A 71832-nucleotide genomic window follows, 5' to 3' on the forward strand; every position below is an offset into this window, starting at 1 on the left:
AACTGAGTGCTGTTGCTCCACAGAGCCCCCTCCACCTAGGTACAGAGCAGCAGCAAGGGTCTTGGCTGGGTTGGAAAGCTGGTGGAGAAAGGCAGCTAGGCAAAATCATTCCAGTCCTGGTCAGTGATTCTCAGCTATCTACTTAATAAGGGAGAGAGCATATCTGGGAGTCCTATCCCTGCCCCATTAACACCTTGCACTTCTGTCAGTGTCTGGCCACAAACTGCCAGCAAAACCCACAGAAACAATTTCTTAAATTTTCAGTCTCATTTCTCCACACCTCACATGCAGCCTTGCGGTTTCTGGTGTGGAAGAGAGCAGGCAGGGGCCTTGGCTGGCATGCAGAAAGCTTAGGATGAGCAATGTGAAAGTCGTTCTAGGCTCTTTTCTTGATAATGTCATTTCCTACAAGAGCAAGGAGTAACCTGATGGACTGCATGACAGATAAAGAAAAGAAGGCAGTGGTGACTTCTCTGTGTCATTTGCTGGCTTAGCTCATCATCCAATCATACAAAATCTGGTATATGCATTTGTTTGTGTTTTGCTCAAATTATTGATACACGTGAAATCTGTGTTACCTGTTTTTTCTACATGTGTCATTTAAAGTCTTGTCAGATTAAACATTTTGGTACAGTTTACATGAAGAGGTATTTCCTCTGATTAAATGAACAGCTATAACTTGGGAGGGGTCATGACAGACTATTTGTGGGGCATATAATGTTGGTTGGTTCATCTGAAGACTTGAGCTTACTGGATTCATTGATTTCAGTGGCAATTCCTGTCTTTGCAAGGCCGGGTCATTCACTTGAGGTGAAGGTCTGCATCAGTGTGATTATTCTTTCTGTGACTGGAAATCAAAGCAGATACTTACAAAGGGAAGAGCTGAAGCCATGTTGCCTCATTCCCAGCTGGCTCTGAGCTCAGACAAATGATAGCAGCTTGACTTTTTAGCTTCTTCCCATGGCTAGTGTTCACCACAGGAACTCGAAAGAGAAAACAGTGTTAGATCCTCAGGACAGGATCTAACAGGGCTTTTTGTCCAGATCTTACCATGACAGAAGTTAGGAGAATCACTGGTCACATTGCTTGGGCTGAGGAGAATTATCCCCTCTTATGCAGGTGAGAGAAGGGCTGCTTCTCATTCACAGCAACATGGTAAATGCATGTTTACATTTTGAGCAGTGCACCTCATGCTTTTTGTGTATGGTAAGGTAGGTTGTGATGTAGTGGGGTTGCTGTCAGAATTCACCTCACAAACTTGCAGTAAACCCTGAGCAATTCCATACTTAGACACGACAGGGCATTGCCCTTACTGTAGGAAATGTCACTGTGCTGGATGGCAGGAGCACAAGTGTGACTTTCAGTTGTGTAGGGGTTTTTTCCTGAATAGTCAGGATTTGCTATTGAATGCCTTGGCAGGGAGGAGCTTTGGATGTGATTTGAAACCTCTTGGGAAGCCAGGAGGGGAGGGGAGTGTATGCTATCCTGTGTGTAGGTAATCTGTGTTACAAGATCTGCTGCATGCTGTGTGCTCCCTGAGCTGCTTAAGCACTGCTGGCCTCATGCAGTGAGCTGTGTGAGGGCTCGAGCTGAGCTGAAAGCAGCTAAAGGGGTGAGGTCAAATCATTTGCTTCTATAAAAGGACAGTTCCTGTGCCCACAGAGAGGGCACATGGGGTTATAATAGCATCCGAGGGGGTAGTTTCTGTGGAAGAGATTAGTACCACAAGCAATGGGCTGATTCTTCTCCAAGTTCCCCTGCCAGGACCTCTGACATTGAGAAGCTACTCCTAACCATCTGTGTTTCACTAGGGTAAAATTCTCTTGGCAGCAAAGAATTACTGGTGCTGGTGGGTAGTTGGCTCAAATGCCAGCCAGTACAGGCTGTGGAACTGGAGGCAAGGCCTTGCTTGGCATTTGAGGTAATAAGATTCTGGTCTGTCAGCTCATGGGAACTGCAGAGATTTGTAGAGCTGAGGAGTCACAGGGCCATGTTACTTGGGCTGTCAGGTCTGACACTGCTCTAGTAGGGCAGACCTTAGTGCTCTTTGTGAGTGGTGCAGACCTGGGGTGTGAATCTCCAAGTGGAGTTTGGGGCTCTGAAGGACCCATTCATCTGCCACAAGTTCACTCCAAGCACAGCCTGGGGCCCTTTGCTTCCAATTCCTCCCTAGCACAGAGGCAATCCTGTGTCTCCTGCTTTTGCTGTTTGTTTATAACTCTCCCCATCCCATCTGTCTTTCTCTCCTCCTTCCTCCCCTTCCTTTTCCCTACCTCTCCCTCCTCCCCCTCATTCCCTGTAAGCGATTAATCATTTTGACAGGCTCAGCGATGGCCTTTATTTCCTTGAGGCAGCCAAGAAATGTCTGTGAGCACCTTCTCTGACACCCCTCATGTTCTCTCGCCAATCAGATCAGCTACTTCCCTTGGAATGACACCACCAGAAATGGGGGGGGGGGGAGAGTGGGGGGAAACTCCAACAGAGTCAGCAGGGAAATGGGCAGTGGGGCAGGATCCAGTTGGGGTGCCATGTGGGCCCCCATTAGCTGTGATGAATATGTCATTTCACTATAGCTTGAGTGTGTCATACTTTGCTCCCTCTGTCTCCCCCGGCTCCCTTTCAAATCTTGATTTCAGTGCAAAGGCAGTTGAGAAGAAATCAGGCTGTTTAGGAAAATATCAGCCTTCAACAGAGTGGCTGGAGGGGAAAACTGTCAGAGAAGAAAGAAAAGCAGACTGGGATCATCAAGGGAAAAAGAATGGGGATGATTTTGCAGATGGATGTGGAAGTCTTCCTAGGAAAATCCCTTTTGTCTTATGCAGGAAGGAAGTTGCTTCTGAGTCTCTGTCATGGTTCACCTGGACTTGGCATGTTGTCACGAGGATGCCTTCCATTCACCTGCAGCCTGGGAAGCTCTCAGGCCACAGTACATGCTATCGCAAATGCCACACTAACTAGAATGAAAATGGGATAGATCAGGGAGCACAATGTCCCCAAAAGGATTTTATCATCCACTGTAATCAAGCTTCACAGCACCCACTGTCTCCTCATCATGGAACCAAGGAATGCTGTACTTACAGAGTTACACTTTTTCCCCTTATGCATAAAACCCAGTCTTGTCCACAGTGGGAAGAAAGGGTCCAGGAATAACCATTCTGCTTAGGGGCTGTGGGGATGACTAGAGACCCTTTCTGCAGAGCAGTGGATTGTAACTAATATTTAGAGAAGTGGAGGAGACAGTGAAGGAGAGAAAGAAGTTGTAGGAGATGTGCTGGAAGTCAGATGAAATGTGATATAAAGATCTTGGATAAAGTGGTTGGATATCATAAGGCAGAAGACTGGAAATAGTGACCTAAGGGATCCTGTCTAATCTCATGTATTAAACAAGTTAATGAGCCCTGAGCTGAGCCCAGAAGAGAATGAATAGGCTCATCCTGGATGAAAGGTCCTAGAGTGAGACTGCTCCAACTCTTCATGTAGACCGAAGAGCATGGTCAATGGGATGAGCTGTGCTTTGAAGTTGCCACCTCTTGAGATGGGATAAGGCAGCATCCCAAAGCCAAATCCCAAAGCTCAATGCAGCTTTACCTCTGGGAGGAGCAGTCAGGCAGGTGATAGTTCCCAACTGACTCTAGGAAGCTCACACCCTCCCATGAAGCATCACGGCTTGCTGTCCACCATGTGAGCTTGAGTTCTTGCCCTACATGAAAGGTATGAGAGTTTTAGCAGCAGGGTGAATGGGTTCAGTGAAGGTGCTAAGGAAAAACCACAATCTCACTCCTACACATCCCTGTTGTTTTTGTCCTCAAAAAGGTACAGACCTAAAAGCTGATGTAACCTAAGTTCCAAGGGAGGGAAATGAAATCATCTGGAATAAACAGCTTTGCCCCTTGAGGGCTGACTGCATCAGATGTCTGGAATTTAGGAAGTCTCAAACAAAGGAGGAGCTAACAGGCACTTTCCAGCAGGCAGTGTGTGCTCCCTCTGACAGACATACTGCCCCATGTCTTGGGAATGACCTCTGCCAAGGTCGCTGTTGGGTTTCTCTCAACCAGCATTTCTCTCAAGGAAATATTGATTTTGTGCTGGTGGTGCTAATCAGTGTTGTTGAATGAGAGGCTATAAATGCTTGGCAGAACAGTGGTGGCCCTTCTTGGCAGCTAGGCTCACTAATCTGGCTCGTTTTCTGCAGACTTGTGCTCGTGGGTCCAGGGTGAGGAACAATGGCTTTGGGCTCCCTTACTAGGGACCACTAATAGCTTTAGTGCCTCTTCTCCAGTGTGGGGTTGTTATGTTTGCTCCCATGTGTTTGGTCAAGGATGGAAGATGTTCATTAGCAGAAAATGGCCTGTCCCTGGACAGTTTACATCCAGTAAGAGGTAGTAACATTTCTTTCTTGGATATAACATAAGAAACAAACATGGCAGAGCTTATCTAAGGACTGTGAGTTTTCAGAGAGAATGTATGAAGTCCAACCAATGCAATTAATGCTGGATATCCTAAAAACCTGTTTAAATCATCAACAGACAGTGAAATCTAGGTATTTAAGAGTTCCTGCCTGTTGCAAGCACTCAAGGCTTTGAATCACGTAGCACTGCAGTGACAGAATTTGTGTCTTTGCCCTCCCAATCCAAACTCAATGCTGTCAGCTTTCTTATTCTCTCTATGAGACCAAACCATGGAAAGAGGAGCCTGAGGGTAAGTAGCAGTGGGTTCTCGCTTTGGTTTCATCTGTTAAATTCAATTTTGCTTGCCCAGAAAGGTTGTGGTGTCTTCGTCCTTAGAAATATTAACTTGACTGGCCAAGGACCTGAGCAACATGATCTAATTTTATTTACTTTAAGCAGGAGTTTGAACTAGACGATCTCCTGAGGCGTCTTCCAACCTAGGTTATTCTGTTCCTGTGGGTTTGCCCAAGAGAACTCATCAGCTGAAGTGCTGTATTTCATAAAGTGATTATATAGCCCAGATAACTCAGGATGTAAGGGAAGTATCAAATTATTCCCTTTCTCTATGTAGAATCCTTTATGGCAGGATGTTGTAGGCTACTTGTTTTGGTCTCCAGGGTTATGAAGAGCTTCCTCACCAAACTAGCACCATTTCTGCCAGCAGAGTCAATAATGTGGGCTCAGGTAGATGATAATGGACTGAGAGCTCCTGATCATTACACAGCAGATGCTTGTCACTTCCCCACAGTGAGTGTCCATACTTGTAGTGGAGAGGATGGGACATCACAGGCAAGGACTGCAGAACCAAAGCAGCATTGCCCCCTCAACACAGTGTTGAAGCTTGGCTCACTGCTCCAGCTGCAGCTGAGCTGGTGTTCTCTACTTGGTGCTGTGCTGAACTGGTGAAAAAGATGAGCTCACATGGGGATGCCAGTGTTGCTGTGTAGATCATGTTGCCTGTCCTCTCCTGGAAGGCTGTGGCCTGGTTGCACCAGCACTGTTGTGACCCTGAGCCAGCTGGAGTTAAGGGAACCCCTGTCCCCAAGCAGAGGCTGACCTGGCCATGTAGTGTGATGAGGTGACAAGGTGACTTGCCTAGTTGCAAATGGGAAGTTGTTGCAATCAGGAGCTGCAATCCCCCACAATGGACAAGCTGGACTATGTCCAGTTAGTTGAAGGCTGAAGAAGAACTTGCCTCCACTTTTGGGGGTTCAGGATCTGATTTCAGAACTGGTCTCTGCTGTTGCTTCCCTGTGGATTTTTTCAGGTTCAGGTGCTAAGCATCCTTATAGAGGCCTGGGTCATCCTCTATCTCCTGGAAAATCTGATATCTCCTTGGATATTGGCAAGCATCTCCATGTTGTGTAGCTGTTCCAGACATATGAACAGCACCTGGTGCTTAATCAGCAAGCTGGAGCATGAAGTTAACTTTGCACATTCCTTTAGGTGACTGAGGTGTTCGTGCCCTTGGAGACTTCAAAATGGGAGGCTGGGTCAGTTGATTTTAGGAATCTCACATTTTGAAGTGCCCATCCAGTGGAGACGTTCGTGCCTGGGCTCTGTCTGTCTGGGCTGCTCTGAACATTATGGATGTGTTGCTGCTGTCTTTGCGGAGTGGATGAAAGTGTTTGTGGTAAAATGTAATCAAGTGGAAAATTGCAGTGCATATAAACACATATGGCACTCAATGACTGGGCATTAGGCACAGTGACTGCAGGCAAAAAAAAAATTATCTGTAAACGTTTCGCAGCAAGTTTCGAAATCTTAAAGAACAATAAGATATTAGCAATTTAATGGGGTGATTCAGCGAGGCAGCGATCCTTGGGTTGGGAGAACGAGGATGCATGCAGCTGCAGTGACAGGAGTGGCTGGGATTACTCAGCCAAGCTCAACAAGCTCTGTCTCCCAGCACAAGACAGCTGCCAAAGGTTTCCTCCACATGGCAATGTGGCTGTGCTTGGAGAGGAGAGAGCCAGGAGGTGGCCCATCAACCTTACCAGTGCCACCTTCCAGCCTCCTCCAAGAGCCTGCTGTTTACAGCAGCATTTGGAAGAGGTTGTGTGCAATCAATGAGGCAGAACTGATGGGCTAGGTGGATCAGGCCTGGCTCAGGTTGGGAGCTGTGGAGGCACTGCAGGTCAGCGGCTGGTTTGGCCTCCCAGAAAGGGAGAGCTGGGTCTTGTTCATCTCCTGTGCCTTCAGGCTCCATCTGCTTATGCTGCCCAGGATAGCACCTTTCCAGATACTGCAGAGAAAACAGCAGTCCAAATCCTTCCTCAGGGCAACTATTCTGTACCTTGCCAAGGAGCCCTGTCATCTGCTGGAACTGCACTTGAATCTTTCACATCTGACACCATGGGACTCTGCCTCAGCTAGTGGTCTGTCTTCAAACCTCTCTCTTTGATCCCACTGCTTACAAAGGACAAGCCAGCATGCAAAAGTGTTTTTTTCTGAGTGACAGAAGTACCAGAAAGGTTATTTTCTTCTCTTGCCATATGCTGACTCCCCTTTTTCTGACAAGATTGTGAGTGGGGGGAGGAGAGCACCTTGACAGTGTCACCTGGGTGTACCTTTCCCAAGGGACAGAAGAAAGCAGCTTGAATACTAGGAGAAATATAGCTCTGGTGGCTCTACTGACTGCCCTGAGGTCCTGGATCAAGTAGACAGACTTGCTTAGCAGTTAATGGGGGAACAGTTTCTGAAGGAGTGAAGAGGGCACCGAATGGGAAAACCAAGAATATTGGTAACTTGGTCCAGCAAAGCCTGGCTGATTCCAGTCCTCTCTGGGGAGAAATCTTCTCAAACTAACCTGTAAGATCTGTCCAAATGAAATAAAAATAGACAAAACCAGTGTTTCTGGGCCATAAGTGACTGCTTTCCTGGAATGTAAGGGACACAGTGGGGCCCTAAGATGGCGTGAGTAGAACAGTAGGTTCTCTTCAGCTCTGCACAGGATCTTTAATTTTCACAGTGGTTCATACACAACCAAGAGAACATGCCTTTTCTTGGGTTTGATCCTGGAAACTGAGACCCAAGTACCTGGATCATTAACAAAGTGTAACTTTGAGATTACAGGCAAGCATGTGATGATGTCTTTGGCTTCATCTAGCAAACTGCCTAGGGCTGGACTTTGGTAAGACAGCATACCTGCCACACTTGCATATTCAACTCTGAATAAAATTGGTGAGAATTGTGGTGGGAGAAGCTTTTAATGAATTGTTATTAAATAATGTTTATTTTCAGTACATGTTTTATCCATTTAAGAAATTCCTACTTTTAATCTTATCTTCTTAAATGTAGTGTATTAGAAAGATTGCATTTCTTGTCTTTTGTCACCTGCTGGTTTAGGCACTCATGCTGTTCACATCTATAAGCATTTTTGCCCTTTCTGATACATGAGTACCATAGGGAAGTCGTCGTCTAACTAGCAAATCAAGCTGATGAGGCATGCCTAACGCTGTTGAGTACAGATGCCTTCACCTACAGCATTCCCCTGTCTTTTTAACCATCAGGTGAAGTCAGCCCTCCACGGATTGTCCCGAAAACTTGCAAAGTATTCTGCTGTGGTCAGTTTCAAATGTGAAGTTCTTCTCAACACTTGTCCCTTTTAAATTGCTCTGCATTTGCTTGAACTAGCTCCCTGCCTGTTCCACTCTCTGCTTTACTAGCTGTGGACTAGCTTGTTGTCTGCTTCATATTTTCTCTGGGTATTTCCATGCTGCTGCAGCACTAAACCCAGTGGGTTTGAACCTCCCTTTCTCAGATGAAAAAAGGTGTTACTAATCCCTGTCCTTTGCCTGCTTAATCTCATCAGTCTGCACATAGATCTGGAGGCAGAGGTCTCCTAGACCATGTATATATGGTCCCCAGAGCAACAAAGTGTTTACCTACCTACCTCAGCTTTCTGCTGAGAACACCAACTCTTACCTCCTGCCAGCTGAGAGAGAGGATCATGTCTGCTGGGGTTTGGGTGGTGATGTAATGCCCGATTTCCACAGGGAAGTGCAGGACTATAGAACAGTAAGGCTTCCTCTTTCTGGGTACATTGGTATCATCAGTCCCTGCTACTATCTGCCCTCTTCTCTGTCCATCCATAAATCCTCTTGCAAGCCTTGCATGCATGGTTCATCATCAGGACCTAAGGACCACTCAAAGCTCTCCACTGTGATTTACGTTTTCTTCAGGTTCCCTGGATTTCAAATGCATCAGAAGTATTTAATCCATCCTGTCCTAGAGCTGGAGTCAGATCAGGCAGGAAGCCTCTGGGTGAAGGGAGCAGAGCTTTGGTCCAGGGTTGAGGGGATTCAAGTGAAAATGGAAGTAAATGTGTGATGGCTGGATTTTCTTGGAAGTATTTATTGTCATGTGTTTTCCTGAGGCATACATTGGCCTAGCTAGAGGTCTGGAGTGTCTGGCGTTGGAGGGGTCTTCTGTATGAGTTCTCAGTCACGGCACTGCCCTTCAGCATGAGCAAATGAACAACGGGCTGAGGCAGGACCCTTCACTCATGAGCTTATGTGTGCCAGTTTCCTTAGGAATTTGCTGGGAAAATGTGGGCTTAGTTGGGAGATCCTTTTGCTGAGCTGCTTACAAGCTCTTGCAGTCACCGTGGGGAAGGTTCTTTAGAGGATGACACAAGTCTTCCTTCTGGCTTATGACCAGAGGGGAGGAGACAGTCCATAAGCTATTGTGTGAGAGACTTTGTAATTAGCTGGTGAATCAGAAGACTGCTCTCTTCGAGTAGGTACAGTCGCCTCCACTGCTCCCTCAAGCACCCTCCTGAGACAGGCAACTAATGGTGTTGCTCTTTTTGGAGGTCAAGACCAGAAATATGCTCCTCTTGCTTGCTGTAGCAGGTGGCTTGATGCTCAGATAGGCAAACTAGAAATGGTAGGGTTGATACAGTGCATGTGCTGGCTGTTGCTGTGACAGATTATGAAGCCACCTGAGTCACTGTCCCATTGTCTCCCCCCACATGGAGGCTGTGGTACTCGAGGCAGGTCTGCCTGTCACACCTGAAAGAGCTGTACAGCTCAAGCACAGCCAGGGAGAGAATTTAAGCTGAGAAGCAGCTGTTCAGTCACTTGGTGTAAGCCTGTGTGTAACTGAGGGAATTCTCCTGGTTTCTTTTGTCTAAACCACTCTTTCCCAAAGGGCCTCCTGTCAGGGTTTGAAGGCACTGGGACAGAAAATCTACTGCTGCTCTGAAGAATTTGCTCCAGAGGTGAAAGGCTCCCATCACTTCTTATAAAACCAATCACTGAATCTCATTTTTGACTGAAATTTGTCTGGGTTTACTGTAGGTTCTTTTCTTTCTCTGTCAGTGTCAGGAACCTGTATGGAAAGGGGCACACTGCCCCGGTCCCCAGTGCTCAAGTTGTGTTTGACATCTGGGTGCTGCTTCAGCTGTTGTGCTGATTTTTGGTTTATTTGGCCTGTAGCTGCCCTTACTGAACAGCAGCCAGACCTCATTGGTTGGCCTGGCCCGTTGTGCAGGAGGATTTGCCATCAGGCTGCCTTCTGCCTTTATCCATGTCTGCAGCCTCTGGTGATACGATGACAACCTACCTTTCCCAAAGTGACTCTCCAGCTCTGTGAGGGTCACTCTGCTCCTCAGGAGCAGCTGTGATGAGCTCTCTCTTGGTGCAGTGGCCAAGGCTTTGCTGTCACCTCTGGCAGTTGCTGTACAGCTGTCAGACTCTCTCGTTCCTTCCCCAGCAGGACAGAGCTGCTGTGAGTGCCTGCTGATGCTGGGATTGCCTCTTGCATCCAAGAGACTGGATTTTTGTTGCTGGTTTATTAGATGTTGCCCTGGAAAGGCTCTGTCAAATACTGGTCTTACACCCAAGGCACAACCAGACAATCAGCTCAACAGTTTCCAGGCCCTGGACAAGCATATCTACCTGATGCTGGACATGTCTGCAGGTGTCCGTGCACACTGGCACAATAAAAGAGCAGAGGTGGGTGGGCAAATTCCCATGTTATGGCCCTACATGAGGGTTACAGTGAAAGGTGGTGGCTGTGGTGGTATATGAAAGCCCCAGGATCTGGCAGTGGCAGTACTTTTGAACTGCTTAAAGGCAGCCGAATAATTGATTAGAGAGCAAATAATCATCCCGTGGGTCTGAGGGATGAGAGCTCAGACCCAAAGGGGATGAGTTTTGAAGTGTCCGTGCTCAGGTTTGGGGACAACTGTGTTGACAAAGGTGTCTGAGGTAAGTGGAGGGTGAGAGTAATGAAAAAGCCCTCCTAATAGGAAGGCAGACAGAAAAAAACCACCCCCCTCCCCTGTAAGAAAGACGGCGAGGGAAAGGATCGGGACTGGCAGCTCTAGGGGTGTGTGGCAGTGACACGGGGCGGTGTAAGCGTGGCACAGCTGCAGGTGACCCACCGGGAAGGGTGCTGGCAGTCCCATCCCAGAGCTGCCGTGTGCTGTTGCGGGATGGCCACGGCGTGGAGCCCGCGCTCCGTGCAGAGCTCCGCGGGGCTGCCACGGCGGACGGGCTGCTGCAACCCTGCAGGGGGGATGCTCTCAGCCTGCGGAGGGGCCCAAGCCACTGCAGGGGTTTCAAGCTGAGCTATCAGGAGGGTCGAAATCCCAATTCTGAACTGTCTCGTAGGAGATGGTCCCTTAGTAGCATCTTTCCCATGAAAATCCCTCCCCTGGCCCAGAGCCCTGATGTGTCAGATACACCAAGCACAAATTTTAATCCAATTTCAGCCTCAGTTTAGAACCCATCTGCTAGACCTGGATTGGGTTTACCTCTTCTAGACCATACACAGAGGTGCTGGGGGTGTACATGAGACCAGGTATCCACACCTGAACACTGGCATTGCAGGAAGGATGCTGTCTGTTCTGCTAGATGTGTACAATTACAAGCATATGGTGCAAGTCATATTTTCATTGTGCCACATATGTTGTCATATACCAACACAAATCTGCTAAGGTCTGTGTGCCCTCTAGTCACACTGCTGGGAGATCTTGCGTGTGTGAACGCTAATGTTGGTCACTCACCTTGCCCTTACTGGTTTTTTCCCCCCACTATATAAAACAAAAGAAAAATTCTCCCCTGCTTAATCTGCTTCTCTAGCAGGTAAATCAAGTCCAGGCCTGTTTTTCATGGCTCACATTGTTTTGAGTCTTTGCATCACTGGCTGGTTTTCTATCTTTCCCTGAACTAGAAGTAACACTGGAGTGTACCTCACCTCAGCTTCGAAGACACTTCCAGGACCTTGCTGTACTCGCAGCTGTCCATCAAACAGCCTCAGCAGCCCATGGATACATTGAGCTCAGCTGTGATGCCTGTCCAGAGGAAAGGAGGAGGGAGAAATGACCTGTGATGCCCCTTCGAAAGCAGAGGTGATGCTCTAACTCCTGTGAGCACTCTCTGGTGCAGTGGTTCTTGTCCTGCTCGCTCTTTTACACCTGGGTCTGGGTTGGGACTGAGTCCTGGGCCCCTCTGAGTGCTCGCCACCCCACTTACCCCGGTCCAGACCCAAAGCAGCGAGCTGCCTGCCTTTTTCGCCTTGCTCTTCCTCCCGGCAAGAGAGGGAACAACCTGTGCCTTGGCTCTCCACAGGGAAGGGTGCGGGCGCGGGAGCCGCGGGGCCGGTGCGGAGTGTGGGGCTGCAATGTGCGCGCTGGACCCACGAGGGCAGCAGAACACTGCGGGAGGAGCGGGCTCAGCCCGAGGTGGCCGCGGGCTGGTGACAAAAGGGACTCCGACTCGGGGGTCTTCACAGGCTGGGTGGGTCCGGGGCTGCTGCGTGGGAGGCTCCGAAGATGCTGCGGAAGAGGTCAGGCACGCTGCCTGCCTCGGGATCGAAGGACACATCTCCGTCCCCTCTTGGGACCAGGGCTAGCCCCAGGCTTGCCCTCGGTCTCTTTCTCAGGGCTGAGACTTCAGGTGGTAAGAATGTGGCTGTGCCTCAGGCCCAGATGCCAAGAGGATGGATCTAGAAAATTGTCATCACACTGCCACTGCTGTGCTCTTGCCCTGACGCCTGTAGGAACACTTCTGGGTCTGCCTAATGCTTGGCCATCAGCTCCATCACAGACCAGATCTGTCCTGGGAAACACATTGGAAAGGAGTCTGTTTTGGTGGTTTCTCTGCATCTGCATGCCAGGGCTCTGTACATGGCTCTCACAATGCTCATCAAGCATCACTTATGTTTCTTATGGCTCAGAGAGGCTTGAATGCCCTTTTCAGTGCACCGAAGGTGGAGAGGACCCTGACTCTGGCCAGGTGGTGTGGTAGGTGGCCAAGCTTATGCTTTCCTCCTCTCTCAGCAACAGCAAAGCCCCTCAGGTGGAAACAAGAGGGAGTGAAGGATCTGTTGAACTCACCAGTATAGCCAAATGGCTCTGGTTCCCAATGCTCCTGAGACTTGGGGATGCCAGCAGCTAAGACAAGCTCTAACCTGGGTTGCAAATGCAATGCCCCAAATAAAGCAAAGTGGTGCTGTGAAGAGCTCATACCTTTTCCCTGCTAGTTACTTACCTACCGCTGAAACCAAGCCATACTGCGGCTGCAGCAAGCGACTCAGAGACCCAGACAGCACAGCCAGCCACTGTTATCCCAGACCTCTGCTACCCAGGTCTGGGCTCCTAGCCCTTCTCTGTAGCCCCCTCCCTTTCCCTCCTTTCCAATCCTCTTGTACTGTTTTCTTGGCAAGGGTGCTGGCTCTCAGCCCCTGCACCTCATGTGCCCTATTGATAGCTGGTAATTTATGTAAATCTCCTAATATATGGATTCTGGGATCAGGACAGAGGGTTTGTGTGTGAGATGAGATTAATATGTTTGCAGATTCTCTCTGCAAAGAGAATGAGAGAGGCAGGCAGGGCTGGGACATTTGCCCTAGGTCTCTATTAGTACCTCTGCATTTCACCCACCATGCCTGGTCTCTGCCTCCCCATGGCCAGCGGCATAGGGGACTCTCCTGCTTTGGCCACCCCACTCACCCACAGCCAGCCTTGTGGGCTGGCTGCCCCAGAGAGAGCCCATTTCTGGGAGCTCACAATGAGCTTGGCAGCAGTTTCCATCTCTGTCTGCTCCACTGAAGTTTCAGTATCTCCGGAAGGTGGCCAGGCTGAGCTGTGACAGAGGCTGCTGCTGCTGCAGGATTGTGTGCCCCCCTGAAAGTGCTGGAAAGCTGTGGCTTAGCTTTATTCTCCCTGTGACAGTTCGGGACAAGAGAGGCTGCTTGTAGCCACTGGCCTCATGGTGTAGCTGGGGCTCAGCCTCTCCTGGTCCGGGTTGAAATCAGGAACAGGGTGGTGTAAGGAGCAGGGCACTAACTGGGAGGACCAGCATGCCAGTGGGGTGGCAGGGCACAGGGCCCTGGGCAGGGGGAAGATGGTGAGCCCAGCACCTGGCTTGATGCCCACACACTGGGCTGATGTGGCGGGCTGAGGCTGAAGGATGGGCAGGGGAATGCCATGTGCCTCTGTGCTGTTCCCCTGAAGACTGCAGTCTCTTGGGCAAGAGGTGCTATATCTACACCCAGCCCTGTTCAGGGCTGCCTGCCTTATCCATGCACATCTCCTTGCCTGGCAACAGCGCTTGGCTGCCTGGGCTCGGCATTGTGCCACGTCCATGGGTTGGATAGGAAGGCAGAGCCCACTGAGGCATGGTAGGGGCTGAGAGGAGTTGGGGACCTGGGGAGCAGGGAGGCGGCAGGGAAGGAATCCACCCTCTGATTCAGATGTTCCTGAGGAGTTCCCATTTTACACCTGACATTTAGAAACCAGGAATCCTGCTGATGGATTGGATTTGATGTGGTGGAGTATATTTCATACTGTGTCATTTATCCTGGTGCTGCCTCATGTGAAATGTCAGCTGTCCAGGAGCTTTTCTGATCGCTCTTTGAAGTAGTGGCTTCTCATAAACTTAGGAGAAGGGTGCTTTTATCCATCCAGGTCAGGAACCAGAAGTGGCAACAACTTTTCTCCTCTCTGTGCATGGTCCCTTGGTAGGACCTGCCAGCTCAACGTGAAGTACAGTGGGGGTCCTGCTGCCCTTCCTGCCCCTGGTGTACCTCTGCTCCTTTTTGGGCCATACAAACCCCTTTTTCTCACCCCATCTCTCTCTGACAGTGCCATGTCTCACAGCACCAGCATTCCCTGCCTATGTCTGGATTTGCTCCCAATACTCTTTTTAGCCTTTGGAGGAATATTTTTAACTCTCCTGGGGTTGCTGCTGTTGACAATGGAAATCTATTGTGTTTTATGTGCCTGGAAAATGAATTTCCATGTCAGAAGAGGAGAGCAATTACCACAAGCAAGAGAGATCAAATTGGGTCTTTAAAAAGAAAATAAAGTTCAGATCTTATCTGATTAATGAGATTTCTTCCAAACCTTAACAAATCTTAATTACAGTGACTCTGCTGGAAGGGATGAGGTAAAGCTAGGATTGGGGGCTATCTAAACAGAACCGCTCTCTTCCGAGCTAGAGTACATCCCTGCATGAAAGCAGCAGGGATGGCCATTGAGTGCAGAAAGCTGCTCAGCTGGAAATCAGCAAGGCAGGATTCTCCATGGAGCCTGAGCAGCTCCTTCCCTAAAGGCTCACAGCACTGGGGGAGAGCCCCACCAGCCCCAACCAGCAGTTAGCCCGCTGCTTCGCTCTGTCCCGGATCCTGGCATCCTTTTTGCTTTAGATCCCTCTTCTACAAATTTTTCACTTTTTTTTTTTTTCTGTATTAAGAATATTTATTCAATTGTCAAGGATTTTTATTCTCACTTTCCTGATTTTTAAAAATAAACCTCCTGCTTAAAAATAAGCTGAGGGGTGCTAAGTTATTTATTCGGTTTAGGCTCACAAAACATTTTGTGATGATTTGACTGGATTGCCTGTGTAACACAGGCCAGGGATTGTCCCCTTGCTACCCCTTTATTGAACACAATAACTTTCTTCCTGAAAGAATACAAGCCTTGAGCCAAACATTTTCAGAAAGGGAAACTCCAGTGCTTCCCGTAACAGCTTGCTCTGATGGTTAATCACCCTGACTTCCTCGGACAAAATAAAACAAAATTTAAAGAGGTCCAGTACTTTATTTTTAATTGAGACTTGTCTGGCTTCAGCACTTACCCACTGGCTCTTGTTATGGCTTTCTCTGGCAGACTAAAGTTTTTTAGTACCTGGTATTTCTTCTCTACAAAGAAATTTATATGTGGGAAGCAAGTCACCTCTTGATCTTTTTAATAATCTAAATAAATGGTTCCCTTCAAATCCCTGATGTAGTATATTTTTCCCCCAGTTTTGTGTAATGTTTGGGGTTCTTCAATCCTGTCACCAGGAAACAAGCTAAGATAGAAAGAGGAGGACACAGAAATGAGTCCAAAACACTGGAAAATCAGAGACCCAAACCCTCCTTCCTTTTTGTCTGTACAAATATATTGTTTCTTTTCTCATTGCCTTTAGAAAAAATTTGGGAAAATATCACTCATCTAAAAGATGTTTTCCCAATCTCTATAATTTTGGACTAATTACTAACAGCTATTGCCAGAGATGGAACCTGCTGTCGGCATTTGAGTGAAGGGTAAAACAACAACAGATCTGTGTGTTTTAGCACACACAGATTTTCAGGATATCGGTGGGAATTACAGAATGGGTTGTGGAGTATCCGAGCATCCTCTCTGTGCTCCACCACAGAGCCCAGCTGAGGCGGGGAGTGAACGGGCACGACGGGGGAGTTTGTTCCCCGGTCGGCACTGGGAATGAGGCAGCCCGAGAAGCTGAAGTCATGCGAGAGAGCCAGACACAGCAGGATCTGAAAAGGAGGAAAGTAAGGCAGGTACCAACGATGCACATGTGTCCTCTAAAAACTTTCTGCTGTTGGACTCCTAGGATCTGTACCTAGTGTGTTTCCAGCTTAAACTGCTTGGCACAAATTTTGCTCATGTCCGTGATCTATTCACCAAGATTTCATCCTCTCTTCTCAGTCCTGCAAAGTTTCAAAATGTGTGAATAATTTAAATTATTTTTGCCTCATTTCCACTGTCTGATAAGATTCTCATCTGCCTGTCTTGTTTGCCTGATTTATGAAGGTTTGGTTTTTTTAGGCATTGCCTTTGTTTTTACTTAGGGAGAGACTTTTTTTCTCATGATAAATTTTGCTTTTACTACCAGCTTTCTCCTCAAGACCCTGATTTGGTAAAGCCCCTCTGAAGTTACTCCACTTCAGGAATGTGCTTAAATCTTCTCAGAAGAAATAGTCTTGGGCACAAAATTAAAATCAAATATTTTCCTAAATTGAGAGTCAAATCTTCAGCACATATCCATACTTGCCCTGCTCCTATGTGTGATTACATTTGCAGCCTTTGATTTCTTCCAGTGGGAGAGGAAAAGCCACAAACACATTTAGAGAGAATTGTTGTTTTCCTTTCGTTTCTGTACACTTTGCAATGAAAGCTCTTTTTGCATTTTAAAAAAGGACGTCTCCCCTAGCATTAACAACTTTAACTGTTCAAAAATCAAAGAGCAAGCCCTCAAACCATCAAGATTATAAAAATAACATAGCTGGGATTCTTGTACTGGCCTTCTGTTTTAAGGGGGTGCATGCATCACATTTTCAAGCCATTCTTTGCATTGTCCAAGGTTAGAAAGTTACTTTTTAATTGAAGGCTGAATTCCTGATCCTAACATCCACTCTTTTTCTTCCCATGCCTCCCTCTTCCCCAAACTCTGCACATTTTTTTAGCTGGAAGGATCTAATTTCTGCCTGTGAGACCGTTCTCCCAAGGCAGTGCCGTTGGGTTAGGAGCAGGAAACCGGGCACTGAGGCTCACCAAGCCAGTGTGAATCTATAAGCAGAGCCTGGCTTGACCGTGCCGACTCTTCAAAAATCATGGGCTTGATCCCCATTCACCTTTCACAGTTGCAAAACTGGCTTAAAAATCACCATGTTAAAAAAAAAAAAAGGGGGGGGGGGAATTAGCAAGTGGCTTCTTTTCTGATGCCATTGTGTTGTGGAACAGCAGGCCAGCTTTCAAGCTTTTTGCTGCATCCACAACAAATAGTTATTTCTTAAGAAAAAGGATTAAAAAAGTCTGCTCAGAGCTTTGCATATAATCCTATGACTCCAGGACCCAAGGCTTTGAGTAATATCAAAATCGAAATAAATTCTCCCTGTGAGAATCATAAGAATCTGCCAAATTAGTTCACAGGGGTAAACAAACAGCCAAATATTAGTATTCCACACTAAGAGCTAAATCCTATAAGTGGGGCCAGGGTTGCACATGGATTATCCTTTTATAGTTCAGGCATGGATTTACCAAGGGGATTATAGGCCTTCCCCTCCCCACCCTCCCTTCCTCCCCTCCATCCCTGGTGCTGCCCAGTGCTGCACACTCTCACTGCACCATACAGTTCCTCCCAACACCCTTCCCTGGGTGCAAGGGTGCATCTGCCCCCTTGCTCCTCCAGCCCAAGTACCCTGGGAGTGGGAACAAATAGTCAACACCTTGCTCAAGATGACAAAAGCAGGACCAGGAGTGATGCAGAAGTCAGTCGGTTCCAGGTCCTGAATGGGTGCAGCATCCCTGGGGGATGGGGGATTAGTCCCCAGATGTCCCAACCTCTTTTCTTCCTGCCACTACTTTGCCTTGCCCAATGCCGTCTCCTGAACGGGGATAATGACAATTCAAGCTGACACCCTGTTTCAGTTTTCCTTTCCTACTGGTCTGATAGTGCAGTCCTGATGGCTTGTCACTCTTAATATCCTGCACACTTCCACTGAGTCCCTCGGAGCGTCAGAAGGCTTTGATTGCGCCCAGGGTTGTTTGCATGATGCTGAGGTGCCACATACTTACAGATTTGATGAACTTATTCCCTCCTTGACTCTCTTGCCCTACTGCATGCACATATATATCTGCATGTGCATACACAATCACACACACACATTTTGGTGTTAAGGTAAACATAGGTATTTTTAACTGGAATTTTGCTGCTATTTTTAGGCAGAAACAATTCTGCAATGTCGCTTGCTCTGATAATTTTATTTGTGGATTTTATAAATTATTATTGTTATATAAAAGTGTCTAGTGTTTTACAAGACACAAAATACAGATAATCTCTGTCATGAAGAGTGCACAATCTAAACAAAACAGACAAAGTAGACAGTGCTCCCTAAGAAGCACAGAGGAGTAAAGATTAGTCTCATTTCGTTTTTATAAATATATTACTAACATTATTGGACAAGAAATAGACATGTTTTCTTCTTCTTCTCCTTCCATCCTCCCATTTATTAATGCTTCTCTTTCATTCAAACAATAGAATTATGATGCAACATGAAATAAAGCCTGGTTTAGGCTGCTGGCCCCGATTCAACAATCCTGAATCCCATCCTTGCTCCTCAGCGCTCACGTGCTTAAGATTTCTCTGGATTGGTGCCTTAGATCATGCAGTCTATTGACAGCTGCCCTTTCGCTTACAAATGAAACCGACCCTAAATCAATAAGAAAAAAGCCTTATTCTCCTCACCTGTTTAATGCCACGGCTGTGTGTTGCTGTAAGATTTGTAAACAAGCTGATGTCTAAAGGGAAAGCTGTAAGACAAAGAACACCTTCCTTACGAAAGGGAGTGGATGTTCTGTGTTTACACACAAATCATCTTCTGGGATTTTTGTCGGTGGGCTCCAGAAATTTGCTGGGTGGACTGACAAGCAGAGGGTATTGTCTGGTGTACTTCTGCCTGATGCACAGCCCCCACTCTTTAAATGGGCACTCACAGCTTGACCACAATTTTCATCAAGGCACATTTTGGAAAGAATCTGCATTTGGGTAATGAGCATTTATGAAATCACTTTTATGATTTTTTTTTTTTTTTGCCTCCTTCCTCCACACCCATACTTACCTGTCCTCCTAATGATTTTAAGGATTTGAGGGTTGTAAGTGCATTAGAATTCTGTGATTCAGAGGAAATCATGCGCAGAGTCCTGTACAAAGGCAGTGGAATAGGGGTTAAAGTCAATGCCCAAAAAAATCAGCTGCAGGTCCCCTGGAGTGGAAGAATTGTCTGGCTGCAAGGGGCTCACCTGGCTCTTGGCTGGCAGATTTAATCGCCTTTCCTTGCTATGTGACCCAGGTCCGAGTCACTGGATGTGTTCTATGGCTCAGATTCCTAGTTGGAAGATAGAGATGCCTTATGAGGTTAGGGAAGTTCATGTGCACAGAAGAAATGCAACTAGCAGTTGAGATGCTTTGCACATGTTTCTCATCTCAGCATCCTTAATTGCTCAGACTTCACTGTCTTCATTTTCCCAGATAGAGTATCTGGAGGGACCTCTCCCCAGGCCATCAGTTATAGAGGTTTGGAGAAGAGAGCTGGCTGGGACAGCTAGGAGAGCCCCCCACGGGTATCCCTAAGTGGGAGGAGGACACTTCAGGAAGGTACACCAGAAAATACAGAGATTAAGCCAGGATGTTCCCATTTGAACTCCCCCAGCATGACACAAGGAGGCTATGGTGCTGGCTGGGGAGGTGTGAATGTTGACCAAAACTGTGGCTCTGCAGTGGCCTTGGACCAGTCACTTATCTCTCTCTGTGCCCTCATTCCCTTTTGGTGCCTGCCCTGTTGGTCAGCATTTTGGGGCAGGCAAGTCCTCTCCTTTGGCCATCCACAATGCTCAATTGCTACTGAAACAAATCCCAGTATATCTGCAGCCCAGGGTCCCCTCCCTCCTCCTCCAGCCTGAGCGGCAGTGGGTCACATTGCTGGCATGCCATGGCCGTGATTCAAACCCTACTGATGACCCACATTTGCTTCTGCACCCAAGTTGTGTCCTGCATCGGACCAGTCACTTTGGCAGGGGGCTCTGGTGCATTAGATTTCAGACCCTGTTGGTCTGATGCTGAAATCAGGACCTTCTCCCTGGGGGTATCTACACTGTCAGGGCTAACCCAGCCAGCCGCCTGTTGTTTTTGCCCATGCACAGTTTCATTCCCAGCACATTCTTCTTCTGAAACTGATACATCAGTTTTAATTAGTTAGGTTTTCTCTTTCTATCTAGAGGAGCCTCCTGCCTTCAAAGACCAACTTTCAAACATTAACTCTTCTAAATGTTTCCCCCCACATGTGAACCCCTCCCCATCCTGCCTTGTAAATTATGTCCAGTCCTTTACTTTTAGCAGGCAGGTCCTTAGTGTGATAAATTCAGGTTAGTGTCTCCTTAAGTGTATGTATGTGTGTATGTATCTCTGTCTCTGTGTGTAAAGAGGGAACAAAATAAAGTTGTATCAAGCAATAAATTACTGCTCCAGCATCATAAATTGCCAAGGAAAAGTTTCAATTTTTGACTCTTCTTTCAACTAAATGAGATAATTAATGTAAGAGGAAAAAAAATGGGGGAGACCTTATTCCTCCCTGTAGCCCTTTGCCTTGATGTTTGGCTATGAAACTCCAAGGTTGCAGTGGGGTGGAGATCTCAGCTCTGGAGTGGGGGGAAACAGCAAAGGAGACGGAAATCTGGGAGGGTGGGGGTCATGGGGACCGGCGAGTGTTTTCATTTTGCCAGGGCCGTGGGAGGGACTCTAATGCAAGCTGTGACCCTATTTAATAAAATGCCTAGGAAAGCAAGGGGCCAGGAGGGGGGGCGAGAGGGAGACGCAGTGGCTGGGGCTGGCAGGAGACTGTCATGAGATGAAAGTGTCCCTTCGTCCATTCCTTTCCTCCCTCTCTGCTGTCAGCACTTTTTAATGTCAAACAGTGTGAGTGGTCGATGGGGCTAGCTTCTGTCTCCTCATATGTACTTTTTTTTCACTTTCCCCAGAACTTCAGCCAGATGAATTCACTGCTTGGGATCAACTAGAGAGCGGTGCGGGTGGCCCTGCAGGCGTCCTTTTCACTAGGACCTTGAGCTGAACTTTTTTCAAGTCTTTCTCTGAGGCAAAAGCTTGTCAGGGAATGTCTCCTTTCTGCCCTGCCACCCTCAAGTCCTAGACCACCCTGCGCGTAAAGCTGATCTTACAAAGCTTCCACTGAGACCAGCGTGGGCATCACACAGTGAATACTGTCCACAGGATAATCCGGTGCCTGCACACTGCACTGAAATTTAGGGAACTTGAGTGTCTCTGTGGTCCCTGCCACCAGTCTGTTGGGAGACATTGGGTCATCCATCATGCAGTGCCTCAGTTTCCCCACCTTTAAAATGGGGGTAATCATGATTACGTCATTTGTGATGAGCTTGGAGATGTATGAAAAATGCAAGGTAAGAAACTGTTGCTTTTATCAGGTGTGGTAATCTGTAGGTGAACTAGAATTATACAGCTCAAAAATGCCCTGTCATGAGGTGGCTGGCCTGCTGGGACTATGGCCACAGGGTTAGGTGACCCTGGTGCAGCAATCATAAATGATTGCCACAATCACTGCACATGTGACATCAAGCTCTGCACATCTCTGCTCTGGCTGTGGAACTCATTTGGCAAGGCGAGCGAGAGGCTGTGGGAGTGGGTTCAATTTTGATTGCCCCATGGTATTTCAGAAGGCCCAGAGATATGAGCCCTCATGGGTGAAGAAAATTCATCTTTCCATTGGAGCTGGGCCACAAGACCCCTGAGAAAAGTGACTTCTGCAGTTTTGCTGATGGGAGCTACCTTATTAAAGTGCGAAAAACTGATTGCTTATGTTCATGAGCCTAAGCTGTGCTATGTTCTGCAGCTGCAGGTGAGGGTACATTTTGACACTGATGAAATGAAACCATCACCTTTTTGTCAGTTTAAGCTCAGGTAACTCAGCATAGACAATTGCACTGTCTGTCATTTGTCCCTTTCTTTACCATAATGTTTAACCTACCTGTCAATGTCAACCATACTTGACACAAGGACAGAGCCCACCAAACTATTCTGTGCCTGCAAAATGTGTTTAATGATGGGGTAAAGAAGGGATCTTTCCACTGGTGCCAGCAATAGGACTACTCTGATGGCCAGCCACCCCTCCATGCCCAGTGGCCAAACAGCACATGGCTTGGAGCCAGTGACAGCACATAAGCTGTGTCCTTTTGGGGCAATGGGAGGCACTGGAGGAAAAGTTGTCCACTGTGGTTACTGTAGTGGTTATGGAAGGAGGGAAAGGAACCAGAACACAAAACCATCAGAAAACAGGTTTCAGTCCTGTCAATCGCAAGACTTGCTTTGAATTCTCTTTTTCATACCTATGAAAAGTCCTCCATCTCCTCTCTGGCCTGGCCATGGGGTTGCTTGAATAAGACAATATAAAACTATAAATCATTTTCTACCTGGAAAGGTGCAGATGGGAGGGGAGGGGCTTGGCTAGGCACCTCTTTTGGGGTGGCCAGAAGTCCAGGTAGGCATGGGTGGAAGCTTTGACACCTTGGCCATGCCGTGCTGGTGTGGGGCACAGGCTGAGGGGGCAGTGCCCTTCTCTCAGGGGTGTGATGTGCGAGGGGCAGGGGGAGCTGGGCTGCCTCTCTGATGCCGTTGGGCACTGCTGTGCTGTTTCACAGTTGTGTATGTTTGGTGAGGAGCTTTGGCTGTCTTAAGCACCTTTCGAATATATTGGGCATAGCTCATTGAATCCTCTAACAATCCGACTCCTGTCTCCTCTCCCCCCTCTTCCCAAGAGCCAGTGTCTTTTTTCAAGAAATAGCAACAATGCCTGTGCCCTACACTCCCGTGGGCTCTGTCCCTATCCCTCCCATCCAGCAATTGTCTCCCCTTGATGCCCCATCTCATAGAGCCCCTTCTGAAAAGAGGATTTTGTTGCTGGCAAAAGGTTCCTTGCTGGTGAGGATTTTCCAGAACTCAGCAATTCCCATGCCCTACTCCTGCATGGAGAGAGCTAGTTAATGAGCCATTGACAAGAGGAAGGGGAACTCTCTGGTGGCTGCAAGCAACAATAACAACAAAACAACCCAAAACCAACAAAGCATACCCAAGAAAAATGCACCAAACATCAGGAGGAGTTTCAGGGAAAGGAGAAAGAAAAAACCAAAAGCAAATCCAGAGAGATGTAATTGTAAAATAGCAAAGCCTCGGTAAAGTAATTGCCTTCTCTGGTGAAGAGGGGAGAGGTTGGACTTGACTCCCCAGCCCCAACAGCTACTCTTCCCCCTGCCCTCTCCAGTCCTGATCCAAAATTCTAACTTCAGACTGGACACACTGCAGGAGGACAGTGAAGGATGGTGCCCTGGGACTCCAGCATGTGTGCCCAGGGTAGCAGCCCAGCTCTAGGAAAGGTAAGAGGCTATATAGGAAGGTGAGGGAAGGAGTAGATACAGGCTCAGGAATGTGGGTAGTCAGGGAGAGAGTCCTCTCTGGAGAATGCATGGATATGTTAGAGCTTGGGGAGTGAGAAGCTGGGGAACAGGGGTGCTGAGTGTGTGCAGATGGCAGCTATGCAGGGAGGTAATGAAGTGCAGGGGTTTGAACATTTTCAAATGCAGGAGCAACACAGGAGCAGACTTGGTACTTGCAATAGCCACAAATGTCCCTGAATCAGCTCATGTCAATGGCTTGTAAATCTTTAATGGCCTACCCATTGAGTTGAGCTGTGCACCCAATACAATAAAGCTCTTTGGGCAGGGAATGAGCACCCACTCAGCAATTACACCCGTGTTGCTGAGCTGAGGCACTTGCCTCACTAGTGTGTGCTGGGGAGAAGCTCTTTTGCAATACAATTGCAGAGTGCCTTGCCCAGGAGATCCCCAGGGCGTCTGCAACCTCCAGCACTGCTGCAACACAAACAATGCAAATCATTCTTTCCAGAACTGCATCTGCAGTTTCACTGTTCTCATTGCAAATTTGCTTGCTTTGCTGTCCAACTAAATACTTTGCACGTGGAAACATGCACTTGAATGCCATTTTGCTGGTGCTTGCTGGTTGGAAATCAATATTAATTTACTTGTGCGTGTAAATACAGAAATGTATTTATAAGTTTCAGATCAGTTGCAAACACATGCAAATTCCGTACATAAATTCTCACTCATTTATGTAATCTGTTCAGTGATATCATTAAAGAGAGCACATCTACTGCCTGACTAGAGTCAGCTAGTGAGATCAGCTGTGACTATTTGCGTACCACACTCCCTTGCCCATGCAGCTCCCAGCAGTGGGTGATGCTCTGGCTCCAGATATCTTTTGCTGGTTTGCTGTGATGTGCTATTACTTTTTTCAAGGGGTTTGTTGATTTGGGTTTTTTTGTGTCTTTTGAGCACAAGCAGGTTTGAGTTATTCTGTGGTTTGTGGCATAGAGAGAGAATTGTGGTTTCTTCTGGACTAAACACCTGCTGCAAAGTGATTGCAAATGCACTGGCTGTGATTGCATAGCTGGTCTCCTCCAGTCTTGCATCTCTGCAGCTGCAGATCATGAGAATAGTAGGAATTATTTACAATTCTACAAAAAAGAAACATGGTCAAGCAAGACATCATTAAAATACACTCTTAACAAGACACGGTGTGTGTATTTCTCAGAGTTGTCATTTGAGAACTGCCCACTAAATTACTGCTCAGAGAAGTAACTCTGAGTGAAAGGAAAAATCGTCTGGTTAAACATATTGTATGTCAGTGCTGAGAAAATCATTAACATATATATGCTGTAGAGAAGAGAATGCACCACCTAAAGTCTATCAATAAAGATATACCACATTTTTATGATGCTGGAATTAAAGAGACCTGATAGAAAAATATCACACTCGTTTTATTAAAAAATATGATCTTGTCAAAGCTGTTTCCTTTTCAGGATAAATGAAACTCAGCCATGTCAATATTACTGATTTTAAATTGTCATTTTTAAGCTCAATGCTTTATTACTTGTAATTATTTCATAATTCAAGAAGATGTGAATTGCTCAAAGCCCTGAATTCTTGGTAAGCCATTTTGACTATTGAAAATACTACAAAAGTAATCCTGAAAAAAGGCACTGAATTTTATAGGCACAACAATATGTTTCATAATACTGCCACTTTTCACACCAAAATGTTTCTGAAAAACGCTTTCAGTTCAATGCATAGGCCTGCACTGAAAGTTGTAAAATTAAGATTCTTCCTTGTATGTACCTAAGGTGGAAGAAAGTGTGTACTCTGTTGAATTATTTGATAGGTAATATATGGTTATAGCAGTGTTTTACCCCAAGGCAGAATTAAGGCTAAATATTCCCTTTTGGCATTTTTATTTCCTGTTGCATAGGAGTTGGCATTGCATGAACATAAATTTTTGCATTTGTTTCCTACACTATTTTTAAAAAGGAAAAATTAAACAAAGAAGAATGCATGCTGATGGCATCTGATTGCAAAAAAAAAACAGATTCAGTCAGCTTTTAATAGGTCTACATACCAAAGCGTGTACCGGTGGTAAGATATTCTGGGGTGATTACTTAGCCCAAGGACAGGTACCAACCCACCCTGCTTACATAAAGCTGGAGTTCTTTCTGCTTACCATGGTGGCTTCAAGATTGAGTTCTCAATAATGTATCCCTATATAGAGTATATTGGTATTAAAATAACTGTCTTGCAGATATGTTTTATTGTGCAGCGGATACACGAGATCTTCGTTGCGTACATGCTGGATCGGTTTTTCTGAGCTGAGGACATGAATCATCCTCCAAACTGTCATCAGTGATGAGAACTGGGTGGCTGTTTGACTTAGATGTCTCAGCTGATGAGAGTAGATCACACTGGAAAACACTGTTGCGGAAGCACACATGCATTGCAGGCAGGTGTTACATGCTGTCCTGTAGCTTTGGTCTGGAGCCAGAGGGAACCCGGCCCTGGACAGGATGGTGGAGAGGTGTGGGCAATGTTTCTTCGCCTGCACGTTGCACTGAGGCTGCAGAGTTCCTGCCTGCGGAAGGGATGTGTGTCGGTTACACTCTGTACGCACGCGCTTGTTAGCGGGTAATCTGATGGTGCACATTCGCTGTGGCTTGTGCAACTGAATGACTGCACACCGGGGGCTGGGTATTAATTACACGCTTGAGAGACGTGTGTCTGTGTGTGGAGCTGTGGTCCCGGGGAAGACCCTGAGCTTGTCGCGCACTCCTTGTAGAGCCACGACCTGCACCCTTGATAGGTTTCACTGACCTCGCCAGACAGCTTTGGCGTGGGGTGGTGCCACAGTGCGTGCGGGTAGGGTGGGTTTGCTGCCCACTAGGTGGGTTTTATAGACTCTCCATGTACCTTCCTGAGCACAGCCCTGAGACTACAGCCAGCCGCTGAACTCTGGTGGTAACAAACAGCCCCATTAATGCAGTGTCACAGATTTCATTAGGGCGTCAGTCCCAACCAACATGGCCATAAATCAGGGAGATGGTACAAGGGCTTGCAGGCCCTGGTTTCAAGGGCCACATAGCCAGAGACTCATAACACTCAAGAGGAAATGATCATGAATATTATTTAAAAAAATCAGAAATGTATATTAGAAAATCTCTGAGCTTATCAGATGGAGTGAGGTTGGGTAATAGCTGTTATTTATACTGCTTGTGCAGAGTGATAAAGTGGTGCTTTATGACCTGTGGTTTATCACTTAGAATAAGAGTCATGTGACTCCATTAAGGATCCTTCTGTAGAAATGAAAAAGGGTAAATTAATGTGGTTTTTTTATTGTTAAATATTTGCACTCTCCTAAACCCAGTTTTTATTTTCTCTACTTAAGAAGTAGCATATAAGCACAAATAAGTTTAAGTTTTGATTGATGGAGAGGTGGGGTGAAAACTCCCTTTATGTCAAAGGCTCTCTGGAGTGAGCCAGCCTCCCACCCACTAATGTCTATCAGCAGGGCTGGGTTCAGAGAGGAGGGAAAGGCAACACAGTCAGCACCATTACACCCGAAAAGTCGCTCCCCTTGGCCTCTCCAACCCATCATCTGCTGTAGAAACACACTGTAGTCCTGCTGCTGCCTCAGCCTCACTGCTGCTCTGGGAAGGGAGAAGGGGATCTGTGGAGACTAGGGGTGAAAGCAACCCTGGGCAGCCTGAGCAAAGAGATGGCTGAGATGAGACATTTCCAGGAGAGGACAGGCTCTACCTCAGCAAAGAGAAATTGGACTCCTCAATGATGTCTGGAAGTGAACACTAGATACTGTCCTTACAGACATCCATATGGGCCCTGGCATAGCAATGATCTCCATGGGGAGCCATGGACTATTTGCCAGGACAACACAGTCACTGGAACCCGAACGGGAGAGCAAAATCACAGCAGTGTTATTTAAGAGGCTATACAATTGCTGTGGGCATATGCCCCAAAAGACCTGTGAGCTGCAGCTGCTGGGAAGGCAGTGAGAACACACTGTGCTGGTGAGCAATGACCATGTGCCACAGGACACAGAAAAGCAAAAGGCGACCAGCAAACGCCAAGGAGTTGCTGGGATGCCAGTGGAGTCACACCCAAACCTTCATTAGGGCTCATGATTTAGTCTGAGACACTCACAGATGGGTTTTGGGACAGAACCATGACTGAGCTGCTCAGGAGGAAAGAAGGATAGCAGGCAGATGGAGCCAAGGGTTTGCTGAGGGACTGTGATGTACACAATCCTCTGTCACCTCTGGTGACTTCTGTGTTCACAGCTCTGCACCACCTGCATCGTGCCTCAGGGCAACTGAAAGGTCTGTCAGCTTCCTACAGTACTTCTTTAGCGAGTTGATGAGTGTGGGTCAGCAGAGCAGTGGAAGTAGTGTTGGATTATTAACAGCACCTTTACAACCCCAGCTGTACAAGGAGATCAGAGCACACTGTGTAGCTAATTATGGGACTCTGCAAGAAAAAAAACCAGAAGATGCCCCAGAGAGGCAGAATCCCAATGTTTGGTTTCATTTGTATATAAGCAGTTTTTCTGCTTATAAAGTGGGGTTTACCATATTCACTTTCATCAGAACATACACGGAAAGGATAATTTAAAAAATACCTGTACAGATAAAAAGGACTGCAAGTTTGCTAAAATTTTGATAAAATTTTCTTGAATTTTCTCTCTCAGAATATGAATCTTTTTCTGTTTTGAAGAATAAAAGTATTTTTGAGTTCTCAGAACTGGAGAAAAAAGGTTTCAGTAAGATTAAAAAAAATCTGTGAGAAAATTGCAGCACATTTTTTCCATCTCTCTTCCCTTTGATTTTGAAAGAATAATTTTGAATTATTGATTATTGTCTTAAAATCCAAGTCAATAAGAGCACATGCAGGAAGGCACCTGCCTGGAAGTGTGAGAGGGGTGGTGGACCAAGTATCACAGGTACACAGAGCCATTCCCAGGAAGTACACTGGGGTGGGGTTTTGATTTGGTGATCTTCTGAAAGGCAACTTCACTCCTCCTCTTCCCTGCACACCTCCAGCTGAGAGATTTACCCCCATACTGTGTGCTTGGTTCCGTCCACAGTGTTTGTACACTGGTAGGACCTACACAGTGGCAGTGTGGTGCCCACAGCACCCCAACAAAGGGAGTCCTTCCCTGGCCAGACCCCAGGGCCCAGTTCATGCCAGGCATTGGCTGGTAGTGCAGAAGCCACTACCACAAAACAAAAGAAGAGAGGGAGAAAACAGTGACAGCCCAATGTCTAGCTCTCACAGCATATTGCCTGTGTGTTCCTCATAGTCATTTCCCATCATGGCTACATGCTAATTGTCTCTAGGGGAAGTGAGGAGAAGGCTTATTAATCTGTTCATTCAGGAAGGGTTGTAAATCACCGTGTGTTTCCAGCGATAAAATTGGCTAAATAAATTAAAACAAGCACTAATGACCCAAACAGAGCTCTGATGTAGTGGGAGTGGGCTGGGGCACATAGCTGTGTTTGGGTATAGGGTACATCTCTGCCATACACTTACTTCTGACAGCACCCTTGGATATCTCCAGCCATGGTCCCTTCACCCTAGCCGGCACATGACCAGTATTGCAAGCTGTTCTCTGCCCTCTGCTGCAGTGATGGCCTTAGCCTTTTAGCTCAGTTGTTCTATTCCTTTTGCTTTTCAGTCCAGCAGAGCTTACAGTTAATTCATCCTTGTTCTCTGGCACTTCTCAACAAACCGATTGAACTTTTCTTTAATGCAGATGTGCTGAACAGCTTCAAAGCCAACAGAGGTGTATATCCATTAACAACTGCACAGCTGTCCTTTTAGATACTGGTCTAAAAAGTACATTCTGAAAGATTTCATGCAGTAAATGGAAAGCCAGGTTTGCAAACAGCCTTTCTGGTGATGAACAACCAGGGTGGAAAAGCCACTCCATAGTCCTGTTCTCCAAGAACCTCTTTCATCTGGGAGGCCTGAAAATCCTTCAGTGACAATTCATCAAGTGCCACTGAAATGTCTGATCTATGTCTCTAGAGAAGACGTTAGTACTAAACAGTTCTATGTTTTCTATGCAGGAAATGTCCCTACAAGAAATCTTCTGAGAATATCCTCCAGCATTTTCTGGGATGATTAAATACTACTCTCTTTTGCCTCACCATCCAGCTTCAGCCTCTGATTATTAATCAGAAATGATTCATTTTATACCCACCAATATAAGAGCCACTTCTCAAACCAGGAGCAGTCTGCAGTTGCTTAGGATTGCTCACCTGTTTGTGGATGTACCTTGCTGCCTTTCTTGGAAAGCATGTTTCTCAAAAGAGATCATAGGGAAAAGATTTTCCTTGGTATGATCTTCACAGAGGATGTGCTGAATCAGTGTATCTCTTAGCCCCTGTAAGGCCACCAACCTTCTGCTTTTTTCCCAGATGTGGATCTCTGGGCTTTCCCTTGCCAGCAAAGGCTGAAGGAGTGTTTCTGCTGCAGTTGGCCACCACTGCTGGGATGTGCACAAATGACAATAGCAGAACTGTGCTAAGGTGAAGACCATGAGGCACTGCCGTGTGAAGTCAGGGTTGTGAGTAGAGGCTCTGGCTCCAAAGTGCACTCTCTAAGTTCCAGAGTTTTCTGTTTCTAGGATCAGTCCACATAAACCCCTATTTATTTCCTGCTGGCTGGATTTGGTCCTTCTAGATGTCACAGATGGAGAGCCAAGACACTGGACCCAAGGGTGGCAGTACCTGGGCTCCCTTTTTTGCCTGGCCAGAACCACAAATTTCTCCAGGATCTGAGTCCAGCAGCATAACTAGGCATCAATTAAAACCACTTGCAAGGAGCTCATGTGTGCCTCTATTTATCACACAGGAGTTGAGAGCACCAGCTGCCCACCAGCCTCAAGCTGGACTCAGGCAGCACCTCCAAATTATCCTAATTTATCTCATATCAATTTCCTGAGTCCTGTGGGCCCAAACTCTAGTTCGTATTTTTATCTTATAAACATAAGAACTACTAAGAAAAGTGTTTTCAAAGTAGTCAAAATAATCAATTATGCCTTTCTTTCAGTTGTGCTTTCTGTGAAAAGCATACAAACAGATGCCACCAACCCAACCAAGCTCAGCAAAGCTTTGAAAAGCTCTGAAAAGTTTTTATTCCACCTGGTATCACCACTGCACCAGCCCATGGCAGACACCAACTCAGTCTCTTGGGCCTTACTAGAGCTCTTTTCTGTGTTTCCATACAGCAGGCTGGCTCACAATTAGTTCTTCAAAACACAAAACTTTTTGTAAACAATTGTCCCTCTGGAAGTTTTTCCATATCTTTAACTCAAAATATTTTGGGTTTTTTTCATTCAATGCATTTATTTTTTATAATTTTTGCCTACTTGACATTCTTGCCCCTTTTCCTAATTCTGATCAAAACCAGTAGTGCTGAAGGATGGTAAAGAGAAACAGAAGAGATAATCCCCTAAAAAAAAAAAAGATCCAATCAGAAAGTCAGAAAACAAAATCAACAAGGAGAGCTTTGAGTGTTCTGTTTTGCTCGGAAAATTGTCGATTCCTTTTGCCTCAAGTGCTGGACCTGATTCTTCTCCGGCAGAGTGCAGCCAAGAATTACAAAGCGAGTCAACAGACAGTGGAACTGAGTTCATCTGAAAAGTAGCCAGAAAAAGCTTGGTCTGTGTTCGAGATGTCCATTTTTAGAAGGAAATTTACTTAGGCAGAGGAATACCAGCATATTCAGGATGAGTGGCTCTGTGTGTGTGTGTTTTTTGGATCTTAGCACAAGGAAGGGATGTCTTGCCACCCCCAGGGGTCGGGAATAGTGCATGCATGGGGAGGACCTATTATATTATTTTTCTTCCACCTTAATGAACTCCTCTCATGTCCACCTCTGATCAGTGGAGTATGACAGAGGGTGATTGAAGGCCAGTCTCCCAGGAAATGAAGTTTGTTCACACAGCCCAAGTATGCTGGCCCTACTGCTGCCTGCCTCTGATTTATAGGACTAAAAATTCCTTCCTCCGGTAACAATAACGCTCTTAAACTCCAGACCCCTCTCCCTCACAGAACCTCCAGACAGGGCAGCCTGAGCCCAGGAAAGATGGGAGGCACCCAGCAAATATATCCATCAACACAACTCATGTTTCAAAGGAATATGAGACCCCACAGGGTTAGGCTCACAAAGGCAGGGAGCGGAGGAGTGCGGCCACCACCCTGCAGCATCTCCTCCTGGGAAGGGGCAGAAACAGGAATGACTATGGCACGGACAGGGGCAGGAGCCACAGCATCTCCAATGAGCCAGACAGCTCAAGCCCAGGGTAGTGCTTTCAGGGGAAATTTGGGCCCTCTGGCTGTTGCTTTATTCTGGGGCTGGGAACAAGACTGTTCTGAGGTGTCCTAACGTCAGAACTTTCTTCCTGCAATGTCTCTGTTGGGATGCTTCATCTCTCTTTCATGTCGTAGTAGGTTTTGAGAGAAGATTTCCTGTGAGTTCCGTGTGTTTTGTAACTCTTAAAGACAGGAGCAGATGGCTGTGACTGCTGGTTCTGCAGCACCATGGCTCCCCTGTGGCACTGGGCTCCTGCTGAGTGAGGGCATCACAGGGAAGGGCCACACTACATCTAAGGAAGCACCCTCTCTCATTAGAGCATGATGGGGCTCAGCAGTGTGGCATGCACAGTGTCAAGGAAGCACGGCATGCTGGATGGGGCTGGAGGTTTTGTCCATACTGTCTAGTGGGGCTGGTTGGTGGCACATGCCTGGCCATGCACTGCCTGAGAGACAGAACCATCTCCCAGCCAGAGAGCCTTTGGGTAATTAAAAAGTAGGAATGATCTGGGGGCACATTGTTTCCTGCTTTGTTTTGTTTAGTAACATAGACAGGAAGATACAGTGGGGCTATCAGGGCAGCCTCTAAGCAGGCAAGACCCATGCACACACACAAAAACACACACTTTTTGGAGTTAGGGTCACATGTTTGAGCTTAATGTTAGAGTTTTGTGTTGAGGAGATAAAAAGAGCTTGAGGCCTTTTGCAACAGGACAGTTGTGGCTGCCAAACTGCAAGGCAAGTCCTGGAAAGAAACAAGTTCATTCTGTAACTCTTTTTCTTATCATTTACTTATTAACAGCTCTCTCTGGCTCTCACCTGAAGCTGCTGACCTGTTCCTCCTAGACAGAGTAATTAACAGGGAGACAATGATCTGCAGAGGGCAAGGAGCAGCCTGTGCTGGGGAGGGGGAGGAGGCAGGGAAGGGCTGTGGGAGGCCGAAGGTCATAGAGGAAAGAGCTATTTATGGCCCTAAGAGGGAGGATTCAGTAAAGGGCCATCTAGCTCGACTTGACTTCCTCTTGACCTATCACTTCTGGGAGATACTGGTGCAACTACTTGCCCGCAAGGGCTTCCAGTGTCCCCAGTGTCTGGGTACAAGGGATAGACTGGTGAAGGTGGTAGTGGACAGAGGAGAACATGGTGGACCATGTGTCAGCTCCATTAAAATCGTGAGGTGGTATTTAAAGTGTGAAGGAAGAGGTCTTGCAATGTCCTGTAGTCTTCTTCACTGCTAGCCCCTGTAACTGCTTCTGGAAACAGAGACGGGAAAGCTCTTTGCTCTGCATGTTGGAAGGGCTCCATTTCCCCTCCCAGTCTTTGCTGTGGTTATTTCGACAGAAAGTCCGTGGGACAGTAACTCTCTGTTCATGCCCGTAGCTAGCACAGAGGGCTCTGATCTCTATCTCACAGTCTCTCTGCTAAACACGGTGCAAGTAACTGCTTGACAAACAGAGAGAGCAACTCTGGCTCATACACGTGTATCTGACCTCCACATCTGGGCCAGTCCCTTGACGTCCTGCTACAAACACTGTTTTGAAACATACCCCTTATAAATTATGACCCTTTGCATATTTGTGTCACTCAGGCCACCTTCTCTTCTTTGCTGGAATGTGCTGAGACTGGTCACAACTGCTGGGGGGATTCCCAGGCGACACCTCGGCAAGAAATTAGCTCTGTGGTGCAACCGAGTGACAAGATACAAGAAGAACCCTTCTAAATAACTCCCTCCAGAGAGAAGGGTTGAAGGCGTGATATTATGTTAGATAACCATGTTAAATTGCATCTAAAAAGGAAGTTGGTAATTCCTAATATATTTTTGATGAAACATGACTTTTTTTAAAATGAAGAGCATTTTTATGGAACAATCCTATGAGATGCCAAATGTTTTGGCCCTGATCTAGCTAGATATTTAACCACACACTTCATTTCTTAAGCTGCTCATGTGCCTAAATATTTTGTTGGCTCAAGTCCAGAGCTCTCAGCATTCTGTGTGGTGTCAAAGGACCAGGTCTGCATTTGCAGCAGCATTGCTGAACTCAGGCTATAATAATTTCAATCATCACACAGAAAGTATTTTCAGTTAGTTTACTACCCAACAAAAAACTTAAATTTCCTTGGGATTTCTCTCTTAGATGTGTGTTTTCTGATTGGTGTTCTAGTAGACAGGTTTGCTAGTCAGAGTATTCGTGGAACAAGAGACTTGTAAGTAAAATTTAGTGGGAGCTAATGGAATATTATTTTGTCCTAAAAATTCCAGGATTGTCACTTAAGACATGACTTTAAAAGTGACTGAAGATCCATGGGGAAAGAAATGGAGCGTGTGACCACTCCATCCAGTCAAAGCTGACCAAGACAGTTGGAATCATTCACAGAAATTATTTAGAAAATAATTTCAAACAACAGATGGGGAGGAATTATCACCTGATGGCAGACAACCCGTGAGCAGAGACCAAGTTCTTGAGCAAAGCAGTTCTCTGCAGATGGCTGGTTCAATAGGAAAGAATAAAAAAACGAACCTGACCATTAACAAAAAGTGAAGCGAACGAGTAGGTTTCACTGGTACTACTGAAGGGAGTACAAAAACCAAGAAACAAACAGCTGTAGGTGGGAAAAGGTGAGTCTGATTTCTAATCTTGTGTGTTGTAATTATGGTGTTAAATGTGCAAGCGCAACGTGAATGGATGAGATGGCATAACTGGAAGGAATTTGTGGAAGAGAGCTGAGCAGAAACAGGCTCTGTCAAAGCCAAAAAGGATACATGCCAACGTTGTTTCTCTTGGCATAGGTCAAAAAGCAGACTGTGTGACAAGAGAGAAATTGGAGAAGACTGAGATAATGCCCAATTAGATCATGCAGTTCACCTCCCTGGGGCCTGTGACAGACTGGTAAGGAATTATTTTTTTTGCTGAGGAGGGAAAAAAGAAGATGTCAGAAATTTGAAAGTTTTTTTCTTCCCTTCTCCCAGAAACTTAACTCAAACCAAAACCTCACTGAAAAATGTCATTTCAAGCTTAATATGTTCACTCCCCTCTTGCTGTCTTATAAGAAAAAAATTCAGATACATGTTGTGAAAATGCTCAGTAAGTCCACGCTTTAATTTCCTGCTACAACAAAATTTTGAGAAGACCTAATAATGCCTTTTGTTATTGCTGAAATCCTTCTCAGTCACCTGTAATCCTGAGCCCCATTGCATCAGAGCATCCCAGGTATGTTGTTAGAGATGTTCCTGATAGTGCATAGCCAGAGCAGAGCCTGATTCACCTGTGCCTGGGTTAGCCCAAGATGGGATGAGCCATTTGCCACACAAAAACTAGTTGCTTTGTTCTTGTGGCTCCTTTCCATACATGTTATGACAGCTCCAGAGGGAGGTTGACCACCTCAATAGTAGTTTTCACATGAATTGTGAGCCTGCCTTAATTTTGAGAAGATTTTGGGGAATTATTAATGTTCTCCTGAGCCCAGAAATCATGACACTTAGGTTACCTCTAACTGAGCCCCCTGACTGGCTGTCCTAAATTTGGCAAGAGACTTCTATATGTTGGCAGTTGGAGGGATGGGAGCAGTATCTGAGCACACGCTGAATTTAATCTGTGGTGAGGCTGTACTGGGAACTGGTATCAGGACCAAGAATAAAACTGTGATTCCCTAAGCCCTGTATTGTACCACAATATCTGCTCAGGCTCTTCTGGCACTCCTGTAGCCTTTTTCCTCATTACAATCTTCTATAGCTTTAAATAGTGAATATTCCCAGTGAGTTTCACTGCCAGGAATTTTCTCACTTGATATTATTCTGCTTCATTTTTATCTCCTTATCTTTGCAGAGAAGTCCCTGCTCTTATCCTACCATCCTACCTAACTCTGGTTTTGTTATTATCTTCCATCTAAACATACCATGTTTATCTCCACCTGTAGCAATGCTTTTAACACTCCTGGGACTGAAGTTCTGCACTGTGATGTGCTGGTGGGGATATAAATCCAGCTTACCAGACAGTAACAATCAGAATTATAATTTACTTTGGAAAACGTGACTATGAAGTATTTTCTTAGCATTACCATACTTCCTTATTGCCATGTGTAATAGGCTGAGTTAAAGACACCTGCTTGAGAGAGTGACTGGCTTGTACGTAAGTGGATCTTCCCTCAGAAGAGGAGTGGTCCTTCTCTTCATTACACTCCATCGATGGGCTAATGAGTACTGGTACCAGTAGCAGTACCTACAATCAGACTGGTGGATTTAACCTGAGCTGGTCAGACTTCAGATAGCACATGCAGCTGGAGGGAAAACACCGGGGTTTGTGACTGCATCGCCCAACAGAAGGAAGCAGAAGAGAGAGGAGCAAAATCACGGCATCATTACACGTTTGTTAGGAGGTGGTTGCAGTTGACTGATCTCTGGCTCATCCATCCAGCTAAGTACTGAGAAGAACTCCCAGGTGTGGGAACAGCCACCCTCTGGATAGAGATCTCAGTCCCTCCTGCATGTGTGGTACCAGAGGGGTGGATGGCAGAGGGGGCTGCTCTGACATTTCCTCTCCTCCCTCTCTGAGGAGGAACCTTGTCCTTGTGAGGCTGCCAATAGCCAGCTCAGCCCTGTGTGACCAACTACAACTGCTGCTCCTGTGTCCTTTCCCCCCAGGTGCTGCGTTCATTAGCTGTGAGGCCTTAGTTTTATGGGAACCCTCCCACCCACCCTTCCTCCTGGCTTAATGACAGGCCCATTAAAGAGAAGCCAATAAAGCCACGGTGGAAGAACAGCGCGAGGGACGGTTTCCTGCCCATCTTCTTCATGCGTGAGCCAGGTCTGAGGGCAGGAGGAGACAAAGATACTCCTAAGTTACGTAGAGGTGACCCCTGAGAGCGGGCAGAGGCCACAGCTTGCAGGCCAGCTTTCACACTCCACTTTGGGGCTCTCTTGCGTAAACTTTTCCCAGTGTGGGGTTGAGGGTTTTTTTGTGTTGTTTTTTTTTTTTCATCTCTGAGGAGGGAGGAACAAGGTCTTTTAATGAGGGGAGGATTAACAGGCCATAAGACTCTGCCCTGAAAGAGCCAGTCTGTCTGTGGGGCCGCTCAGCAGGACACAGGGTAATTGGATTGGATCCCGAAGAGCACCTTGAATCAGTTCTGAGGAGGCCGCAGCGGGTTGCTCCGAAGGGGGCTGGGGGCCAGGGAGGAGGGGAGCGTGTGTCTCTTTAGAGAAGCCAGAGCCAAGATGGGGGATCAGCCAGCTCATTAAGGGATTAGAGTGTTTGTTCTTCTCAAGACTTTTGTTGCTAAAACACTTTGCGCAGCATTTTCTGGAGCCTGGGGAGCTTAAAGAGCTTGTCAGAGCCCTGCTCCTGTCCCCATACAAGAGCAGAGACACTCTTTCCTCTGGCCTTCCTGCCAGTGCCTACGGCAGCTATTGCTAGTGACAGCTCCACTCTCTCAGCCCTTCTCATCTCTGGTCAGAGTGCTTCTGTCTCCTGTGGGTTTTGAGGTAAATGGGAAGGATAATAAGGAGTATGAAGCAAAAGAAGCACATCAGGAGGGAGTCCTTTGACAGTGAGGGACACTAACTTGAGCTTTTTCCTTAGTATTTGTTACATGGACAATGAAGGACTTAGCATGTTCTGTGGTGCTCTTTGCAACCTTTTACCTTCCCATGGGCCGTGTTCTTGGTCTCCAGCACTTAAGGTAGCAAGTTTGAGGCACAAGCTAATTTGTGTATCTGCCCTTCATATGAACGCTGTGGCTAGAAATTATTGAAAGACTAATGTACCTAACAGCATCACCTGAAATGGGCTGGCTGTTGAGATGCAATGCTATAAGAGGCTGGACAGGGAAGGAATGGTGCAGTGAGACCTTGCCTGAGAGCACAGCTGGCCAGGAAGCTTGGTTCTCTTCTGGACCAGGGACAGAAAGTGAAAGCTCTAAAGTCCAAATCAAGATGCACTCAGGTAGCAGTGTGGGCTGTTAGGAGAAGATGTCAAAGCAATATGTGGATAAAGCTCAGTTGTCATCAGTTCATCCATTCTCATGGCCCACACAGAGATTTCTCATCCAACTATCCTTCACCTGAGCTGTCCTGAGGCATGTGGCTCTGGGCATGAATAAACCCTGTCCTGGTTGGCCAGAGGTAAAAATCCCAATTCACTGGCAGGACAAATGCCAGGGTTGGTGTTGGAGGGACTATGCATTTCTGGGGATTCTTCAGAGTTTTAGCTTTGGGGTGAATTTGGCCTCCACTTTCAGAGAAATCTGGGGGCTGGGCAAGTGGGGTTAAATCTGTTGTGTGGAACAGCAAATGGAAGGGAGTTCAACAGGACCTCTTCAGCTCCCAGTCTAAGTTGCAATCCCACCTTCTGTCTCTGCTGAGCATGAATTTCATCTAGGGAAGGAGGGGGTGGAAGAAGGAGACAGACAGGCAGGCAGGGGAGGGATGTGGGGGGGAAGAGAGTTACAGGGAAAATAAATGAGACTCCCCTATAATTAATTGTTTGAAGGGAGTGCCCCACTCAGCTGTGAATTCTGAAATGATTATTGGATTTGCAGGCAGACGGGGAACAGAACGGGTCGGGTGCGCGATTAATATCTTATTGATAGCGGATTAAGAGAGCGAGATCAAATCTTTAACTGAGTGGAGATGCAGTTTATCAATTTGTCACAAAAAATGTAGCAATCAGAAGCAGAGAACATCAGGGTGGCTTATGGATCGATTCGTGTCAGTGCCTCACAGTGCAGCTCCACAAGGAAACCAGCTTCCCCCCAGGTGCCCAAGAGCTGGAGGAGATCGTCTTGGTGCTGGCCATGCTGAGAAGGGTGGGCCCAAAGACAGGCAGGCCTCCAGGTGCAGGGGTGCCACCAGGAGAGCTGCAGGCAGGTAATGTCATGCTCCATGGATGCTACACAGCAGAAGGAGGTATGGGGTGCAAGAAAAGCAGTGGTGCCTGGGGAGCACTAGCTTCCTGAAAGTGGGACAGTGGGATATCTGAAGGCTCAGCCCTTAGTATGACAGTAGATGGGCTTGCAACCAGCCAGAGCTCACCAGGCTTCAGGGTAATGTGTGGAACCTGCTAAATAAACTTTTCAAACTGCTTCAGATGTAGCTGGATGGTACTAATATTAGTATTAGCTCATGTGCTATTGGGCCATATGATGCAAAGTGGTGGGTGCTGCCTGGCTTACTGGCTGTGGGCTTCCCACTCCTGTTGGAGAACTTATGCATTTCTAACATTGAGATGTTAGTACTTCTAAATTCTGTTCACAGCTCTGCTGTCTCAATTCTACTGATGAGTGCTTTCCTCTAAGCAACCTGGCATTGATGTGTGTTCTGTGTTTTAGTAGTCTAGTTTGTTGACCAGCTCCTCAGCCTTGATCTGCCAGTATTCATGGTTTATGCAGGGAAGGTATCTGCAGCTATTGAAAGCATCTCCATAGCTGGGCAAAAAGGTAGGAACTCCGCCAAAAATACCTAGCTTAGGAAAGTCTTTTCTGCATCTTGAGGTAGTTCTGTGATATGAAACACCTTCTTCCAGCTCTAAAGAGTATACTGGTTACTTGGGGTCTTCTCAAAAAGCCTGATCTCTTAGTTGAAAATCTAGGATTCTCAATTAGAAAATAAAAATCACTTCTAGTCCACACAGCCTTAAGCTTTTCAAAAATAACCCCTAAAGGCTAAAAGCAGAAGGCAAAGGAAGAAGAGCTCAGAGTTAGATGGGTGGTGCTATTTGTTTTTTATTAAATCAAACTTTTGATTTGCAGTCCTCCCTTTTAGATTTTTGTTGTGAATGTTTGCTTTTAGCAAACAGGGAAAACAAACCCAAGGCAAATGTTTAATGAGTACCTCTTTCAGAGCAGGCACTGTAAGCAGCTGTGATGTCTCTGCAGCAGAGCCTGGCACCAGACTTCAGTCACCAGTTGGACTCCAGCATTTTTTATTTTTTATTGCTAACGTAAAACTTCCTGCTATTCCAACAGATGGGGGATGGCCTGTAGAAGCCAGCAGCCTCCTTGGTGGGCTGTGGAGTCGACAGGAGTCTCTGATAGCAATTTCCCTTCTCTTAAGGCCTTGCTAGAGCTGTTTCAGTCCCTTGGGCCTTTGCAAAAGATGCTGTGCACCTGGGTGAAGCACGCGATTATGGAATGGCTGTACTTAAAGGCAGCCTCTCACGCCGGCACTGCTGGCTTTGAAGGCAATTACATTCTCACCAGGGTTGTTGGGTTTTCACGTGAGGCCTCCTGGCTCTTTGCAGTCGTTCTCAGGGTCCTGGGGTGCAATACAGGCCTCTGGGGCTCAGAGGGAGTACAGGTGAGAAAGCAGCCCCAGCTGGAAGCCCTTGCCCTTGGAAGCTGAATAGAGAAGATGCAGGGGGAGGAAAATCAAAGATGAGTTGGTTAATCCATGGCCTTGTTTTACTGCCTGCTATTTACTCCCCTATATTATGCGGCTTTTTCCTTACCAGCACCAGAGCCTGTGAGGGGCTTTGACTTCTGCCAGGTTTTTGGAGTGCTTGGAGAGCCAGGGAGGGGCACCACACTGCTGTGAGGGCTGTGAGCACCACAAGGGAGGGTCTGGGAGCTGATGAATCCTTGATCTTGCTAACACATCCAGCTAAATCAAGTTGTGTGGTTTGTTCTGTGTTGGCATCAGGACAAAAGCCTGTATGTCAGCCTGGTTTAACTGGTATGTGTTGGCTGAGTGAGACCAGTGCATGCTCACTGCAAGGATGTAAGGTCTTGGGGTCTGCTAGGGTGCATATTCCAAAGTGAAGGGAAAGAGAAAGCATTACAGAGAGGTGTAGCTGTGCACTGAGATGCCCTCTTTCCAGGCCGGTTTGTGATGGAAACCATGAGGTGGAGAAAGCTGTTGGCCATCAACTTTGTGTTTGCGTGGGGAGTCAAGTGGGAACGGCTGGGGAGGAATTCATGACCCAAGCCACATGCCTTGGTCTTCATGTGTGACCTTCCCTGCCTCTTTCACTGATCCCATCACTGTTCCTGAGGTCTTATACAGCTCTCTTTACCTCTCTGTCCCTTTGCTAGGCAAGCGAAGCCTGGTACATCTCAGCTGGCTTGCTCTTTAGATGGAGAAGACAATATGGTCCTGGTGCAGCCACTTTAACCTGGGGATTCCTATACGACTCGAAGGAAATGGTGGTCTTCTCTCTTTTTATAGAACCTGCTTTTGTACATGTAATACAGTGGCCTCTGCTAAGGCTTAAATCTGATGTTGTTCAAGTCCAGGGGAAAGAGGGCTGAGCTAGGGTGGACTTTTCCCTTTGCCAGCAGTACCTTCCTAAAGCATGGCTGCTGTATTAGGACTCCTGTTGCCATGAGCTTCCCTGTGCTGAGTATCTCCAAGTGGGAGCATGTGGGGCATCACAGCCATGGATGCCTCACAATGGAACCTTGGGAAGTCTGTGGACAGCACAGTCTGTGGCACGGTTAAAAGAAAAAGAATTTGTAGCAAGAAAGGGTCTGAAGAGGAGACAGTGCTGAAGGTGGGCTGAATGTGTGGGAAGGCAAAGACAACAGATAGGGAGGGGGCGATTGAGATGACACTTCGGCTGCTCTTTCTGTCCACTATTGTATAAACATGTTGAAAGCGATAGAGAGCCTTTGTTTTCGAAAGACTCCTGAATTAATTGTGATGTACACACTGCCCTTCAACAAGCTCTGGGCCTCTTGTTCACTTCTCCCCTCAGCCTTTCATAGCATCGCCTTGACAGTCCACTCCACCTCCAGGGCCAGCACCTTCCCCGAGCCCCGCCGCTGGCACCCCTACCCAGCCCGGGCTTTGCTCCGCCACGTCGCACCCGAGGCCTTGGGGCGGACCGGGGCGCTGTGCCGCTCCCCGACGGCCCTCGTGGCTGTCATATGAGCGGTGTGGCCTTTCCTAGCACCGGGATCGGGGGGGCTAATTAGCGCATTCAGAGGCGCTGCTGGAGTGGAAAGGCGCTCGTCTGTCGGCAGGGGCCGGCAGGTGACCTGAGGCGCTGGCGCTCCCCACTCTCCCCCTCCCGGGCCACCGGCCGGGCCTCCCTTCGCCGTGCGGGGCCGTAGCGGCCGGGTCAGGTGCGCTCCGGCCGGGGCGCTGCGCTGCGCTGACGGGAGAGGGGCCCTCTGCTGCTCTCCTTTCAGTGCCGGCCGGTTCTGCTCCACAGACCCTCCCTTTGTCAGCCCTCTGAATGGAGCCCTGCCTGCCCGCGGCCCCGCTTCTAATTAGGGCTTCCGCTGCCCCGCCGCCGCTGCCCGGCCCCGGCTGCCGCTCCCCCCGCCGCTTCCAAACCGCGGGCACCACTCAGCGCTCGCTGTCCCTCGCCCTGGCCGCCGGCCGGGCCGGGAGGAAGGCGAGAGGAAGCCAGCCGGAGCGCCGGCAGCCCGGCACGTCCGGATCCCCGCTGCATGGGCCGTCCCGCCGCTGCCGCCCGGGGCGAGGCGGGCACAGCCCCACCGGCCCTGGGCAGCGCCCGCCGGCCTCGGCTGCCTCGGTCAGGGCTCCTCCAGGGAACCCCTGAGGCACCTCTCCCGGGTGCCCCGGGCTCTGGGCAGGTTAGATTTGGAGTTAGCCCATGAAACGTGGCCGAGATGTGGTTTTCTATTTTAGTAAAAACTGAATCATACCTCTCGTGCCAGGAAGTTCTTGGAAAGTCCTTGCTGGAAAACATGGTTTCACATTTGTGAGGCAAATGCAAGGAAGCCCTGTGTTGTTATGGTTTCTGTCTTTGCTTTGGACTGCATGGTGGCACTTGATGGCAATTCAGGAGTTGATGGGCAGCCAGGAGTTTCACAGTTACAGCTTCCAGACTTTCTAGACCTCAGGCGTGTTTGTACCTAAGGCAAAGATTTGCATCTTTTTCTACACAAAACACATTTTTATGTCCCACAAAGATGCATCTTCAAGAGACTTCAATGTTTATAACTAGTCTGTTATGGGCAACAGTGATTCTATGTTTATGCAGATAAACTCAGGGAAGGAAAACAGCTCCAGGAAGGATTTACAGATCCTTTCCTGACTGGATCACATCTCGTTGGCTCTTCCTTGGGATACTTGATCCAGAAGCCTCCCCTTGGCTTTTGCTTGTCACTTTTGACATTCAGACTCTTACTTCCTTCAGGGGTGACCTTTCGTTTGGATGAAATGCAGTTGTCCCCTCAGAAGCAGCAGCTCGTGCCACAGGAACAAGGAGCCCTGTTGCACCTTGTCCCTTGTGCTGTTCCTGTGCAAGGGGCCACTGAGCATCAGGGCTCTGGAGTGTGATGCCCTGCACAGACCCTGTGGTCTGCATACCCTGGCATGGGTGGGCAGAAAGGAACTTGGATATGATGGAGTTCTCACACCAGCTGCTGCCCCATCTGCTGCTGGATGGGTTTCTGGGTAACTTAGAAGAGTCTGCAAGGAAGAAACCTCTCAAGAGTGAGAGGGGATTAGGGCATGGAGAGAAGTTCCTCTTTGTGTCGCAATTCTCCCTCTCCTTTCATCTATCAGCAGCTCTTGGTAGGTGGAAGTCACAACTCAGCCATCCAGCATGAGTGCTGGGTCTGTGGCTCTGGCTGCAGGAGCCCTCTAAACATCTCCCCCCCAGCACACGGCAGCCCAAGACCACCACAGTGCCAGCAGCACTTGGTCAGAAAAGCATGGCTGCTTCCCAGGCTGCTAATACCTGGGCAGCCGAGCCCTGCTGCGGCCAGCCTGGCGCCAGCTGGGTTTGCGCCATGGCGCTGGGACCCGGCAGCCGTGAGCTGAGCAGATGCTGAGGTGTGGGCCAGGATGGGTGGTACAGTTTGGATGTTTCTACCTCATCTGATACAATCAGCACTGCTGTGCACATGTGAGGAAAGTTGTTCGATAGGAATGACCCATGATGCTGGGTTAATTCTGTTTACAAAAGAATAAATATTATAGCGGTGTCTTATAAAAGAGAATCAATAGCTTCCCTTTGCTGGGTGATCCCTTCATGTCTTCGAAAATCGATTCCCCCCCCATTCCCCTCCTCCTCGCTGCACAGCTATCTGTTTTTCGGGGTGACGGGGGGGTCAGGCGATTATTGAAGTATATGTGAATTTACAATATTAACGACTCACGACGGTGTGTCCGCAGGTTCACGGTGAATTAATTATCTGTTTAAGAAGCCATGAAGAAATCAATCAATGAAAATTTCTCACTCTTTTGAGAGTGAGGGAGCTTGTCAATTTTTTTTTTTAACATGCACCACATTTAAAGGAGCAGTACATCTTTTTTTTTTTTTTCATCAGAGGAGGGGCAGGAAGAAGCTGGTTTGGGGCTCTGGGTGGCCTGTTCAGTTTTGTGCAGCACTGGCAGACCCCTTTGCTGGTCTCCTCAGAGGGCAGAAGACACTAAGGATGCATCCCAAGGTGGTTTTGTCCTAGAGTTAAGCCTTCTCTGGGAGGAGAGGGATGGTATTATGTACTGTGTCCTAGCAGACACTGTTTTGCTGGGTAGAGAGGTCTGTCACAGACATGATCTCCTCCCAGTTCACTGGCCCAACTGCCCCTCTCCTGGAGACCTGTCTGCCATTGCTGTGCTGGCAGAGGGTGACACGTGGCTGGGCCTCAGCTGCTTCAGCCTGGGGGGACCAGGATATACTCCCATGAGACAGGGAGTAGTAAACAAAGATGAGCAACTGAAAGCAGTGATATCTCAAATCACTTCAAGGTGTGCCAGAAGAAGTTTGGAAGATTACTTCATATCTCAGCCTTCATCATTGACTGCCATGTCTAAATTTTGGGCAGGCACTGGTGACAGAACAGCCATGAGGCACAGGCTTTGCAGCAAATGGCCCAAGACTGCTTGTCTCTCCACCTGGTGCTGAAGCTACAGCCAGGGGAAGAACCCTTTGTTCATACAGACCTGATCACTAGTTGCACCACATCCCCACGGGTCTTGGAATTATCCAAGGCATTCAGGTGGACAACATCCTGTGCTGGGTGATGAGCAATATGTAGCATTAACAGTGTCTATCAGAGGTCCTTATGTCACCTTGGTGGCATTTCTCTGTTTGGGTGGAGTTTCATGGCATTTGAATACTGGATGTGAGCATTTTCCCTGCATTTCAGGCTTTGGCAAGCAAAACCACATCCCTAGTCCCCAAACAGGCAGCAAGACAGGGACTGTGCAGAGAGAAAGCTACAGTGTTTGGGTAGGGGGGAACAGAGGGAAAAGTATGGGGGTGGTAGGCAGCTGAAGATCTCGACAAAAAGACTGGAGGAGGGGAGTGAGCAAGGACAACATCTAAGTCTGCTTCTGCCCTCGCAAGCCCAGGCAGACATGGCCCCTTCCCAACCCTATAATCCTACTGGCCCATGCCTAGAGGAGTCCCCGCCAGACACACCCATCGCTGTAGCCAGAATGGAGAGAAGAGCCCATATTGACACAGGAGCATCTGTGTCAGTAATTGTCATGCAGCCTTGCAAATTGCTTCAATGTGCCATCCCCTTCAGCCGCACATCTCGGCAGTGGCGACAGGCCGGGGGGGAAGCTGTGTTGCTGCCAGAGACAGGAATAGTCCTGGACCTGCAAGGGGTCAGGACCTGCAGGGACCTGCTGGGTCCTAGCCCAGGTCCCTGTGTCTTGATATAGTCTCGCCTGATGGCCACTTGGCAGCTTCTCTGGCTGCAGGGCTCTTTTTTAATCAGCTTTATCAACCTCCGTGCAATATTCCCAATTCAGACCACAATGAGAGAGGGGGAAAAATTCTTGTCAGCCTTTAGTTTGCTGTTTACACCAACCAAAGGAAGTTTGAGAGAGGGTCACAGTGTCCATTTCTTCCAGCTCTTACTTGGCTGCTGGGAACAGGGGATCCTCACCCATTTACTTCAGATAAATACCCAGCTTTTCTTCTCTCCATATACGTAAGCTGCTTTCTGAGTCTAGACAAAGCCAAAACAGAAACAGAAAGCTAGGGTTTCCTAAAAAATTAGGTATCCAGTTTGAGGCTGCATAAACCACAGCTTTCAAGATGATGTCATAGATCGGAACCATTCAGTGCCTTTTGAAATCTCCAGGTTGACCAGAGGTGACTGTTTTAATTTCCATCTGTTCTTTTTCAATAATCTCTAGTTGTGTATTCCTGTGCTTTTTAATGGCAGTGCAGTTCCAGCAGAGAACATTGAATTTGCCTACTCAGATCTAGGCATACAATTTTGACAAAAGACTGCAGGCCGAATTGTGAAATTCTGAGATAAGCAAGGCTGCTAGAATTTGGTTTAGTGAAGGACAGCCTTTAAAAGATGCAGTTATTTGCAAAAGGTTGTGATTAAAGCCAGCCTCCTGATCCGTTGCCACTGGACACATGCTTTTTCACCTAATAGGTGTCCTGCCCCTCTTATGCCCTAGCCTCTTCAGTGATGAGAGAACCAGTCAACAATTTAAAAACCAAACCAAACAATAAAACACTCTCAAACCCAAGCATAGTAGTTCAGTTTAATACTAGTGATTTTACCAGCACTCCTTTAATGGCTATGGATTTTGTCTGTATATTGGAAAATATCTCTGAGATGAAGAGCCCCTAGTCTGTCTTCCAGAGGAGAAGGTATTATTGGTTGGAGTTGGTCTCATGGCATGATATCTAATGTAGGACTAGAAGGTCTCCTGGGCTTTCCCAATACAGTCTAGTTTGGGGTGCAGTTAGTGTTGTAATAGGGAAAGTGGGTACAGCCATCCATTGTGGAGCCTGTGGAGAGTTAAGAAGCAGAGTGCTAATGCCTTGCTTTCCCCTTTGTTTGGGTCAGCACTGGTCCAGTGCATTGATTTCCTGCAAGTATGTCTTTAGCGCTGGCACAATCAGCATGGTGATTTCAAGTGTCTGGGTCTCTCCTGTTAGATATTATATCCCAGTTGCCAAATGGATGCAAGTGAAGGGATACATGAATTTCAACTTGATTGGCTACCAATATACTTAATTTCTCTGCAGATTTCACAAGGAACCATATAATAGCTTGCTAATGGGGCAGTTGTGTTTCATGTTAGAGGTGTCTGCATTAGAGAGACAGATGAAATGACTTCTTAAATACAGGAAATTCCAGGTGTTCTCCAGTATCTACATATGCAAATCAACTGTGTAAGATAGCCCTGTTACACTCTTGGATGATGACTGATTCTGATGGTGCTGTGCTATGAAAAGCAAATGGATAGCACATGCACAAAGGGTGGCATCCCTGTGAGAGATAGGCAATGTGTCAGATGAACCACGCTTTGCCTAGTAAAAACACTTTGGGTTTATTAGAAGGGAAAGCTCCAGCTGCCCTTTAGCCACATTCCTACCGGATCAGAAATGCCACAGGAGCAGTCAATGGAAAAGCCAAGCACCATGGCTAGAGCACTGATTCAGAAGACCTGAATCAAAGGTGGAACACCATGGTTCAATATAGACCTTCTGTGTTTCATATTACTGGACAATAATATTATGCAAAAGAGACGAAGAAGCTAAGAGGATTAGATGCTAATACACTGCTTGGAAATATAAGCAACTCTTCTCAAGGAATATATTTGTGGCCCTAACATTGCAAGTACTGCCAGAGAGAGGACCTAACAGCGTAGCTGGGGAGTTCATAAACCTGTCCACTGTGTGAGTATCTTGTACACAGTAGATGTGCATTTTGAGGCCTACAATGGTCTTATGTTACAGGAAAGAGGTTTTTCTGCATATGCTTCAGGGCCTAAAGACTTTCCAAATGGAACATCTCTTCTTGAGGTCTGATATCTGTCACTTCCTTTCCTGCTAAAGACAAACTTCTATGTGTTCAAATCCTAGAGTCCAGGTAATAGCTGTGAGGTTTCAATCAAGATAACATCCATCATTTAATCCACTGGGTGCAAGCCCATGTGGGGGCATGTCTGCCCTGCAGAAGAGTCCATCCAGAGATCTGCAAGTCGAGAAGTTCAGCATGTGCCAGCTTTCTGTGCTGGGGTGTATTCTTCCAGAGCTATGCCTGAACAAATAAGCCATGCCTCTTTCATCCAGTCAACTCTGACCTCTCTTGCATACTGCCATGCTTCAGAGCTCAGTTCTTAGTGTACCTGCCAGCACAGGCACACCCAGAGAGAGACAGTGCCTTCTGTCAAATGCTGATGCTCAGTGGAGAGAGTTGGCCAAGGACACAGAGGAAAGAAGAGTGAGGGCTTGAACCTGGATCCCAACCAAGCACACTCTGCTTATGACTGAAAGCTTGAACAACAACAACAAAAAGGTTGTATTTTCTACCAGGGAAAGCTCTGTCACTGCACACTTGCCATGGCCTTTCTGGCCTGTTGGAAGAGGATGCTCTGCCAGTGAGCCAGCCTGACTCTTTCAGTTCTGCATGAGGCAGGGAAGGAAAGTCCACTTCAACCTCTGAGCTGGTCCTCTGCGGTAGATGCAGTCTCAGCTATAGTGGCTGACTCTTTCCTGGGAACTCTTCCAGACCCATACCTAGAGGAAAAGTTTCCAGAAGAGAACTTCCAGCTGTTCAGCGGTGGTAAGAACTTGGCTTCTGCTATGAACCAAGGCATTGGGAAGGGGGTATGCTACATGTCCCCAGTGGATTATTTACACTCTATATGTTTGGATCTCAGTTTGCTCCTACAACAGCTGGCATTCCTACCAGCAAGAATCTGTATTTTTGTCTCTTCTATTCCTTTTTAATGCTTAAATCCCAAGGGCTGGGTTCTTTTCTCGGCTATGCCAGTGAGACTGAAAATCAGCTGCAAGAAAGATCTTACAGAATCACATCAAAGTGATGAAGATCAAGATCATTAAGCCAGAGGAAGTTAATTTACAGCTTACAAGTTACTTAATGTGGCTTAAGGAAACCAACTGAAGCCCAAGGCTTCCTCCTTGATAGTTTGCTTTTTGAGTCCACTGTGTCCATCACCAGGTGTCACCTGGCTGCATGTCCCCTTCCCCACAACTCACCATGGTAATATGACAGGAAATCTTCAAGGTATCTACTGCACAGACTTTACCACTATTCAGCTTTTCAAATGTTTTTTTTCTCAAGGCAATGATGTGATGGTGGCAGGAGAGGCATCAGCTATAGTGTCTTGCAATGAGAATGGGCTGTGGTGCTGAAAAGGATGGGTTTTGGATGTCTGCATGGAGCATAGTTGCCCCTGTATGCCTTTTGCCCTGCTACAGAGTGCCCCCGCCTCCTTCTCTTCACTGCTTGTGAATCTAAGTGTAGCCCTGCAGCTTAGAGACATATCTGAGTGACTGCACAAAGGGCCAAGCAGAGGGATAACAGGTTGTGCAGAATTCAGGCCCAGCTGCTGTGAGATGCAAGAAAGTCAGCACCTGCAGTAGTGGCCTGCTCAGAGTATGAGATGCCACAGCCTGTGGTGTCTTTGCAAAGAAAAGGTGAATCTTTGTAAGAAACCGAGTGCTGTTACTGATCACTGGGAAAAAACTGAATAGGTTTGGCTCCCTAAGGGTGGCTGCAGGAGCAACCTCAATGGGAGAGCTGCAGTGTCCATAACCAGGAAAAATGTTGACCATTTTCTCTCGCCCAACCCACCTCAGGTTTCCCATCATCATAGATCGATCTGCCAGTAGTGCTTGGCAGAGAAGGCTTTGCAGCTTCCTGCTGTCCAGGTGTCCAGAGCTGGAGAATCAGGAGCTGAGTCCCGCACTGTCACTCCCTGTGGGGCTTTGGGAAACCTGTGTGAGTGTGTGAGTGAGGCATATGTGGCCTGGGAAGGGGTGTTGTGTACACACTTCTCCATTCATAGTGGCTTGCCTCAAGTGCCTCCCTCCCTCTCCAAAGCATCCCTGACACTCTAGGTGAATATTTGAAAGACAGGATCGGGGCTTTGGTTCGAGAGCCTCTTTGTACAGTGCTAACTGGTTTCAGGGCTGTAATTATCTCTCCAAGAGAAGCTGTAAATTGGATTAAGGCACTGAGTTGCAGCTGAGTGAGCTCCCTCCATTGCCCCACCTGGTGGGCTGCTGAGCGATAACAAAAAATGCCGAGAAATCGGATTTGGATTCTGCTTCACACTCATGGCTTCCTTCTGGAAAAAATGAAATTTTTCCGGCAGAAAGGGCTGGCATGGGTTTGCTGGCAGTATCAGTCCTGAGTTCGTATCATCTGCTGGCACTCTTCCGGAAACGCGATCCCCTCCGTTATCAGAGAGAAATAAATAAATAAACAGCAGGAGATGTTTTGGCAAGGAAGGAGGAATCGCACCAAGAGGCATGCACACACACGCACTCACACACACACACACTCACCTCGGCACCGTGTCTTCACAGCCTGAGCTGTCTGTCACAAGCAGAGGTGGCAGTACAAGCACAGGGAGATGTTTTTTAATTTTTTTCTGTTATGAAAGAAGAGCCCATTTTTAGCAGCTTGTGTTGAAGGCATAGAGTACTTGGGCCTTGTACTGTTCATGGTGCAAATCGCCACTCCTCTTCCGCAGGGGCTCCTACAGGATCTCTCCCCATGCTTTTTAATAAAGTGTTGTTCCTTCCCCATGGGTGTTCTCAAACCAGTATAGGAGGGACCAAAACTTATATGGAGAGGCAATACAAGTTCCATGGCTGATTTCAGAATCTCGTCCAGGACAGATTAACATCAGGCTTGTGGAACTTGATCCTCCCTTTTTGAGGTAGGAGAAGCTTCATATCTGGATTGCTTTTTAGACACAGTGTTGTGTATTTCCCTTTGGAGACACAGGAGCACTGCACTGCAGGTACCTTTGAGGCAGGGGTCTGGAGGAAACCCGTCAGGAACGGGTAGTAGCAATGAAGGCCCTTGAGTGAAACCCTCAGGTTTCACTCTGAGCTTGTGGGACCCATGCAAAGTAACAAGGCTGATGACTCCATTTCCAGACAGAGTTTATGAAGGAGCATTTCTATCCATGGAAGAAGCAGATTAACCTGGGTTTGGATGAAGTCTAAGGCACTGCCTTCTCTATACAAGTAGACATTCCAGGACCATCTTTTCAGGCGAGGCCAATCAGTAATTTGTCCATAATCAGATATATTCTAGCTCTTAGATCTATCAAATAGAGCTTATGTCTGACTGCAGTCTTTTACACTCTACCATCTGCAGAGTTTCCTGTGGCTGCTGGGCAGCTCCAAACAACAAGCAGTTTTCCATCTCTCCTGGCCACGGGGGACACTGGGAAAGGCCTCCCTTCGTGTCTGTGGTGCTGTCACCTGTCACCCATTGGATCTCAGGAGCGAGGTGGCTGCCTTTAACCATCGTCTGCTCCTGCCAGCTGGCAAGGAAGCACCACTGGCAGGGACTGCAAGGGCTACCCCACACTGCATGGCTTCTGAGGGAGGAGGGGTGCCTCCGACAGGAGACATGCTCCAAAAGACCTGAAGAGGAGTTACAAGCCAGGGGGAAAGTGAGCACCCAGTCAACTGGCATCTCCCATGAACTATGAGACCAGTAATCCCCCACACAGCTCTGCTGTGTCAGCCAAACCATTCAAATGCAATGGAGCTGTTCTGCCAACTGCCTCCTAGTATAGCTTCTAACCCCTTGTGTCTCCAAGACATCCAGGTCTCAGTTGAGTCCCTGTAATTCCCCTTGTCCTGCACTCTGAGGACAGCCTCTGCACCCTATCCACGTGGGCTGATGCAGTCTGGTGAAGGCAGCCCTGGCCCCAAGGCCGAAGGGTGCTCTGCCAAGCAAAGCCACTCTGGACCTGCCCAGAGGAGGCCTCCTGCAGCCTTGCTCCTCATCACAGCTGGCTCCTGCCTTACGTTCCTTTCCTCTGGCCCTCATATCACACTACAATGCAGCACCACGGCACTGCGCCTAGAACAGCCTGGTGGTCTCTCTTCTGTGTCCTCAACCACCAAGAAACCTATTCCTCTGCTGAGTTCTTGGGAAGAAAGAGAAATGTCCAAGGGCTCAGCATTCACACCTGAGTTCAACTCAGATGTATGCTCTGAAAATAGAAAGGCCACATCCCTCATCAGGAGCCACATCTCCCTGGGACACATATTGCCACACTTTCAAAATATCCCAGCAACTGCCATATATCCTACAAATTACCCCCAAATCACAGTGGGGTAGCAAGCAATTTCCTACTGGAAATTCTGCCTTCCTTTGGGTGCCATCTAATGCTGATCTTTATGCTTCTGTCAGCTTAACTTATTATTTCGTATTCAATTTGGCAGTAAAATTTTTATATACCAGGCACTGTGTATTATGGATACACAGAGAGATATGTGTTTATGTGTGTGTGTTCCTGTAAATTATAAGAATTTTGTTATTTTGTTCATCAGGCTTCACTCAATTTTTCACAACTATAAAGCTTTTGTAAATCCTAACATGGGGACAACAAATACATCTTTAGTGATAATGTTTTGGTTACTTTTGCATTTAAAGATCAAGAGACACTCATAGGAGAGCTGCATGTTTAACTCCAACCTTCCAAAGAAGGACTGAACATTTGTAAATTATCTTTTTTTTCATCAGTCATGGACTCAACCATTCCTGAATTGAGAAGGATTTAAGCATGTGCTAGGAGTTCAGCACACATTTAAGTGCTGGGTACTTAATGAGGAATTTTAATTACTGAGTGCCACTAGTAAGTAAGATGTTGAATTTCTCCCCAGGAGCGACTGTAGTTCAGTGATGAGATTTAGGTGGTCTTTTAATGCATTTTGCCAACCTCTACTAGAGTCCTTAAGCTCATGAAGTTTGCATGGCTGTACTGATGATCCCTTCTTGATGACTCTCCCTAGGAGACTTACATATCCTCTATATAATTTTGGAAATTTTCTTGATTTTATATCTAGAATGTCTTTGCAAACATTTTCCCTCACCATATGGATCTGTGTGTCTTTCATACCTTTTACTGTGTGTTTTATTGTCCTTGCCATTTTAAAAGCAGGAACATGATTTATAGATGAAATTAATGAGCAAATCACCTGATGGTGAACTGATCCTGGATGTCGCAGTACTTTTTACCTGATGCTGGTGTAAACAGAACACAGACATCTGAACTGTTCCAGATTCCTAGTCCTCCAAATGATATGGCCTTGAGCTCAGGACAGCTAAGGCTCTTGCTCGGGCACATTTTCCTTTCTGTAGCATAGAGGACTGTATGGTTCTGATAACATCTTATTTTCTACTCATCAGGCTGCAGTTGGGTTTGTGACTACAATTAAAAAGCATCAGGCCAAATCCCTCTGCATTTTAACAACCCTGAAGTCAATGGAGTTGCTCCAATGATGAATTTGGCCTGAAAGCTTCTGGTCTGGTTTTAGTTGGCTGCCCACAAGCCCAAACCGAAGGCATGTCTTGGGTGGATTTATATTTATTCTTGAGAATGAGGAGGCAGCCAAGGAGTTAGATGCCTTTCACATCCAGCGTAAGTCATTAAAGAATGCAGTCTTCTTACAAATGGAAACAGGTATCTTCTGTCATTCTAGTAAGTTGTTTTTGTCTCTCTATGACTCTCTTACTTCATATACAGGATTTAGGGCATGGCATGTAGGATGCCTCAATTGTACCAGTGCCTAACAGGATGACTTTGGTAGAGCCTTTTAATCTCTTTCCTTGAGCCCAGCTGCTACTTCTCCAACCTATGTTGTATGTTGTTAAAGCTTCCTTTTTATCCCCCAGACAGCTGTAAAGAGCCAACTGAAAACCTCTGAGGGTTTTTGTTAGAGCTGTACAGGTATTCTCTGCACCCAAAAGCTTGTAAGTTAAATAGCCAGGAGGGACAAGTGTGGGGAGCGAATGAGCCAGCAGTCCAGCTTTTGGATGGAATATTACACATTCCCCAGAGTAGATTCTGTCTTCCTGCAGTTTCAGCCTCTCTGGTTCTTCTTACCCACATAGTAAAATTCTCACAAACACTTGTTCTTCTCTTTTCTAAAATTTAATGTCCTTTTTTTCCTCCTCAACAAAATCCGGGCTTATTCCTGATCTTAAAGCAAGCAAACAGGAAAAGCTGAATTTTTGAGCTGGAGGGAAAATGAGTCCTATCGCTACTCAGAGATGTGCACCATTCTCTCCTTGCCCCTGCTTGGCATTGCAGAGCTGGAGGTTGGGCTCAGGACTCATCCAATCCTCACTGGGCTCTGTAGGGAGACGAGACTGTCCTTTAGTGAGAGATGTGGGCATGGATTCCAAGATGCAGTCATCCCGCAAGTGTGAGTGCTGGGAAATTCTAGAGACAAGGAAAGGCTGACACAAATGTGGGGGCTGATGGGATGCAGAAGGAGGGGAGAGAAACGGTGGGTGGGCAGGATTCCCATTTCCAATTTATCTGTATAAGAAATTTTAACTGTAGCAGCAGGGTAAACACAGTACATTTCCCTCTAGCATTAACACTGATATAAATAGGCTTTTTACCAGTTTAACTTTATTCTCTTGTAGGCATGAAATTAAGCTACACAGGTATTAGGTACACATGTACCAGTATAACTGTGCTTACAGTCTGAAGGGTTTTTGCTGATTTAACCACAGGGGTCTTAAAGCAGATAAAAGAAGTTAAGAGACAGTATTTAAACCATCACTAGTAATGTACATCAATTCCTAGCTGCAATCTTTCTTTTATCCATGTACACATTTTCTGTGCTGACATACATACATGCACATGAGCTTTTGCATCCAAAACATGCTAATTGTCCTATTTCTTTTTCCCATTTTCTTCTTTTAACCAACAGTTGAAAAGTGTGTGCAGTCTGGAGTTTAATTTTATTCTTTCCTTCCTTATAATTTGAAGTTGCTTTTCTAGCTTCAGAGAAGTATTGGGATGAAGGAGGAAGGAAAATAAAGATTTGTTATTGCTCTGCCTTTTCAAACTCCCTCAATTTCAGACTAATTGCCATGTAACTAAAAGAAATAAGGAAAGTTGAAAAGTAAGCAACCAGTCGAAAAGAGACAGCATTTACTGCAACACAGTCAGCACCACATGTGAGTCAGGGAAAAAAATCTACTACCTTCTCATCAGCCCCAATTTGGGAATTATTTTTCCTTAATATTTCTATTTCCAGAACTTAAAAAAAAAATTGAAAAAAAATCCAGAATTTTAATTAAAAAAGAAGGAAAAACTGAGGAGAATAAGGAAATTAGGATGGGTGGAGAAAATCATAGTTTGAGAGTAAGAGGGAAAAAGAAGGCAAGAATGGAATGAGGGAGCCAGGAGTGGAAAAGTAGAGGTTTGTGTGTACAGCTGAGGTAGAAGGGAAAAGCCTGTGTAGCCCATTTCCACCTGCATCGCAAGCACAGTGTTTTAGAAAAGATTTAGTGCAGCTCATGACAATTTGTGCTTCTGTGCATGCATAAGGCAATAGTTCAGACTGGCTACTAGCTTAAACCTTCTCCTTCAGCCAATTCATTCAGGTTTAATTCTGACTGAGGCTGAAGCATCAAGTATTTGCCATATTGACTAGCAAACACTAGACATGGCCATGAAAAATATGGTAAAAACCTTACTATCTTGTGACAGTGCTATTGAAATTATTGTCTCCTTGTTAAAGTCCCACTGCTATCCCCACCCACCTTTCTCATAGAAGTAAAAAAAACACAGAAGAAAACAAAACAATAAAGTTTTGAGGGATTAGTAATTCACAGGAGAAAGCCCCACTTCCATGAAAGATACCAACAACTTAAATAAACCTATTTGGTTTCCTGTGCAAATCTTATTAAATACAGAATGGATGGAACCATATAGAAAGGCTGAGAGCTGGATGTTCAAAGACTGTGGGAAGCAGACTTGAGTAGAGCACAGATGTGTGGGGCAGACAGATGGATAGGTGTGTGATACATGTGTGGAGGAGTGACTGAACATGGAGGTGACAGAAATCTGCACTTGTGTAACTCGGCTGACAGGCAGGAAGAATGCTTTAGATGTCCAGAAAACCTCTGGTACAACTCTCTTCTGCCATCACCTTCAGGTGGCCGTGGGTAAGTCACTCTTTCATGTGTGACAGACAGTCTCAGTGGAAACCACAGGAAGTTAATCCTTCAGAGACTAAGAGATGCTCAGATTCTCCATTAATAGAGCTCAGACAAGCACCTCAAAGAGGATACAGAGATGGTCTGTGGCCAGAACACTCTTGAAAATCTTTGCAGTGATGTGAGTTCCCCTCCTAGTCTGCTACCTCACACCTGGTGATGCTTGTCCAGCTCCTCCCGTGTGCTGGAATGTCATCACGATTTACAAGCTTTGGACCTGCTAAGGCCCTTATTGCTTCAGTAAAGATGGTTTAAAACACTGCCTAGGGCAGTTGGTCAAATGCTGATAATTCAGACTGAGCAAGAGTCCAAAGACAGAACATCTCTGAACTGCTATATCTGGATGGAGTTCCATGACAAGCTTCCCACACCCATGTCAGGGTAAACGTATCTCTGCAGACAACCAGTGGGATGAACAGCAAACCATCTGCACATTCACTCAGTAATGGCTGAAATGATGCTAGGAGAATTCAGCATGTCTTCAGTCTACAGAGATTGATAAATGTTTTCAATTTCAGTCTACTGGCAAAATGCAGGTTTAGCTTTATCTCTCAGTGGCATCTGGACTATGAGGAGAGCCATAAAAACAGGGCATTTGAATGATCTTGCAAGAACATTCTGCTGGTTCAGCAAAACTCCCAAGAATTTTTCTCAAGTGACACCACTCCCAGTTGGAGCATATTTACATTATTGTGGAAAAACTTCTGCTCCTGTTAATTGCCATGGTTGATTCTGAGGCAAGGTTGCACAAAGCCTTTTAGATAATGCTGCACTAAGGGTGTCATATACACATAAAGACATATTAGATCAAAACCAACTGTGGGTAGTCATGGCTCACACCCTCTGAATTTAGTGTAACTATTCTCAGTGAGGTTTTTTGATCTGGTGAATCTGTCTGGCACCATTTGTCTTGACTCTTTGGCAGCTAAATGGGAAATGGGGAACCTCTTATCACCAGGGACTTCCAGTTGAAATGTCCAATATGTCCAGTGGTCATCTGTGGGCCATGAGAGAATGGGGTTTGCATACAGGAGAGGTACTCATCCGAAGCCTCCAGTTATGTCCTGTTCACACGTACCCTGACTGGCTCTTTCTGGCTCTGTCAGCCTACATGAAGACACTGACTTCCAGGCCCAGTCTGAACACATGTGCCCCCATTTGGATCTGATTTCCTTCCCCTTTCTTTTCTCCGTGGGTCCTACCAAACTCCCTCCCCAGTCCTAGATCCAAAAGCATAATGGCTTTATGTAGCTTGTAAAATTCTATTATCTCTGTATTCAAAACTCAACAACTGGGAAATGGCTGTAATAAGCGTGTTATTAAGCGTGTAAATACACTTTAACTTCAGACCTCCAAAGGAAGTCTCTTGCTGTCTTCCTCACTGTTTCCACTCCATGTTTTCGCCACGTGTTTGGATTTCATGGGTATATCTACTTTTCCCCCTCTATCTAACTGGTGTGCTGTCCCACTTGACTATGCCGAGGATGATGCTCCTCCCTGGTGAGTGTGCCATGGAGCCTTCTGGAGAACTCAAGGTCTTTGAGGGGAAGACAGATACTTGTGAGGATGGGGATCTTGGAGAAGGAGGGAGGAGGGTGAAGGTAGGGAAGGGAGGAAAACATTAAAAAAAAAAGAAAGAAGCCAAGTGCATTCTTTCTGCAACACTCAGGAAAAAGAATGTTGCACAGGGGATTGGAAAGGCGAAATTTTTTCACATCCAAATGGATTGCAATTTCCCTCCATTTAGCACCTGAAGGTAATTAGCTCGAAGAGACTGTCGGCTGAGAAACACGTTCATGGAACATTAACTCTCATACATTCTCCAGTTGCAGGGAATTAATAGGAAAGATTAAAGTTTAAAGAGAGCAAAATGCCATTACCTCGCAAGCCACCTCTCTCAGCGGCAGTAACTAGCCCTCACTAACCTAAAAGCACCATTGGAGTCCCTGGCTCCTGCTTCAGGCAACGACAGATGAGACGGGCCCCTGCACTGCCCCAAGCTGCCCGTCCATGGGCTCCAGTGACCTGCCTGCAGGCAGCGATGGCAACGGGGCTTGTGACTCCATCGAGGATGCGATTGCCTGCTGCTGTACGAGTGCACATGAGCACATCACCTTGGGACCGACACACGTGTACAAGCATGTCCCCACATGTAGGCGCCAGACATGAGCTATGGGTGCCCAGGGACCAAGCACCTAGCAGTGGTCCCCTGTGTGCTCCCCCAGTGCCACAGGCTGGCATGTGGGGCAGCAGGGAGGGATCCCACACACACTTCCAGGCAGCCCTGCATAGCCTCCTTCCCACTCCTGTTCCCTGCTGGCACACCAACACCTGTGCAGGGATGCTGGCAGCCTGCTGGGCTCATGCAAAGTCGAAACTACAACACTGCAACACCAAAAGGCCTCACAGCTGAACTGGCTTTGTGAACGGTACCAAACCTCTCCTGACAAGGAGTTATGCTGCCTTCTCAGACGGAAGACAAAAAAAAGCATTAAAGGATGGGGGCCCTATTTTGGGGGTTGGGAGGTAAAGTTTATATAAGCTCCTGCACTTTAAAGATTTCCATGTTGCTTTAGCATTTCAGGGAGAGAGCATGAAAGAGAGAGAGAGAGAGAGAGAGAGAGAGAGAGAGAGAGAGGGAGAGCGAGAGCGAGATGAAATTGAGACATGGAAGAATTTATTGCCCAGAAAATTCCATTCTGCTATCTGATTCGAAAAGTCCAGTCCCCCCAGCTTCGGAAAATCTATTTTCCACATTTTAATACCCTGCAGAACAGTCCTCATAACTCATCCGAGTGTGTTAAGCACAGTTTTATTAGATCTGAAACAAATTTTGGTGGGGAGATACTATAGGTCATTAACCATGGAGTAATTTTATCCTTGTTTCCCTAATGATGCCATAATGGCGAGCGAATTTCTTAACTAAAGACCAAAGAACATTTTGAAGGTCAGTTTCATCTGTGAGCTCCTTCAAGCGCTTCTCGGAGAAGATTGGAAAACTCGCCGATTTTTTGAAGAGTCATTAATAATGTGAAAGCTGAAAGAGCTCTCTCCCATTTGCGTTCCTGCTTTTTACCTTTTAATTTTATATCGCTTTAGTCCCTTTCTTTTTCTCCCTCACTCTCTCTCTTTTTAACTCTCTTCTGGAGTGGCCCCTCATGCAGCTGAAAAATGAAATGGGCCATTCCTGAGGGCATCCTCAACCAAGCCGAGACAGGGCAAGGATCCAGGCAGGGGAAAGGGCAGCCCTGGCACTGGGTGTCCACTGCTGCAGCCCAGCACCTGCTGCCATAAATGTCCCCTCCAGCAGCCCTGGGTGCCAGCCTTGGTGAGGAGCATCCTGCTCCCCCATACCAGTGTAAATCAGGAGTGGGGTTGTTTGAGCCTATTGCACCGCATCTGTGCAAAAGGAGGAAGAGGGACCAGGCTGTCCCCTGCCTGCATAACAGGGCACGTGTGTTTTTACTCTGACTGAATGAGCTCACATCTGGACCGCTGAGGGTTGTGCTCACATTGAGAGTGACTGTGCATGTGTGTGCAAACATGTGTGTGCATGTTAAGCTCCATGTGGTGGTGACCATGAGACTATTACGGGGGGGATGTGAAATTTTGATATATATTTGAAATACACACCTGTATGTGAATTACCATTATATGTATATATATATATAAACATTGCAAATGGATGACACTGTTGAAAAAATAGCAAGAAGCTGTATGAGGATTATATGTAGCCTTTCTACATGCATGTTCTGGAACTGCAGGTGCTTGGGGGACACATGGAGTAGAAATTAGCATGTGCAATATTCAGTTTGTATGGACTGCTGCGCTCATGTTTAAAGTGTATATGTATGCTTCATACATGTTTGGGGGGAACACATGGGGGGTTCTGACTGTATGCTGATTTATAACCCTCTGTCTCTATGTGTGTAGTGAAGAGATAACAGGCTCACAGTCTGTGTTTGTATGTGGGGGTGTGTGGTGGGTTTTCTGGCTCTACCGTAGGCATCAGCGGGCAGGAGAAATCTTCTGTTATGTGTGTGGTGCACTGGAGGCTTGGCTCTGAGTGTGTATGTGTGTGTGTTTGTGCATACATGTGAGCAGGGGGGTTATGCCCTAGAGAAGGGTTTGTCTCTGTGTTCATTAGAGAGCGCCTGGCAGTGAGCAGGCCTCTGTGCTTATGTGTTTTCCTCTCCCTGGGTGTGTATGCTTCAGGCGCCTGCATGTGTTGCAGTTGCAGATGATATGGGCCACATCCTTGGCTGATGTAAAACAGCACCAGAGTCTGTGGGGCAATTTACACCCTCTGCAACTCCAGCACAGCCCCAGGCTGGAGGCAGTGGGTCCAGGGGGTGTAGACTGAGATGCCATTCCATACCACGGGAATGGATGGCTTCCAACTTGTAACAACACCTTCTCCCATCCCCTCCATCCTCTCTCCTCCAGCCCATCACTCACATTTGAAGCAAGAACTGTGGGGGGATGTGTGTGTGTGTCTATTTGGGGAGGGAGCGCTCTGAGGGGAGGGGGGCAGTGTGGTGACACACTCTGCTCCCAGATGTGATACCAGCGATAATTTCAATTTTATGCCTTTGTTATGGCTTTAATCACTTTCTTTATGCGTTTTGTTCCAGCGATCAGGGAGAGACACCTGATAGGCAAAAAGGATATCAGGGGAACAATTTTTATTTGGAATGTGGTGAGAAGTCTAATTAGAATTTGAATTCTGCTGAGCCTTGAAATGGTCGGTACTTTATCCTGATCGCCTTAGATATTGTTTCGAGTCAATCATCTGTCATAGTGCGGCACGCTGGAGAGAAAGGCTCTCCATCCAGACTGGGCTCTCCGTCGGGCTGGGGGCTGTTGGTGGGGAAAGGGAGGGTGACAAGAGGGAGGGCAGTGGACTTTGCTCTGCCAGATAGGATCCCCAGGAGCAAGCACAAAGGGAGAAAACCCTTGGCACAGAGGTTTACCTTGCTGTGTACTCCTAGCTATGCGGTGGGGTACTGTCTGCTGGCCCCTCCCTCATCATTGCAGGGCTGTCCCCTTCAAATGAGGGATAAGAAGGACTGTGGGTCAACATAAATGTCTCCCTGGCTGCTACCTGGGAGAGGAGCACCCTCTCAGAGCTAGTCCACAGAACTTGAAAATTTTGACATGGTCTTTGCTGTGCTGATTAAATGTTCTGGAAGGTCAGTTCTCACAGGAGGACAGACAGCTAGGCTAGGATGGATAGATGGATGGACAAGCATGGATGGGAACGGCTCTTCATATGGATTTGTATGGGACAGAGGCAGAGATGGCTGAACCCAGTGAGACATAGGGTTGGATGGGGTACTCAATAAAGGTGAGAGTGAAGATGGACGTGCCTCATCAGATTGAGGGCAGTAAGCACAATCTTGATTGTTTTTTTCTTTTCAGACTCAGGTTGATCTTATTTCTTCAGTACAATCAGAACACAAGGGAAAGAGGGAACCTGGGAACATGACAACAAGACACTCACTAACTTTCACAATCCATCCAGCTTTAAACTCTGTTCTTAATAGTCAAAAAACCCCAACAACTAAACATAAGCCCCCCCTATCATTATGAGTCCTAGCCTTTCAAAGCTAAAAGCCACTCCAAAGTTCACCAGAACATCTCCAGTAACATCCTCCCTCCTTGTTCCCAGTTTGCAGTGCCTCCCCTTGGTGAAACCACAGCTTTCAGTCCTGGTCAAACTGCTGCAGTACTGAGTTTGAGATGAGCTGTGCTGTGGTGTGATCCCTGCTGCTAAGGAAAAGAAGGCACATAGGCAGGACTGCAGCATAATCTATATACCAGGAGAGATGAACTGAGGAGAATCAAGAACAGTAGAATCATTCCAAGATTTCTAAACTTATTGAAATTGATGGTAAAGTCTTTATTCTGTGCTGTTCCTACACTTTGAGATGGTGCCTCATTCTGAATGCAACATAAATGTCTGTAACATGAAAGATGCGGATTGGTTTGGCTGTTGAAGAAAAGACAGTTGAGTGTTTTGCCTTCTTGAGAGAAGCAGAAAATGACCTGGGACTGGGGGCTAATTAAAGAGTTGCAGGCATCTGCAAAAATTTGCAGATAGGAAAGCCATTTGAGTAGTTCTTTCTAAAGTGTCAGCATTAGGTTTCAGAAGTGACATACTGAGATGGGTGTAGGCAGCTTGTGCCTTTCTCAACTACAGTCCAGGCTGTCTGCAGGCTCAGGCAGACATTGCTCTATGTTTTTATGTTCAATTCCACTCTCTAACAACTCAGCAGGGCAATACTTTTTTTTCTTTTTTCTCCCTTTCCCTCTCTTTTTTTTTTTTTTAACATAGAAAAATTTAATAGTGTCAAAGCTTAGTTCGAAGGACTCATCTACAAATCCATGTTGACAAGCATGGAAAGTCTGACACCAAAATCAGACTTTCATTTACACCTCAAAAATGCTTCTAGGATTGCAAACAGACAATAGTGGACATTAAATATGCTGGTATATTTGTAATTAGAACATGGTTTAGTGATGGACTGGGCAGTGTTAGGTTTGCCATTGGACACAGTAATCTTAAAGGTCTGTTTCCACCTAAATGATTCTATGATTCTGTGATGTGCTATCTTTCCAAGTATATTCAGATTTTGGTCCTAAAGCTGCAACTCTGGTAAAGCAGGAAAGTACTGAGTAAAGATCCCATGCTACCACACAAGCTGTACAGTCCAGTCATTAAGCCAATATATTCATGTTAGGGAGACAATTACCGAGCCCTCAAGTCTCTTTGCTCTGATTACACCTGGTCACAGGTGCTGGGTCGTACGGAGCATCACGTGGCAGGAGAAGTGCCACCATTCCAGACTTCAGTGTGTGAGGCTGTGCCTGTGATAGGGCTGGTTTGACTGCAGGGCCTTGCTGATGTAGCAGACTCCCATCTTGGTGTCTCCTCTGCCTGGATCAGCAAGTCACTACTGCAGTGAGTCCCTCATTTTGGCCCAGTTTATGAGTCTTATCTCAGATTAGGAAGATCTGAACACAGGGTGCTGAAGCCGACTTCCACTGCCCTTTTCCTGGCTCTACAAATATATACCACTATTCGCCTCCCTCCTAGGGATGTGCATGTTGTTGTGTATGTGTGAAATAATAGGTAAGCTGTGTTCCTTGCCTAGCTCAAGCTTAAGGCAAATCAAGAAGAAAATAATATTTTGTATTCTGATGGAGCTACCTAAAACAAAAGAATCTCCCCAAATCCTTGTGAACACTGAGGTCCACATCTGGGCTGAATCCTCATCTCCACTGGAGCCGTGATCCTTTGGGACGTGCAAAGCTCTTCTGACTCAGCGGAGGTCTAGAGGGAAGAATGGATGGAGGACAACTTGCAAGGACCAGGACTTTTGTGCCATGCTGGAAGGCAGAGCACTAATTCTAAGCCTTGATTATCATGGGACTCTGGCTTCATGGAGTACTGTTTACTGTGCCAAGTGGATATTTATGCATCATATGCCTTGTTCATGCTCAAATGTCAACTGATGGATGTTCAATAGTTCTTGATGGCCCTGTGGTTTCTGCGAGCTTGATTTACAGCCCACACAGCAACTGGAAAAGGCCAGGAACTGAAACCAATGAAGGCTGAGTGGGGAGGGCTGCTGTAAGCACTGCCAGCACAGGCTGGGAAAAGGCTCAGATGTGCAGAAGGATAGGAACAAAACCCAGTACGCAGGTCTCACTGATTTAAATCTCAGTTGACCCTACTTGTTCCTATGTTGTGATACTCTGAATGACTATTTTCTTTTTCTTCCCAGGCACTGAGTGTAGAAGCGTTTAGAAGAAGCTCAGCCCATATTATCACTACTGTTATATTACCATTTGCCTCCCAGCACCACTCAGAACAAAGACCCTTGTTGTGCTGAGGACTGTACGAACGCACTGGGAGAAAATAAACAAGAACATGTTGACTTGCCTGAGTTTCCATACTGTGACAATGTCAGAGCCAGGAATATAAACTAAGCCTCCAAGTTCCTCTTGCTAAGCCAGGGATGGCCACTGTGTGTCTTCAAGCACTTTGAGCAGGACTTTTGAGTCATGACTATACCATGCAGCTTTCTGTGAGTCTGTGTATGCATAGGACTTCTGGCTAGTGCCACACCACCAGCAGTGGTGATGAAGAAGCCAGCAGGAATCCATTTAACTGTATCTTCTTGGGCCTCTGCTGCAATTTCAGTTAAGCTCCAGTTGGGGCATCCCCGTGAAATGTTTCCAATGCTCCCATCCTTTCAGGTCTCCTGTGGATCTTGGCCAAACAGATTTTGATGTACTTCTTCTTGGCTTGGGAAGGTTGGATAACCCTGCAAAGTCTGCCCACGGTAGCTGGAGCCAGGAGGTTGGCTTTAGAGAGAATTTCTCTGACCTTCTAACTGTTTCCTTCCCTGTTCTTTCATGTCTTTAGCCTTATTCAAGTGAAGTGTTGACTTTTTTCCCCCCCTTACTGGTCCTGAACATTCAAGTCCATGCACATTCCCACTCGGCTTGCCAGCTCTGGCTGGGGTAAATTCTAATAAAATTATCTTAGCCTTTCCAGAAGGCAAAGCTGAGACAGAGAATTGTATCCAGCTCCCTGCAAAAGCAAAGCACTAAGTCTGCTATTCCCCAGGACCAACCTCATCCCGACCAACCCAGATAAGGGGATCTGATTTTTGAGTTCAATCAAGAGAGCTTCTCAAACGAGGTTATTGGAGAAGTGCTTTCTGAGAGAGAAGTAAAGACAAGAGCATCTGGACTGTACTCTTTGTGGGTTCTTTGGGGTCTATCACATGAACCCACACTCCAATGAAGTGCCTGCTCTGGGGACGATGGGACTCAGAGAAAGTGCTGCATGCCTCCCTTCCCACCAGCAGAAGCGCTGTGGCTGTGGCTCAGCTCTGTCCTCCCTTCCATCATGCAGACGCCACTGGAGCCCTGAAGTCTTTTCCCTAATCAGCTCATTTCCCCTGGCTTAGTCCTGGGAGGATGTGGTGCTTGCAGGCTCTGAGGTGTCTCTATCATTGGCTGTCAGGTGAAGCTCTCCTTAAGCACTCCAGCAAGCCCTTCTTTATTTATTTTTAAAATTCCCCTGAGCCTACCAAGGTCATTTGAAAAAATTGGAGCTGACAGACATTAACTTGGAAAAAAGCCCGTTGCACCATGATAAACTCCGTTTAAAGAGAAGCAAAAGTGCCAGGCAAGAAAGGAACAAATGATGAGAGATTTGTTACTGTTACCGCAAGCTTAGGAGTTGAGAATGTCAGCTCTGGCCTCACCTTCCCATTATGCACTATTACACATTCCAGCACTGCTGTTTCCACTGCAGTATCTCCTGGCGGAGCAGATGGGCTGAACTGGGATGTTGTGCAATACCACAGGGAGAGCTATTCCCAGCACCAAGGAGACCATGAAGGCAAATTAAATTGGTGGGCCACACCTCTGGTGAAGAGGAGACAGAACCAAAACCCAGAGGTGAGGTGCTTCACCCCAGATCACACAGAGAATCATCATGAGCTGCAAACCAACCTCAGACCATAAGTGTCCCCATTCCAGTCCCCAGTCATTGAACCTGTTTTGCATCTGTGTGTGATCTCAGATATCCATGCACCACTGGGAAGATGAGCATGGTTTTACCTCTCAGTATGTACCCAACAGCACCACCACAGCTCTGAGCCTGCCCTCCACCAAGGACACAAAGCAAGATGCCTCAGCCTGGGAACTGAGGTTTATCCTTTGAGGACTTCACAGAGGTAACCTCAACAAACCATGGCTGTTGCCAGCTCTTCTGTGAGGGATTAGGGATGGTACCTTCAGCCACAAGAGCCACCTGAGGGGCAAAGGGAGATGAGAGAGGGAGAAATCAAGTACATCAATCTTAGCCCATATGACTGCTGATTAAATCTGTGCTCTGTCCAAAGATATATCCTAATGCCTCCCATTCAATTTGCACATAGTTTCTTTATGCTTTGCTTAGTGTCCTTGAATCAAAGGCAATTGGTTTCTCTTCTCCTCTGGGCATCATATGGGATCCAAGTGGCTCCAGCTCCCTGTGGAGCTGCAGCAGCTGCCAATTCTTCTGGCAAGCCAGGATCAAATCTAAGAGAGGAGCAGACCTGGGACTATTACACTCACCTGGCCAAGTTTGGACCAGAGGTCCCTCTACCCCACAGCCAGATGAGAAATGAACTTCTCCAACTGCAGATAAGCGTGCTCAGAAGTTGCAAGAAGTGACTAATATACCTTGCAGACAGGAACCAGGCCATACTGTCCCTTATGTCTCTTTGTCTTGGATTTCTGCAAAAATGAATAGTAGTCTTTGTGCTCACAAGTTATCCAGGTCAATTATGAGGGATCCAGCGCAGTGAGCCCAGACTCAGCACTGAAGGCCTTCTGCAACCAGCTGGATTATAAGTAGTGTCTGGCTAACCAGGCTGAAAATTTAGAAGTGTCTTGACATGGGCTCTACAGCAACAGTCACCATCTAGGCAAAAGTGTCAGCTGCAGGAGATCTGTTCCTAACTGATACCTCTCAAGATCAAGAGTGGTCCTGAATTGTGGGAGGACTGGCAGGAAAGTGCTGTTCATGTATCCAGCCATGAAGAGCACCAGGAAGGTGTCTGCTGCTCACACCTGGCCTTGTGCCCAGCATAGATCCCTGTCAGGGAGATGGAAGGCAGGGCTCCTCACAGGGTTCTTGTGCAGCATGAAGCTATGGCTTAGCAAACTCTCCACCAGCACTGGGTGCACTGCCCCTCCACAACACTGGCATAAATGGGGTGGCCTATCTACTATGCATGAGAGATTTCCAGTCTTGGCTGGATGTTTCCTGATCTACAATGACCTTTGGTCCAGCAGTGAGTGGTGTTAACCTCAACTTTCTGTGTTTGGGCTCCCTGCCCAGCTTTATGATTAAGCGTTACAGCAATGTCTTTCCCGCTGCCCAGTTTCTCTCTTGGAAAAGAAGCTTGCATTTCTGCAATGCTGCAGTTAGACCAGTTTGACCTTTCCCTGTCATGTGGATGCCCAGACAAGTCAGAGGGGGCTGGGCAAAGATGGGCAGCATCCTCACACCACAGACAGCCAATTTACCTGCTTGCACCATTCCACCTACTACACCATTCCTCAAGGTTTACTCTTCAGCTGTGCCTGCGCCCACAGTCAAGGTCAAATCCATGTTTTCCCTCCAACTTGCATTGCAAATCCCAGTGGTCAACCCTGAGTGACCGATTCAGCCAGCCCCCGCTGATCTCTGTCCATGAGACCTGGCTCACCCCACACTGACCTTCAGAGCCACCTCCCTCTGCTTTGTTGTGGCTTTAGAAATCACTTGAGCATGAAAGCCCTGGACACAGGAAGTCCACCAGGGCAATTGTGCCCCAAAATCCCATGTTCCTTATCTCTTACCCTACTGCAGCCCCTTGCTTCTGAACCATGCTGTTGAGGTTATGTATCTCAGTCCTGCATAAAACAAGACATCTAATGCTCCATGTCAATCCATGCCCTGCTTCTTAGTTAGGAGGATAAGCCTGGCCCTGTTTGTTTTCAGAGTTTTTAGCTTAATGGCTGTCATTCAGTGGGTATATGGGACAGAGTCCTGGGCTTGCTTAGGGCTGATATTTCTAAATTGTAGGTAAAAGCAGCAATAAATGGTGGTTCTGTTACTGCTCCTAAACCTTAGCTCCAAAATAGTCGCTGTTTGAGGGAGAACTAGTGAAAGCATTTAGCAAATGTTGTAGAAGTGTTTCAGTTTCAATATAATTTCTGTGTAGTAGGGTTGCAATGGGATTTCCTGCAGAATGTGTGTAGGAATTAAAAGCTCTTTTTCTGACAGATTCCTTCAGTTTTCTAAAACATGTTTTTATTGGCATTATTTTAAAAGTATTTTTATCCCCCGGTATGAAGCCTCTTCAGTCAGCTTTGGTTACAGATATGAGTTTGAAAACTGGGGCTAAATACGATGGAAAACAGAGTACGTTTCTATTGATGGTAATTCTTCATGCAGATTTGACCTTTGGGGGAACAGGAAGGTTGTTTTGTAACCAAAAAATTCTCTTGCCAAAAATGTTGCCCTGGCAACTGATGCTGTAGAGAGCAGCCTGCATCCCTATGCTATCCATTAAAGAGAATCTGACTCAGGAGAGCAAGGGGTGGACCCTGGAGAGCTGACTGATGGTGGTTAAGAGGGGCTGGAAATACCAGAAATGCCTGTGTGGGGAGGAGGGAGGAAACGTGAGATGAAGAGGCCAAGAGCAATGAGTGCAGGATGAGACCTGCAGGGACACAGGTGGTTTGAAAGACTGACAGGGACAAAGAGGATGTTGGAGGCAGGAAAACTGGCTACAAGGGCTTGGCAGCATTAGTAATGCATGGAAGGTCTCATGCAATGCCTTCCCCAAGATGCAATGATGTTTTGAGATTCCCTCCCTGCAAGTCCTTTCTGCACCTTGCTGCAGCAAAGATTGTTTTCTGAGCGTCCCGTTTTCTTACCCCCTAACCACAGTCATTCTACACCAGCCTCAGCCCCACCTTCCTGGCCTCATCAGCCCCCATCTTGCCAGTAATGAGGGGGGATGTGTGATCTGCCTTTCCTGTGCTCCTGTGCTTCCCTCTGGATCCCAGCAACAAGTTTAATTGCAAAAAACCAAGGCTGACTTGGAGGCAAGGCAGGGAGGCAGGAAGAGCCTATGCCAGCTGACACCATGATCGATTACCTGGAACTCCACCTGACACTGAAATTAGGGTTTTTTAATGATAGGCCGACTCTCCCTGGATGTGAAATTCAAATGATCTCCAAAGCTTCCCTGTGACCATCACTCGCTGCACGCAGTGGTACACGCCACATGCAGGTACTTTGTCTCTGTCACTGCTGAAAGGACATTGTTATTACCAACAACTCTTTGTATTAACCAGTCTCCTACCTAATAGACAACACTTTACGTTCTGCACCGTTACCCAGTCAGGGCTGCTGTGTGCCTGAGAGACACACGCTTCCCCTTGGCTCCCCTGGGGCGATGGAAAGCCAGTACTTAAAAAGAGACACCAAAATGGAGGATGCACACACACCTTGCTCCCCTGCTGCCCTCAACTCTCATACTGGGGGGTGATTTTCCTTTTTTTCTCAGCTGCAGGCAGGCCCATAGCACAAGCTGGTGGGGCAGGGGTGGAAGTGCTGGGACACGCCAAGATACCTGGTAAGATGCAATTGCCCAAGTTTCCTTTGGATGAGTGAGAGGACATTTTCCTTACAGACTTTCCCATCTCAGGGGAAAACTGGTGGAGGCAATACTCAAGGCAGTTTTCCCCATCTTTATCCTGCTTGGTGAACCACCAAGGAAGTGCCTGCTGGGCTGGTAGGCTCCCATGCCCAGACAGGATGAAAGAAAAGCCATCCCATCCCAGAGTTCACACTGTCGCTGAACCCTGATGTATCTCAAAGCTTTTGCATCTGTGTGGAGGGATTGTCACTGCTGGTGGAGGTTGTCTCCCAAGATATTGTCCCCACCTTTCTTCCATCATCTCTTGGCCACTTTTGCCTGTCCCTTGGGAAGGAAGAGGGAAGGTGACTGGTGTGAGTGTGAGAAGAGACCAGGAGCTATTCTGTGGCCATTACCTGAGCGTATTGACTGTCTTTTCTTACAGGAGATGCCAAGCAGAAGGACCAGTTTTCTCTTCCTAATGGGCAAGGAGGGAAAGAAAGTGATGATAAAAAGAAAGAAAGATAAAACAAAAGTTAAATAATGTAAATATAGCATAGGGAGCAGTAGCCTGTAAGCCACCATGCACTAAACAGGATTTCCTACATCTTGTTTCTTTACTGAATTAATATTTGGAAAACCCCATGGAGGGAATATTTCCTAGCACAGATAGTGCTGTGGTTATAGAGTCCTCTAACAGCACTGGGGAAGGCATCATCAACAAAGGGAGTCTTGGGCTGTATCATAAAGTGTCAACAGGAGGGAACAGATTCTGAGTAGTGGCGATGTTGGAGGGAAAAGAGAAAGGTCCTGCCTCCAAAACTGTTCACTGCAAATCCAGATTTCCCCCCATGAGAGGAGTAGTGAGGAGGTTAGATGGGGACACCAAATGTTTCCAGCTCCAGCAGGAATCACTTTGGGCTGTGTTGAATGAGAAGAGCCGGGCACAAAAGAGTCTCGTCAGGACTGCAGGAAGCAGTCCCCATTTTACCTATATGGTTGAAGGTTACCTTTCCCGAAGTAAATGCTCAGCACCAAGCACCCCGTGGCTGCAATCTCATCTGTCCTCTCTGGCATGCATTTCAAGCAACTCTGACACATTCAGTCTGGGAGGGGGTCAGTGGCAGAGCTGTATTTCTTATTCAAGGTCATGTGGTGGTATGAGAGGTGTTGGGAGGGCAGCACCATGCTTTGGTGGTTCATGGGATGCCTTTGCCCTGTACTACCCCCAACCAGTTCAGAACAGCCCCTGGTGCCCTTGGTAGCCTGTGCTGATTGTCCTCCAAGCGAGGTCCCTGTGGGAGCTGAGCAGAAAGGGGACGCATGCAGACAATGTTCCCTGCTTTCCTCCATCGCCCGGCAAGCAGCCCCTAATCTGAGGGGCGTGCCAGTATTAATGCCTTTAATAACGACGGATCAGATCGTATGAAGAGTTTTAATTGATGTCTATATCCCTGGAAACATAAAAACAGCCATGCGAACGTCTTACCACTATTATTTTATCAAAGGTTTTGACGTGGCTGCTGCATAGGAGATGTCAGGAAAAAAATTCATGTCTGCAAGGCACAAACAGGCAAAGTAATGGGATATAAATCAAAAACAGTGAAAGGGGAAAGTGGTTAGTCACAAGATCATAGAGTTTTCACTAAAAGGGAGAGCAGTGAGTTCTCAATACAAGCAGCAGAATGCATTCATTCTATGGTGCCATCAGCCCTTTCCTCCCTCCCCATCCCCAATCCCTCACCCTCCTGCCCTCACAACACACAGTCCTGGGTAAGAGCTGGCCATCTTGGAGGTGACTGTCTAGTCAGGTCAGTACAAGACATTTCTCTTCCTTGTCCCCCCCCTACTTGTACAGAAGACATGGAAATGTAGCCCAAAAGCAGGGTTAATAATAGCATCCCCTTTTCCTTGACCAGCCAAGACTATAATTAACCTTTTAGCAGGTTTGTTTGGTTTGCAACACTCAGTGGTCTACGAACACACTCATAAGGATGGTTCCTGTTACAGAGGGGACAAACTGAAGCGTGGGAGACAAAGGGGGCTGATAGGTTTAATCTAGGCTGGTGCAAAGAGGAGGAAGGAAAGCATTAATTCTGTTCACTTTGCCTTAGAGTAACTTTGGAACACCACTATGCAGCGCCAGCAGGATATTAGTTGCAGATCTACTGTTTCTCAGGGACTAGGTCTGATCTTCAGGGCACATAGATGACTGGAACCCCACTGATGGATCATGGCACTGTTTGACCATGTTGTACCCTTTTCACAGCCAGAGCCCCACAGAGCTGATCCAATGAGCCGAGGCAACCAAGAACTACCTGTGAGACCCTCACAAAGTGATCCTGCACTGATACCTTGCAAACTAATTGTTTCTCCTAGCCAAAGTGTCCCATGGGCTGTTGTTCTGCAGTGGGAAGATGTTCAAAGTGGCCAACAACTGGGAAGCCATGAGTACAGTGTGAGAAGTAACTGCCTTTTCCAGGGCACTTCTGAGAGGAAGCTTGCAGCATGGCTTCCTTGTCCAATTGCTTGGGTTGCAAATGTAAAAACCTGGAGAGGGGGGTAAAGTGGAAGGAGTAGAGGAAGGGAGGGGAGGATAAAAAGGAGGAGAAACTGGTGGATAAAAAGAAATTTGAAAAAAAGTAAGTGAAATATTCAAACTGGAAAGTGATATTATAAAAAAACTGCAGGGAACACGCTTGAGTGCATTCAAATTT

General features: G+C 46.9%; 1 long non-coding RNA gene across 1 annotated transcript; it reads right to left on the reverse strand.

Annotated features, from left to right (window-relative positions):
• Positions 1–35997: 35997 nt before the first annotated feature.
• Positions 35998–41753, reverse strand: LOC113958756. The gene is made up of 2 exons (XR_003531603.1): positions 40445–41753; positions 35998–40334 (listed from the first exon to the last, which is right to left on the reverse strand). It is a non-coding gene; the product is annotated as an uncharacterized LOC113958756 (long non-coding RNA).
• Between the last annotated feature and the right edge of the window lie 30079 nt (positions 41754–71832).

The sequence above is a fragment of the Corapipo altera genome, unplaced genomic scaffold, assembly GCF_003945725.1.
Source record: "Corapipo altera isolate COAL_440 unplaced genomic scaffold, ASM394572v1 327, whole genome shotgun sequence".
Lineage (NCBI taxonomy): Eukaryota > Metazoa > Chordata > Aves > Passeriformes > Pipridae > Corapipo > Corapipo altera.